Consider the following 72,089-nt stretch of genomic DNA (forward strand, 5'->3'; position numbering starts at 1 on the left):
CATACGAATATACATACCAACATACGGATATACATACAAACATACGAATATACATACAACCAAACATATAACTATACATACATATAAACATACAACCATACATAAATACAAACATACATAAATACATAAATACAATCAAAGACAAGCAGAAAAGCAAAACAAGCGAACATACAAACAACCAAACATAAACTTGCGAACAAAGTTAAATACATACATACAAACACGAACATCCATACATACACATAGAAACCCACATGTCCAAACTTACACCATCGATGCATGGGTCTAGAGGAGAAAAAAAAAAAAAAAAAAAAAAAAAAAAAAAAAAAAAAAAAAAAAAAAAAAACCAGCAAAGAGCAAAGAGCAGAGTGAAAGAAGATACCCACACAGACCCACAAAACCACAAACACACAAACAAAACCAAAAAACCTACTCGTCTATTCTAATTCTAGTCCTCCACGCAACCCTATCAGAGGTCATGTCCTCGGTCAATAAGAGCTCCTTCAAGTCTAGCTTTATCCTATCTTCCCACCTACGCGTAGGTCTACCCCTTCTTCTTACGCCGTCAACCGTAAGTGTCTCGACCCTCCTAACAGGGGCAGTAGGAGGTCGTCTTCTCACATGCCCAAACCATCGAAGTCGTTCTTCTCTAAGCTTGTCGATGATGCTTCTAACTTTCAGGTTCTCCCTAAAAACACTATTAGGAATCATATCTAACATGGTTTTACCACATGTCCACCTAAGCATCCTCATCTCTGCCACCTCCATCCTCCTCTCTTGTGCTTTCGTCATAGGCCAACACTCTGATCCGTATAACATGGCAGGTCTAATTGCCACCTTGAAGAATTTCCCTTTCAGCTTAAGGGGGATCTTCTTGTCGCATAAGACTCCAGTCGCTGCTCTCCACTTCACCCACCCTACCTTAATTCGGTGCGACACGTCTTCATCTATCCTCCCCGATTTGTGTAGCACCGAGCCCAGGTATCTAAACGAAGTTTGTGGATGCAAGATCTGGTCTCCAATACAGATGTTCACTCCATCACTTTGTTCATCAACATTCCTATCAAAATCGCAACTAAGATATTCTGTCTTTTGTCTACTAATGTATAGACCGTTACTTTCTAAGGCCACCCTCCATTGCTCCAGCCTTCTATTAAGCTCCTCCTTAGAATCCGAAACGAGCACAATATCATCGGCAAAAATCAGGCACCAAGGGATGCATTCTTGTATCCCTCGAGAAAGTTCATCAATGATCAAAGCGAAAAGGAAAGGGCTAAGGGCCGATCCCTGGTGCAGGCCTACTTCTATTGGGAAAACTTCAGTATTTCCCACCGGTGTTCGAACACAAGACTTCGCCCCTTCATACATATCTCTAATAACATTAATATACCTACTCGAGATACTTCTGCCCTTAAGGGTCTTCCAAATCAAGTTTCGTGGCACGCAATCGTAGGCCTTCTCTAAGTCTAAGAAGACCATCTCTAGGTTCTTTTGCTTTTCTCTATACTTCTCCATAAGGTTCCTAATAATATGGATTGCCTCTATCGAAGAGCGCTTTGGCATAAAACCAAATTGGTTCTCCGAAACATTGGTTTCGCGTCGAAGTCTAGTCTCAATCACTTTCTCCCAAAGCTTCATAGTATGACTAAGTAATTTTATGCCTCTATAGTTACCGCAACATTGAGCATCCCCCTTGTTCTTATAGATGGGAATAGTCTCACTCAGTCTCCATTCCATAGGCATTTTAGAGCTTCGAAACGTCTTGTTAAAAAGGCAAGTCAGCCATCTAACACCAGTGTCGCCCAGGCACCGCCACGCCTCAATAGGGATCTGATCCGGTCCCACTGATTTATTTCTCCCCATCTTTCGTAGTGCCAATCTTACTTCCTCTTCGCTAATCCTCTCGCAATCTATGCTGTTATGGGATTGTTCTATATCAGCGTCTTGTAAGTCCTCGTGGCGCTCTGGTCTTCCCACTACGAAGAGAGATGAGAAATACTCTTCCCATCTTTTCCTAATTTCGTCTTCCTTAACTAAAGTTTGACCATCTTCATTTTTGATAAACTTGATGTTATCAAGATCCATGCGTCTTCGCTCCCTAGCTTTGGCTATCTTGTAAATATCATTAGCTCCCTCTTTGGAGTCAAGTTTCTTATACAGATCTTCATATGCATTTTCTTTTGCTAGGGCTACAGCCTTCTTAGCTTCTCTTTTGGCTTCTTTATATCTCTCTACAGCCCTAATTCTATCCGTCGGAGTCCCCTCCCCACCAGCAATGAGCTCCCTAAACCTTAGTTGCTTAAGCGCAACTTTGCTTTGAACCTCTTCACTGAACCACCATGATTCTCTAACAGCCCTATGGCCTCTACATGTACCTAGAGCCACACCTAGGGTTTCCTTGGCTACCTCTCTAATGGAGGACGCCAGACAATTCCACATCTGATCCGTGTCATCATTGGATATCATTTCTAAATCAGCATCCACTCTACCTATAACCGTAGTTTTAAAGGTCTCTGCCTTCTCTCCGTTCAACTTCTTCCACAAGATCTTAGGTTGGGCTTGTCTCACACTCTTGGTGGCCCGTCTCTGGAGAACCAAATCCATGACCAACAGTCTGTGCTGGGAGGAGCATGTCCAGGCAGTCAGGACCTTACAGTCTCCACAAGTCCTAAGATCCCCTTTGCGAATTAACAGGTAGTCAATCTGGGTACTATGACCTCCGCTATGAAAAGTTGCTAACTGAGCATCCCTCTTCTTGAAAAACGAATTCACAACTGCCAAGTCGTGGGCAACAGCAAATTCAAGAATAGAGAGTCCTTCCTCATTTCTAGCTCCGTACCCAAAACCCCCGTGGACTCCCGCATATCCCTCAACATCAGATCCTATATGGCCATTGAGATCTCCACCAATAAGTAAACTATGGTCCGAAGGGCACATCCTCACAACCGCGTCTAACGATTCCCAGAAGTGTCTCTTTTCAGCATCTCCACGGCCCGCATGGGGTGCGTAAGCGCAAATTACCGTGAAAGTCACCTCCTGAATAACCAACCTAACCGACATAATCCTGTCGCTCCGTCTACCTACATCCACAACATACTCGTTGTAGGGTGGGCCAATAATGATTCCAACCCCATTCCTAGCTACTCTCGATCCCGAGAACCACAACTTGTAGTCATTGATCCTAGCCGCCCCTCGACCTTTCCATCTAGTCTCTTGGACGCACAAAATGTCCACTTTGCATTCTCGTAAAGTCTCGACCAGTTCATACCGCTTGCCGGTCAAAGTTCCCACATTCCAACTACCCACTCTAATCCTACCCAACCTCGCTAACCTATTGCCGCTTCTAGGCCCAACCGACCTACCCGCCCCAGAACCAGAAGGACATGACCTTAAGAAATCATAAGAACGTCTAGTGTCTATCTTACCAAACTACGAGCAGCTAGTAGTAAAAAAGATAAAGTAATAATAACTATAAGCAAGTAGAAGAAATATAAATAAAAAATAGGGAGTAAATAACAACGAAATTACACCAACGAAAAACAGTAGGTAAATTATTATATTATATATATTATATATAAAATTATAAGTAACCTAACCAAAAATTTAGCTTATAACAAGTTAGAAGGAAAAATACAACAATTATAATATGAAATAAAAGATGAGAAAAAAAAGTTGTTATATATATTAATATAATACAGTAATAAACTATCAAAAAAGCACAAATAGCATCCCAATACACAATCTACGATTAAAAAGATATGAAATAATAAGTTATTAATTTAATACTTAATTATAAATATAAAAATGGATAAAATAACTATCTATCTTGATCAAAGTACCGGCCAGTCAACCAAAACAGTTTCCAAAAAATACTAACAAAGAGGCAATTACTTGCTAACAAGATTAAAATAATTATATGAACATGTGCAAATAAAATAAGCAGCAAAGCAAAGTTAAAAAAACAGCAAATAGCAGGTAACTAGATAAGCGTAAGACAGAAGAGGTGGTGTATCAAGTTTCATAAATAAAAGCAATAAATCTAGGCAGGTGAATAATGAATTAAAACAGGAACGTAGAAGCAATGGAGAAAGTGGAGAATGTAACCGGCCAGGAGATAATTTTTCCGGCAAGGTGGCCGGCGGTAGCCTAGCAACAGCAGTCCGGGAAACCTACAGCACCAAAGAGTCTTTCCGTAGACGGATTCGTAGGCGGTGGTGCAATAATCGCCGGAATCAGACCGTCGCCGGATTCAGACCGGAGAGGTTTGAGATAGGCCGGGAAACAAACACCAAGTCTTGCCGGAAAATTTTTCGGCGCGTGGCTAGTCCGATTCCGGTGAAACTATACGTAATAGGATCGTACAAGTGCGATGCGAAATATGGGGATGGTGGTGTATGCTAATTTGAACTGACTTAGATGGAAAATTAGAGTCAAAAATTTTTGTGGTTCTTGGTGTAGGGATCCGTTAGAGAGAGAGAGAGAGATGTCAAACTGAGATAATTATTATCATTAAAAATTGTTATTTTTTTTATTATTACTATCGTTATTATCGTTAAAGTTATAATTAGTATTATTATTATTATCCAATTATTATTATTATTATTATTATTATTATTATTATTATTATTATTATTATTATTGGTATTATTATTATTATTATCATTATTAATATATATATCATTATTTAAAAATGGTTATTGTTATTGTTATTATTATTATTACTATATTATCATTAAGATAATTATTAGTATTATCGTTAATAATGTTATAGTAACTATCATTATTAATATTAGTGTAATTAAAACAAATATTTGTAACACCTAATTATTTTGATTACTATTATTATCATTATTACGAACACGATATAAAAGACGATTAAAAGCTATTAAACGAAACGATTAGGAAATAATGGGTAAGAGTATCATGATGAAATTAAAATATTATAAGATATTGATTTAGATAAAATTATCGTTCTTATTATTTTTATCATTACTATTATTATTAAAATTATCGTTAGTATTAAAACTATCATTTTAACAAAAATTATCATTTTAATAGAAATGTCATTGTTACTATAAAATATCATTATTATTATTATTTTAAATAGAATTATTATTTTAAAGATAATATTAAAAATTATCGTAAATATTAAAGTTATCATAATTAGAATTATCGTTTTATCATAATGTCATCTTAGTAATTATAAATATTGATATTTTTATAATAATAATTATTATTACAAAATAATACAACTTTTACTTACTATCATTATAGATATTATTTTATCAAATAAATATTTGATACAAACATATTTTACTACGTGTAATAACTTACTTTAATAATACGTATCATATTATCTTTATAATATTAAATGAACCCTATAAATTTTATTACTTAATATATATAAAAGTATATTTTATTATATAAATATAATATAAAATTTTATTTATTAATAAATAAATTATATTATTTACTCTAATAAATCTTTTAAAAATATTTAAAAATATAAAACGACGATATTTAAACTATATATTAATCATGTATAAATTTTTGGAAATTATTTTGAGTCAAATTTACTTTTGTTGACTTTTGCATATTAGTCTCGAGCATTAGGATTGTGGTACACTATGACTTGACCTAATTTGTTAGACAAATATTGACCAACACATAAATATATATAATTAATTTAGGTTCGTGAATCCGAGGCCAACCTTGCACTTGTTCAATGACGTTATATGTATTTTTACTACGAAATACAGTATGGTGAGTTTCATTTGCCTTTTTACCCTTTATATTTTTGGGCTGAGAATACATGCGCAATTTTTATAAATGTTTTTCGAAATAGACACAAGTAATCGAAACTACATTATATGGTTGAATTATTGAAATCGAATATGCCCCTTTTTATTAAGTCTGGTAATCTAAGAATTAGGGAACAGACGCCCTAATTGACGCGAATCCTAAAGATAGATCTATTGGGCCTAACAAACCCCATCCAAAGTACCGGATGCTTTAGTACTTCGAAATTATATCATGTCCGAAGGAGGATCCCGGAATGATAGGGGATATTCTTATATGTATCTAGTTAATGTCGGTTACCAGGTGTTCACCATATGAATGATTATTTTTTGTCTCTATGCATGGGACGTATATTTATGAGAACTGGAAATGAAATTCTTGTGGTCTATTAAAATGATGGAAATAAATGATTATGATAAACTAATGAACTCACCAACCTTTTGGTTGACACTTTAAAGCATGTTTATTCTCAGGTGTTAAAGAAATCTTCCGCTGTGCATTTGCTCATTTTAAAGATATTACTTGGAGTCTTTCATAGCATATTTCGAAGAACGTTGCATTCGAGTCATTGAGTTCATCAAAGATTATTATTAAATCAATTTATAGTTGGATAGTGGATATTATGAAATGGTATGCATGCCTGTCAATTTTTGATGTAAAGAAAGATTGTCTTTTAAAAACGAATGCAATGTTTGTAAAATATATCATATATAGGTCAAATACCTCGTAATGTAATCAACTATTGTGAATCGTTTATAATGTATATGAACGGGTCCTTTCAGTTGGTATCAGAGCGGTGGTCTTAGCGAACCAGGTCTGCATTAGTGTGTCTAACTGATAAGTCGTTAGGATGCATTAGTGAGTCTGGACTTCGACCGTGTCTGCATGTCAAAAGTTTTGCTTATCATTTCTAGTCGGAAATCATCTGCTTATCATCCATAGGAAATTACCTGCTTATCATTATTAGTCTAGACACGTCTTGCTACATTAATTGCATGAGTAGTGTATAGGGAAACTTCATATCTTAGCGTATCTGCTAAATCATATCTTATCGTATCTGTTACTTTAAACTTTACCTGACATACCCCGCAAATTCCTCCGTAATCTATGAAATCTTTTGATCTCTATATATAGATATCCTATGTAAATAGAATACCACCCGATAGCCGAAAAATCATTTTTATATCGAAAATCCTTTATCCAATCGTACGAAATGGAATTTGTCATCAGTTCAAGTCACTCGGATTCCGAAATGGAATCTCACTCAAACTTCGAAAGCAGTGTGACCGGAATGGATCAACCAATCAGTCATCACCTATTCTGGATGAATTGGGGATGGTGTAGTGACCCGAACTTTTCCATGTTTATATATATTAATTGAGATTGATATTTACATGATTAAATGTTTCCAACATGTTAAGCAATCAAACTTGTTAAGACTTGATTAATTGAAATAGGTTTCATATAGACAATTGACCACCCAAGTTGACCGGTGATTCACGAATGTTAAAACTTGTAAAAACTATATGATGACATATATATGGATATATATATAGTTAACATGATACTATGATAAGTAAACATATCATTAAGTATATTAACAATGAACTACATATGTAAAAACAAGACTACTAACTTAATGATTTTTAAACGAGACATATATGTAACGATTATCGTTGTAAAGACATTTAATGTATATATATATCATATTAAGAGATATTCATACATGATAATATCATAATAATATAATAATTTAAAATCTCATTTGATATTATAAACATTGGGTTAACAACATTTAACAAGATCGTTAACCTAAAGGTTTCAAAACAACACTTACATGTAACGACTAACGATGACTTAACGACTCAGTTAAAATGTATATACATGTAGTGTTTTAATATGTATTTATACACTTTTGAAAGACTTCAATACACTTATCAAAATACTTCTACTTAACAAAAATGCTTACAATTACATCCTCGTTCAGTTTCATCAACAATTCTACTCGTATGCACCCGTATTCGTACTCGTACAATACACAGCTTTTAGATGTATGTACTATTGGTATATACACTCCAATGATCAGCTCTTAGCAGCCCATGTGAGTCACCTAACACATGTGGGAACCATCATTTGGCAACTAGCATGAAATATCTCATAAAATTACAAAAATATGAGTAATCATTCATGACTTATTTACATGAAAACAAAATTACATATCCTTTATATCTAATCCATACACCAACGACCAAAAACACCTACAAACACTTTCATTCTTCAATTTTCTTCATCTAATTGATCTCTCTCAAGTTCTATCTTCAAGTTCTAAGTGTTCTTCATAAATTCCAAAAGTTCTAGTTTCATAAAATCAAGAATACTTTCAAGTTTGCTAGCTCACTTCCAATCTTGTAAGGTGATCATCTAACCTCAAGAAATCTTTGTTTCTTACAGTAGGTTATCATTCTAATACAAGGTAATAATCATATTCAAACTTTGGTTCAATTTCTATAACTATAACAATCTTATTTCAAGTGATGATCTTACTTGAACTTGTTTTCGTGTCATGATTCTGCTTCAAGAACTTCGAGCCATCCAAGGATCCATTGAAGCTAGATCCATTTTTCTCTTTTCCAGTAGATTTATCCAAGGAACTTAAGGTAGTAATGATGTTCATAACATCATTCGATTCATACATATAAAGCTATCTTATTCGAAGTTTTAAACTTGTAATCACTAGAACATAGTTTAGTTAATTCTAAACTTGTTCGCAAACAAAAGTTAATCCTTCTAACTTGACTTTTAAAATCAACTAAACACATGTTCTATATCTATATGATATGCTAACTTAATGATTTAAAATCTGGAAACACGAAAAACACCGTAAAACCGGATTTACGCCGTCGTAGTAACACCGCGGGCTGTTTTGGGTTAGTTAATTAAAAACTATGATAAACTTTGATTTAAAAGTTGTTATTCTGAGAAAATGATTTTTATTATGAACATGAAACTATATCCAAAAATTATGGTTAAACTCAAAGTGGAAGTATGTTTTCTAAAATGGTCATCTAGACGTCGTTCTTTCGACTGAAATGACTACCTTTACAAAAACGACTTGTAACTTATTTTTTCGACTATAAACCTATACTTTCTCTGTTTAGATTCATAAAATATAGTTCAATATGAAACCATAGCAATTTGATTCACTCAAAACGGATTTAAAATGAAGAAGTTATGGGTAAAACAAGATTGGATAATTTTTCTCATTTTAGCTACGTGAAAATTAGTAACAAATCTATTCCAACCATAACTTAATCAACTTGTATTGTATATTATGTAATCTTGAGATACCATAGACACGTATACAATGTTTCGACCTATCATGTCGACACATCTATATATATTTCGGAACAACCATAGACACTCTATATGTGAATGTTGGAGTTAGCTATACAGGGTTGAGGTTGATTCCAAAATATATATAGTTTGAGTTGTGATCAATACTGAGATACGTATACACTGGGTCGTGGATTGATTCAAGATAATATTTATCGATTTATTTCTGTACATCTAACTGTGGACAACTAGTTGTAGGTTACTAACGAGGACAGCTGACTTAATAAAACTAAAAACATCAAAATATATTAAAAGTGTTGTAAATATATTTTGAACATACTTTGATATATATGTATATATTGTTATAGGTTCGTGAATCAACCAGTGGCCAAGTCTTACTTCCCGACGAAGTAAAAATCTGTGAAAGTGAGTTATAGTCCCACTTTTAAAATCTAATATTTTTGGGATGAGAATACATGCAGGTTTTATAAATGATTTACAAAATAGACACAAGTACGTGAAACTACATTCTATGGTTGAATTATCGAAATCGAATATGCCCCTTTTTATTAAGTCTGGTAATCTAAGAATTAGGGAACAGACACCCTAATTGACGCTAATCCTAAAGATAGATCTATCGGGCCCAACAAGCCCCATCCAAAGTACCGGATGCTTTAGTACTTCGAAATTTATATCATGTCCGAAGGAGGATCCCGGAATGATGGGGATATTCTTATATATGCATCTTGTTAATGTCGGTTACCAGGTGTTCACCATGAATGATTTTTATCTCTATGTATGGGATGTGTATTGAAATATGAAATCTTGTGGTCTATTGTTACGATTTGATATATATAGGTTAAACCTATAACTCACCAACATTTTTGTTGACGTTTAAAGCATGTTTATTCTCAGGTGAATATTAAGAGCTTCCGCTGTTGCATACTAAAATAAGGACAAGATTTGGCGTCCATGTTTGTATGATATTGTGTAAAAACTGCATTCAAGAAACTGATTTCGATGTAACATATTTGTATTGTAAACCATTATGTAATGGTCGTGTGTAAACAGGATATTTTAGATTATCATTATTTGATAATCTACGTAAAGCTTTTTAAACCTTTATTTATGAAATAAAGGTTATGGTTTGTTTTAAAAATGAATGCAGTCTTTGAAAAACGTCTCATATAGAGGTCAAAACCTCGCAACGAAATCAATTAATATGGAACGTTTTTAATCAATAAGAACGGGACATTTCAGATGGGTTCGTAGCCTCCTCAATCATTGGAAACAAGAAGAAGGCGATCCTTTCCATCCACCACATTGTCCTCTTGGCGAAGAACCTGAAGCACTTATCGGCGAACTTGTTCGAGACACTATTTTCTCTCTCATTTCCAGGGTATCTCGTCACGATTATATACTACATCAAATTCTAGATTTTATTTATCCGCTCGTTCCGACCGATAATCATTATGGAATAATAGAAGAAGTCAACGAACTTCGCGCTCGGGTAGTGGGTTTGGAGAATATGGTGCAGAGATTACAAACACCAGCAGCAGCACCAGCAGCATAACCAGTACCACCATCATCAACGCCAACAGTACCATTACCACCTCCAACCACAACCGCGTTGTAAACCTCAACTTCACAATCTGTCCCACGAGCATCAACGTCATACGCACCATAGATACCAAGGAGTACCAACAACAATAACTGACGAAGTATTAATTCATAACTTCATTGGAGAAACATTCTGCGGCGATTATATAATCTCTAAAGTCTTAGAGATTATCTAATCTAGCCCTAACCATAAATCAGTTAAGCGAACCAAAATGATAGAAAGAAGAGTAGAAACCCTGACAAAAATGGTGTGTGATTAACAAGTTAAACTTGTTTTACCAACAGCATCAACAGTACCGTCAACGTCACCAGCATCGTCAGTACAGTCAACATCAGAATCAACAACACCTATAACATCACAAACTCCGTCAGTTCAAGAATCACTGTGGACATCATTACGAATCAATAACGTGTATATTGTATCAACAAGTTATGAAGAATTAACTCATTCCCTCTGAAGAAATTATATATATATATTATATATATATATATATATATATATATATATTTTTTTTTTTGAAATAAAAAAAACAAATCTTTCCGTGCTAAGCTATTGTGTGTGAATCTTAACTACTCAGTTAATTCATATTACAAATATGCAATAATATACGTCCCTCACCCGCGACTTAACCACCGTTAACTACAATCTCTGTCTCAATTCAACAAATTCCAATTCCTAATAAATCAAGTATATATTTGGATTTACACTTCATCATTGATGTAACCGAAACTTTTCAGATAACATCATTCGTACTTTGCGAAGTTCACAAGAATTTAACGAAAACCAACATCACTTCTCAACAAATAACGAAGTATTGATTCATAATTTCAATATTATTGAAGAAATACTTATGTAACCTCTAAACCTTCAAGGAATTATTCAATTCTAGTTCCAACCGTAAATCGAATAAGTTTAATTTAGTATTAACTCATTAAAATCTATGTTACATCTGAGGAGAATATATACATATATATTTTCATAAAGACTGTAATAAAATTCTTATGTACAAAATATTAATTGTGAAATTTTTTTAACGGGTAGGTAATACCCGAGAGATATATATAAATTAACAATTAATATGTTACATTCTTCGAATCAGATTAAGCAAATTATCAATTATACTTCCTACTTTCACAATAAAATACATTCTTTCATAGAAATCAAAACAACCATACTCATTCAAACCCAATTACGTATTCTGATTTTAAAATCTCAGAATTCAATTCGAGATATAACCGGTACCATTACTTTTAGATTCCTACATCTTTCAAAGCTATACTTTGACTTCAAAAGTGTGTTAGAACATCAAATGTATACAAACGATTACAATCTATGTTCAAACCCTTCGAAAATCTCTGAAGACACTTCAAATAATGAGCAATCGAGATGATAATCCAACCACATATTACCCACAGTTATGTACTTAAAAAGCTCTCGAAACCAAAGTCATAATTCAACACATATCTGTGTCAGATCTTTTGGCATTTATTAGCAAAAATAACCTTGCAATTCCTTTGCAAAGTAGCAAATTATATCACAGCTCCAGCAAGACAACTTCGATTTTTTCATTCGGAGTAGCCTTATCATAATTTTGATATATGTGATTACCCTTTTGTTACCGGAGAACCTTTCATATTCCACCACATTAGCAATAAACTTACCAACAACTTCACTGATCTTGGGCATTCCGAAGAATCTTTATATTTATCGAAACCTCATCATTTACTCATCTGTCTCTTGTAACGAGAATTGTCATACGAATCATTGGGAGTTAGCAATCAGTATTTTGAAATCTCACAGCATGTTGACGCCAACAGTTATACATAACGTCTATTTCCAAGGCTTACATACTTCGAATGTGAAGTTTCTGAAAAACACTCTGAACCGCGAACTAGTTCTCGAAATGCTGATGAAGCAACAAAAACTGTAAACGACCTTAGTAGTAAAAAGTTTGATGATAAAGATTAGTGTATTAACAAAGCTCAGAAATAGAGAAGTTTTGGAACTGGAAAACGGATTGAGCAAAGTATGAAGGAGGCTGTGGACAAATCACAAAGACTGAACCTACCTTCAAAGAATCCAAATGATTCAGTGTCTGCTGAAGTCATTAACGAATACCTTGCTCCTGACACTAAACCCTTACAGACAATATTCTTCATCATCCTCGAATATTAGAAATTCTAAGATATCATCGTATCTTTTATTATAAATATCCTCCATATTTCTGAAGATATTTCCATAACTATTCTTATCTGGAATCATTTATCTCTTTGCACTATCTGTATTACATCAAAAAGGAAACTGTTTAGTCCCTATACTCTGTAAACCTTTGAGTTTAAAATATGAATGTTTTTGAAGTAGTGTTGGAAACTGAAGCATGAGTTAGTATAATATAATGACACTTGATCAACGTGATTATATTACAGTAATTCATGCTGAGTTTCTAAATGGAACGTGATGATTCACAGATCATAACATCATCATGTGCCATGTTATATGACTCTTGTATTCTATTTAACCTCTAAAATATCAAGAAAATATTTCTTGATGATTCGGCCTTTTCCAAGGTATTCTAGTAATTTGACAAGTCAAGATCGTGCCATCACAATTTCCTTCCTAGAACATTAACAATGTTCATTCCGAAAATCATATTTGTGAATTCTGGACCATTACAAGCGGTGCTTAATCGCAAGAAGAAGAAATGAAAGGACAAAACTCCGAAATAGAAATTGGGGTATAAATTGCAGCAAATAAAAGAGAGCATTAACTGTGGATGACAATGATTATAGAAGATAGAAACAGAGACTTTGAAATATAAGAGAAGATATAAAGCCCAACGACAAACCAAAAATTATAAACCATATATATCGATGCATATAGCAATATAAAGACACGGGAGAACTAGAAACACTGTAAACCCAGGAGTATAGTAGAAGTAAATAGATTCTTCCGGCGGTAGATGAAAAAGAAGAATGACCGATATGAAAGTTATAAGTATATCGAGAATCAGAACTGGATGGAGCATATTGGTGAATACTTTAAAATATGAGTTGAGGGGGAAAGAATAGAAGGTGATGAAACATGACTAGGAACTTAGAAATCAACAGATTTAACTCACACAATGACGAAATAAGTGAATCAAACCCTCTAGTGAATAGGTTAAGCTTTTTGTGATTAATTTAGTCATACCACAACTAAATCAAGTGTGATTAGATCAACATCTAGAGCTATTATTCACCACCTGGGTGATTTGGGTTGAGAGAGAATCGGAGGAGCTCACCAGATCTGAGTGTGTGTAACAAATGAGAGGCTTAACCTAAAAATGAAGAACATAAGACTTTATATACCCCTGCTATTGACTCACCCGTACGATTCATCCATCACACATACGAGTTGGCTTCATCAGCCGTACGGGTGATCACTCACTCGTGTCTTCTCATTTAGATTGTAATTGTGACTTAGCTCAGCATCAACCGTACGTATGAGCCTGTCAGCCGTACGAGTGAGGCTTCACTCGGACGTCTGACTAAGTCTAACATAGTCAAACATCCACATCTCGTTCCTGCAGTTGCTGTAACCACATACAAACACAAATAGGATAATAACGAACGATCATGGTGGCCTGTAAACTGTTGTACCTGCAATGGACGTGGGTAGATGTCTAGGGACTTGCATAAAATGCATCAACAGAAGGTGTGAGTTGTAAGAAAAGGAAGGAGGTGAATTTGTAAGAAAATCTCTGACAGAACAATTAAAATGGACGATCGCATTTAAAGCGGATCCTAATTCCTTTTGTTACCGGAGAATCAAATCTTATTACAAAGATTTTCTTCAAATCCCTTGAAATCTGGAAATCAATCATATCTACGTCAAATGATAAGATGAATCTACACTTACTCATTTCACTCTTCTATGTTAGCTTCATTCGTACTCTTCATATAAATGGATTGTTTATCCAAATTATTCGCTGATGATAAAACTCTAATTTTCAGCCTGTATGCATCATGAAAACATACTTATTATCATTCACGACCTTTCCACTCAAATTTCGGGACGAAATTTCTTTAACGGGTAGGTACTGTGACAACCCGGAAATTTCCAATCAAATTTAAACTTTATCTTTATATTATTCTGACACGATAAGCAAAGTTTGTTAAGTTAAATCTCAAGAATTTTAAATTGTGTTCATACATTCATTATAACCTCGACCAAATTCAGACGATTCACGAACCGTTATATATAAATAAATATGTATATATATATATATATTATAACTTGAGAATATTAATAAAGTATTAAACGTATAATACTTTACATGATCGTATTTGTTTCAATATGTTTATCGATGGAATTAGAAGATAATATCAAATTGTTGATTTATCAGATACATTATGATATGATTACGGGTCTATGTTATGAGGTCCACTGTGATTTAAGAAATCTATTCTTTTTGACAACATTCGGAAAATGGTAAAGTGATTTATAAGTAAGAACGTGAAGTGTAAATAACTTAGATGTTCGATATCGACAAGTTAAGTAACTCGACATTTTTCATTAAGATGATTTCATACGTTTATTTAACCTTTGAACTTTATCCCATGCTTCACCAACAAACTGTAATTTAAAAACTTGAAACCTATTATTAATATATATGATTCTATTTTTTTAAAACATTTTATGATATAACGATTTCCATTATTTTAACCTTTAAACAAAATGATTCTTAAAAATATATTTGATTTTGGAAAACAAAATTATTATATTTATTTGATTTAGTTTCAAACGTACAAAAACGTTTTCAGTTTAAAAAGAACTTTATTATTAAAACGTATATAACTTTTATAAATATCTAGAACCACTTTTGACAACTCATTACTTAACCAGTATGATAAAGATAATGATATTTATATTTTATTTTATTAAATATATATAACGATTTAAATTAATATTATATATATTTATACGCGTATTATACGTACATAGTTTTATACTTTTACTATACTTAAACTTTACCTTTACTTTATTTTTACTTTACTTTAACTTTAATAATTCACTTTAATAATTCATACTTTAATAATTCACTTTAATAATTCATACTTTAATAATTCACTTTAATAATTCATACTTTAATAATTCACTTTAATAATTCATACTTTAATAATTCACTTTAATAATTCATACTTTAATAATTCACTTTAATAATTCAAAAATCTATTATAAATAGAATTCAATAGGTTTCATTATTTCATAGAAACTTGAAAATATTTTTCTCTAAACTCTCTCAATCGATTTACATATATATATTTACTCCTTATTATTTCAAGATATTATTAGTATACATAAAATATTACGTCAGAGTGCTGTCCGAGTGATTTCGAAATTGTTTTTCGAGTGGGATTGGATTAAGGAAATTATGGGTTATAGCTATGGAGGTGATTGGTATGGTTCATGGGTATCCTCGTGAGGTCAATATAGTGTTTATCATCTCCGTTGTGTCTACGTACCTTTCCTGCAATATTGAATCTCAATATTGATACGTGAGTACTCATAATTTAATTTTTACATACTAATAGTGTATCCCTGACTAGTGCTCGAGTATATAGGATTATGCATGTTTGTACTTTTGATATTGCTTTTAGTTAGGTTATGTTGAATCCTGAATTAGTTATATATGCGACTGAGATAAGGTATAAGATATGCATGTCGTTGGAAAGCTAGCGAAAAATTAAGAACTTTTCATTTAGATATCGAATGATTTCGATGAACGGATTTGAAGTTATAGTCCATCGAATTTTTGTATTATTATTAAAAATGATTATTATTATCGTCGTTCTAGTTTTTTCTTATTATTATTATTATTATTATCTTTATTAATAAAAGGATTTATCATTAAAAATTGTTATTTTTTTTATTATTACTATCGTTATTATCGTTAAAGTTATAATTAGTATTATTATTATTATCCAATTATTATTATTATTATTATTATTATTATTATTATTATTATTATTATTATTATTATTGGTATTATTATTATTATTATCATTATTAATATATATATCATTATTTAAAAATGGTTATTGTTATTGTTATTATTATTATTACTATATTATCATTAAGATAATTATTAGTATTATCGTTAATAATGTTATAGTAACTATCATTATTAATATTAGTGTAATTAAAACAAATATTTGTAACACCTAATTATTTTGATTACTATTATTATCATTATTACGAACACGATATAAAAGACGATTAAAAGCTATTAAACGAAACGATTAGGAAATAATGGGTAAGAGTATCATGATGAAATTAAAATATTATAAGATATTGATTTAGATAAAATTATCGTTCTTATTATTTTTATCATTACTATTATTATTAAAATTATCGTTAGTATTAAAACTATCATTTTAACAAAAATTATCATTTTAATAGAAATGTCATTGTTACTATAAAATATCATTATTATTATTATTATTTTAAATAGAATTATTATTTTAAAGATAATATTAAAAATTATCGTAAATATTAAAGTTATCATAATTAGATTTATCGTTTTATCATAATGTCATCTTAGTAATTATAAATATTGATATTTTTATAATAATAATTATTATTACAAAATAATACAACTTTTACTTACTATCATTATAGATATTATTTTATCAAATAAATATTTGATACAAACATATTTTACTACGTGTAATAACTTACTTTAATAATACGTATCATATTATCTTTATAATATTAAATGAACCCTATAAATTTTATTACTTAATATATATAAAAGTATATTTTATTATATAAATATAATATAAAATTTTATTTATTAATAAATAAATTATATTATTTACTCTAATAAATCTTTTAAAAATATTTAAAAATATAAAACGACGATATTTAAACTATATATTAATCATGTATAAATTTTTGGAAATTATTTTGAGCCAAATTTACTTTTGTTGACTTTTGCATATTAGTCTCGAGCATTAGGATTGTGGTACACTATGACTTGACCTAATTTGTTAGACAAATATTGACCAACACATAAATATATATAATTAATTTAGGTTCGTGAATCCGAGGCCAACCTTGCACTTGTTCAATGACGTTATATGTATTTTTACTACGAAATACAGTATGGTGAGTTTCATTTGCCTTTTTACCCTTTATATTTTTGGGCTGAGAATACATGCGCAATTTTTATAAATGTTTTTCGAAATAGACACAAGTAATCGAAACTACATTATATGGTTGAATTATCGAAATTGAATATGCCCCTTTTTATTAAGTCTGGTAATCTAAGAATTAGGGAACAGACACCCTAATTGACGCGAATCCTAAAGATAGATCTATTGGGCCTAACAAACCCCATCCAAAGTACCGGATGCTTTAGTACTTCGAAATTATATCATGTCCGAAGGAGGATCCCAGAATGATAGGGGATATTCTTATATGTATCTAGTTAATGTCGGTTACCAGGTGTTCACCATATGAATGATTATTTTTTGTCTCTATGCATGGGACGTATATTTATGAGAACTTGAAATGAAATTCTTGTGGTCTATTAAAATGATGGAAATAAATGATTATGATAAACTAATGAACTCACCAACCTTTTGGTTGACACTTTAAAGCATGTTTATTCTCAGGTGTTAAAGAAATCTTCCGCTGTGCATTTGCTCATTTTAAAGATATTACTTGGAGTCTTTCATAGCATATTTCGAAGAACGTTGCATTCGAGTCATTGAGTTCATCAAAGATTATTATTAAATCAATTTATAGTTGGATAGTGGATATTATGAAATGGTATGCATGCCTGTCAATTTTTGATGTAAAGAAAGATTGTCTTTTAAAAACGAATGCAATATTTGTAAAATATATCATATATAGGTCAAATACCTCGCAATGTAATCAACTATTGTGAATCGTTTATAATGTATATGAACGGGTCCTTTCAAAAACCATATATTATATAATACATTAACATGCAAAAAGTAAACATACTAATTTAATGTTACAAATATTTAAGTGTGCATTAAAAAAAGTATTTTCATAATAGAAGATATACGAAAGACATGAGAAGCATTTAGCTTCCACTCAATGATTTGTTGAAATGGTGCTGGATTGAAGCCATCAGTTGCGGGTTCAAAAGGTGCACAAGGAACAACTGTTGTTGTTCGGTAAATGAGCATCTTCCATTCATGTGGAAGTAACATGACTTTGTCATCACAGCGAACAACACCGAAATTTGAAATTTCAATGAAAGAGTCTTCTCTTAAGATATTTTCGAAGACATGAATGTTATTTCTGGTAACCGTTGCACGTATTTTGTTACCCTGCATATGTAGCGACCCCGACAAATCGTCAATTGACGGCGTCGACTACTTAGGTCCCGTTGCGTGGTCATAGGTCTTTAACGTGACATTTGACCAAAGATATGTCGCATTCCTTTCAAAAATAAAGATTGTTTCAAAGTTTACAAGAATTGTTCATCCAAAAGTTACGTTACAAAGTTATAGTTACATGTGAAACCTATGCGACACAGTTTTAAAGAAAGTCAAAAGACGCTCCATGAAATGCATGTATACTCGACATCCAATGCAAGTATCAAAATAATGAGCGGAAGCATGTATCATGTATCGTTCAAGGACCTGAGAAAAACATAGAAATCTGTCAACGAAAACGTTGGTGAAATCATAGGTTTAAGTAAGTAAGTACAAGTGAACCACAAGATTTGCATCAATGAAATAATAGTAATACATTCCAAAAGTTTGTTTCACGAGCACCCAATTATCAAAGCTTAACATTCCTTCCATTGTATACCCCATCACTTAGTGCTAGAACAAACACTGATTCTCGAAAATATATTTCATCCGTAGACGGTAGCGAACCGTCAAAGATGAGGGTTGTCAACCCATATGGCCATATAACATAAGTTCTCGCTTACACCCGGCAAGTGTAACTAATGATAATCGAATTGAGGATTTTTGTTCTAAACTCGTATGTAGAATGTTTGTTTTCCCGTTCTTGTGTTCACTTAGTTCAAAAGAATCGTTTATGTTTTCTCATCCCAATATAAGTTCAAAAAGAGTAAAAGTGGGACTATGATCTCACCTTGAGTGCACGAGTAGTAAGGTACTTCGACAAGTAAACGTGTGCAAAGAACAATGCTAGTCTTGACCTAAACAATAGGTTTGTATCAATAACGGTAAACACAATAGGTCAAAGATGTTCAATTAGTCCTATGGCTCGTTAAGACTCGATCATAATAGCATGTGAATCAAATTGTCATGTTTCATGCAAGGTACAAGTATAAAAACATGTTAGAACGATTACACAATTATTTGGTTAAGTTTGATTAAAAGTCAACTTGGTCGGGTCAAAGTCAACAGAAAAGTCAACGGGGTCGGGTTGGGTATCCGACAATTTTTCTAAGTTATATAATCATATATGAGCATGTTGGCCAAGTTTCATGTTAATCGGAGGTCCGTAGCATAGCAAACATTTTTATGTCAAATGACCAAAGTAAACAGCCCGTTTTAGTACAATGGGACGGCGTCCCAATTGGCTAGACGGCGTCCCGGTTTTAAGATTGGGACGGCGTCCCGAGAAGCTAGACGGCGTCCAGATCGTTTTCCAGGCCCTGTTTGCTGCATTTCCTAAGTGCACGAACCAAAACACAAACCAACACATTTCATGACCCGTAAACAATCAAGATATGTATCTTATATCATCGGAAAGCTCTTTCGACAAGGAACGCAACTAAGCACTTTTCATCAAGCAAAAACATCATATACTATAACCGAAATCCCGACAAGTGATCAATAGAGGTTTATTTTCAAGTTTCAAGTTTATCAATTGCAATTTAAGTTTCGGGAATCCAATTTATACATATGATATGCCGTTTTGAAGGTAATGAAACATGTAATACAACTAAACACTTATCAATAACATTAACAAGCATTCAACGCATCAAAAGTTCGTTTTAAGAGTTGTCAACCCTAACCAAAAGTTCACAAAATCAATAATCGCGTTTATGAAGTTTCTTTAATCAATCTATACATCAAAATGAAGCTAATGATACTAGTAACACTTTTAAAACATGCACATTAACAATCTAATAACATTTGATCATCCAAAATCAAGGATTTAGCAAGTAATTTTCATAATGAACTAGTTACACCAAAAACAACAAATCGAGCATACAAATTACATACACGACATCACAATGAGCCATAGACACTAATTAACATACTTTTAAGTCAAGAACACAAATTTAAAGAAAACTAGTGTTTTAGAAATGTTACCCAAACGAGATGAGGTTGATACCAAAATGAAGAGGATGAAGAGAGGATCACGAATATGTAATTTATTTTGTTGTAAGCCTCCTATATCGGATTTAGATGATGATTGAATGAATTTTGTAAATGGGGGTGTGTTCTTGCTAGAGAGAAAGAGAGAGATGGGGATGATAATGAATGGGTGAAAGGGGTTTGACCCTTTGACCTAGTCAAGGGTTTGATCCCTTGTCAAGTTTAGTCCCTCAACTTTCGTTCGGGTGCGTGAATTACCTAAACGAGATAATTTAAAACGCTTATCAACGGGAGATGTTATAAACATATAACGGACTTTATATTAGTATAACGGAAAAGTAAATGGAAAAAGGCGGGATGTTACATTACCTACTCCTTAAAAGAAATTTCGTCCCGAAATTTAAGTAGGCATAGTAGTCGTTGTTTCTTCCTCGAGATCTTGCGTTTCTGAATTCACAAATAGATGAGGATACTTCCTTTGCATTTGGTCTTGTCTTTCCCAAGTAAACTCGGGTCCTCTTTTGGCATTCCAACGAACCTTGACAATCGGGATTCGGCTTTGTTTCAATGTCTCGACGGAGGTGTCCACAATTTCAACCGGTTCCTCCACAAAATGAAGTTTGTCATCAATAGTAAGTTCTTCGAGAGGGATGACGATATCGGGTTCGGCAAGACACTTTTTCAAGTTAGATACATGGAAGGTAGGATGAACGGAGTTCAATTGTATAACGATCCGTTCCTAATCCATTCGGACAACGTCCATATTGATTACAAACGAATTATAATAGTTGATAACATCGCGAGGTATTTGACCTCTATATGATACATTTTACAAACGTTGCATTTATTCTTAAAAAGACAATCTACCATTACATCAAAATTGACATGTTCGTCTAACATTTCCCAAAATTCAAATAACTAAATTTTAGCTCTTAATGATCTTCAATGACTCGAATGCAACGTTCTTGTATCATGACTTAAATGGTCCCAACTAGTATCCTTTATATGAGCTAATGCACAGCGGAAGACTTAATTCGTACCTGAGAATAAACATGCTTAAAAGTGTCAACCAAAAGGTTGGTGAGTTCATAGGTTTATCGTAACAACAATTATCAGAAATTTCAATAGACCACAAGATTTCATAGTTATACATATCTGTACACTCGCAAGTGTATAAAAGCATTCTAAGTGGTTGAGCACTTGGTAACCATACTTAACAATTTATCACGTCGCATATTCCCTTTAATACGAAATCTTACTACACTGTACCAAGTGTAGTCACAAAACGAAGTACTGTGCAACCGTTGAATACTGGTCGTCCAGTCCGGTTGGGGTTGTCAGGCCCGATAGATCTATCAACAGGATTCGCGTTTACAATACCGCTGTAAATATTAGTTACCAAGCTACAGGGAAGTATGCCAGTGGTACAACTCAACGTAGAATGTATTTTAAGTACTTGTGTCTATTTCGTAAACATTTATAAAAGCATCGCATGTATTCTCAGTCCCAAAAATATATATATTGCAAAAGCAATTAAAAAGGGAGCAAATGAAACTCACCAATCGTATTTCGTAGTAAAAATACATATAACGGCATTGAATACTTATAAGGTTGACCTTCGATTCACGAACCTAATTAGTTATATATTTATATAAAAATTAATATCTATTTAACAAACAAAGTCAAATTATAGTGTACCAATCCTAATGCTCGAGACTAATATGTAAAAGTTAACAGAAATTCATTTGACTCAAAATGATTTTCCAAAAATTTATACATGATTAAATATCGTCATGTTATATTTTTAAATGTCTACACAAAATTTATTAGTTAAATAATATAACTTATTTATTGTTAAATAAACTTTATTTTAAAAAAAAAATAAATTACTACATAATCATAATTTCACTAAAATAATACTTTTAACAAATATATAAATAATTTAACAGTTTTATAATAATTTGATAATTTTAAATAAAATATTATTTGTTTTTAATAAGAATAAATATAATCATAATAATAATATTAATATTTTCATAAAACATAATTTTTATGTTACTAATAATAAAAATCGCGAATTAATAACTTTTAACAATAAAAATGATTAAAATGATGATTTATTAGTTTTTGATTAAAATATTAAATATTTTTAGACAATCATAATAATAATTACTAATAATTTAAATAATAACGATTTTTGACGACGTAAACTAAAAATATTCATTTTTTTTTTAAAAATTTGTGCAAAAGTTCAATTGATTATAACTTCAAATCCGTCCGTCGAATTCGTTCGACATCTAAATGAAAAGTTTATAGTTTTTCACCACCTTTCCAAAAACATATTATTCATATACCTTATCTTAACCGCAGGAGTAACTAATTCAGATTCTATCCTAAAAATATATTTTAACAAAAAAAAAAAATAGATATAAAAATATACACGATCCTAATTTCTCGAGCACCAGTCAAGGACACACTAAAAGTAAATAAAAGTTAAGTTTAGAGTGCTCACGTATCAATATTGAGATTCAATATTGCAGGATATTATTTAGACGCAACGGAGATGACAAACACTAGTTTGTCTCAAGAGCAAAACCCCCGATCTATACCCATAACATCCATAGATTTGACCCATAATCTCCTTAATTCTATCCCACTCATGATATTTGTTTTGGAACACTTGGACAGAACCCCGTCATAGTAATTTGTATATAACTAAGTTTTATTATCACTCCTACTCTCTTAAGATTAACAATAATCTTATTATAAGTCTTTAGAATTAATAATAATAATAATAATAATAATAATAATAATAATAATAATAATAATAATAATAATAATTTATAATTATTAGTGAAAGATACGGAGTAATATATATCTTAAATATGTGTGTGTGCGTGTTCTGTGTTTAAAATGAATAAAGCAAGTATCATACCCACTTTTTATAACAATTTTCGTCACCTAACCACTTTATGTTGGCAAAACATTACACGATTCGTGTAGATGGGTACACGATTCGTGTAAGGTATAGTCACGAAAGTTGTAGATTTTTGAGTTACGGTCGTTTGGACACCAAGATCACCCTTTTTCGAGTCCGAATGAATTAGTTATGATTTTTCTCGTGCAAGTGCGCAGGTTTAGTGATTTCCAACATTTTAACTTGAAATCTTGTGATGAAATGTTGTAGTCTTTTGGTGCTCATTAAAAATCTTTATATTATCTTTATTTTTATTTTTATATCATTGAAAATCCCTAAAAATATTTTATAATCAAATTATATTATATCAAAAAAATGTTCGTTGTTTAACTAAGTATTTTTAAATACAAAACGTTTTATATTTAGGTAAAGACTATATTTAATCATTTTGTAAAAATACATAAATATATATTTAATAAACACGCTTTATTTAAATATTCATTTTTATTAAAATCACGGACCGTTATCATTTACAATTTGTCAAAAGGTTTCTAGAAAAATTCCAACTTTTAAGATAACGTTAAAAATCTTTATTCTTACCAAAATGGTTTGATAATAATTTGACGAAAGTAGTTTCAGATATTTATAAAAATTATAATCCTTTTTAAAGAAGACGTGACATTTAAATCATATTTTATAATTTCTAAAATAATAACAGATAACTATATTAAACTTAATAATTACACCTTGACCTGTAGTAAAAATATATTATCTTTTACTCTCGCCGATAAATATAGTATTCTTATATCGAAACCAAATATTACATATCTAATACCTTGTTAACGTTATTAATTAATAAATATATATCATATATACACATAAATGTTCGTGAATCGTCAGGCTTGGTCAAAGGGTAACTAATTATCCAAAAGAAGATTTCAGACTTTCTAGACTCAACATTAGGGTTTTTGCTTATCGTGTCGGAACCATATAGAGTTTAGGGTTTAAATTTGGTCGGAAATTTCCGGGTCGTTACAGTACCCACCCGTTAAAGAAATTTCGTCCCCGAAATTTGTTAGAGGTAGTCATGGATATCAATAGGAATGCTTTCATGACGAATATGAGGTGATAACGGAGTTTTATCATCATTGATAGATATAGATAAAACATTTCGATTATGTGAAGCGTACTAGCGAAGCTATCACAAAAGAGAGTGAAATGAGTAAATATAGAATTGTTGTAACCGATGACGTGGTTATGATTAATTTCCGGAATTTACGAGATTTAAAGAAAATCTTTTGTTATAAGATTTGGTTCTTCGGCGATTTAGGAAACAGAATCTCCTTTGATTAAATGCGGCAAATCAGTTGTGATTTCTTTGTCGGATTTTTCACTTATAAAACTATTCCCATCGTTTCCTTATTTCCATACCTCACATCTTCTTTTCTTCCTCCTTTAATTCATACTTTAAGGTATTCTTTAAAATGCTTCATCCTGTTCTGATTTTTGTTATACTTCTAACTTTCATATCTTTCATTCTTCTCTTTCATCTACCGCCAGAAGAATCTATTCACTTTTGTGATTTTCTTGGAATTATAATGTTTCTAATTCTCCCGTGTCTTTACGTCGCCATACGTATTGATATACACGGTTTGTAGTTTCTGAGTCGTTTTTGGGTTTGATATCTTTCCTTACACCTCAATGTTCCTGCTCCTGTTTTCTACAATCATTGTCATCCATAGTTAATACTTTCTCCTGTTTGCTGCGATTTATACCCCAATTTCTATTTTGGGCTTTGTCCCTTCGTTTCTTCTTCCCGTCCTTGAGCCAAGCGAACAATAATCCGGAGTTCGTAGGTATGAGATTCGGAATGAACATAGCTAATGTTCTCAGAAAGGAATGGTAATGGTACGATTTTAATTTGTCAAATTACCAGAACATTTTCAGAAAATTAGAACTATCAGGGTGATACGTTCTAATATATTTGGAGATTGAATAGAATGTAAAAGCCGTGTAACATGGCACATGATGACGGTATTGTAAATCATCATATTCCATTAGAAATTTAACATAGCTTAATGTAATATAATGAAGTTGATCAAGTTTCATTATATTATACTAATTTATGCATCAGTTCCCAACACTATTTCAAACATTCATATTTTAAACTCGGAGGTTTCAGAAGTTAGAAACTAACACAGTTTCTTTTATGTTGTAACGCAGATGTTACGGGGAGATAAATGATCGCAGATAGGAATAGTTGTGAAAATATTTCCAGAGATATGGAGAATATGTATAACGAAAGATATGAAGATATCTTATAATATCTAAAATGAGATGATGATGAAGAATATCATCTTGAAAAGTTTAAAATAAGGAATAGAGTTATTACTAACGGTTTCAGCAGGTACGGAATCATTGGGATTCTTTGAAGACAGGTTCCGCTTTCACGATTTGTTTACGGCCTCCTTCATACTTTGCTCAATCCGTTTTCCAGTTCCAAACCTTCTCTTTTTCTCAGCTTTACCACCTTACTATTCTTTGTCATCAAACTTTTGACGGTTAAAGTCGTTTATGATCCTTGCTGTTTTATCAGCATTTCAAGAACTACTTCATAGTCCAGGGTGTTTTCCAGAAACTTCACATTCAAGATGTGTAATTCTTAGGGATAGACGTTTTTGATATAACTGGGGAATTTCTATAAGATTTTCAACATACTGTTTGCGGATTTTCATCGAAGAGATAACGAGCTGCTGGTATATCTGCTGATGATGTCGTGGGATATAAAAGGTTCTCTGATAACAACGGCGAAAGGACAATGTATAAATATCAAGGTTATAATAGGAGTAGTCTTACTGAGAAGTTGAAGTGGAGCTGTGACAAAATTAACTTCTTGGAAAGGAATTGTAGAGCTGTTTTTGCTAATAAATAGCATAGGATTCAACACGGTATTTATTAAACTATGAATTTGGATTCGAGAGTTTTCCGGTGTATACATCTTTTCTTCGATAGACGAGATGCGGTGGGTTCGACTTTAAGATCGAGATGTTTTCAAGAATCATGAAAAATTGTGAATACGAATTGCAATTGTCAAGATAAGAATGAGGTTTAAAATAGAATCAAGTGGCAAGCTTGAAGAATTATTTAGTTTCATATGTTATAATCAATATTTTAATTCATTTTTCTTGTCCATAGTTAGCAGTCTGTTAGTTCGATTGTCCAATAGTTTATATATATATATATTATAATATTCGAATTAAATAATACATATCGTGACCCGTGTACCGGTCTCGGTATTGATCACAACTCAAACTATATATATAGATGGGTCGATATGATAAATCGAAACCTTGTATACGTGTCCCGTTATATAAAGTGCGTAAAATAAATAAATGTATATCATGACCCATGCACCGGTGTTGTCTCAGAATTAATCCGACGTGTTGCGTACATGTGTCCCGACAGTAGTACAGTGCGGAAATTAAAATTGCGGGAATGTAAATTGCGGAAATGTAAATTGCGAGAATGTAAATTGCGAGAATATAAATTGCGATAAATTAAATGTTAATCAGTTAGCTGGGAACAGTTAGCCGGAACAGTTAGCGTGAAATCCTTAATAGATTTTCAATTAGTTAAATCGTGTGTTTCTAACAATTTTAATATATCCAATGTTTTCTTCATTATGCCACTTGTTGGATTCTGATAAGTCAAAATCCGAATATGAAATGAGAATGGTTATTCTGGGATGAGCGGATACGAATACCGGTGGTTGCGAGTAAAATAATAGATGACCGTTGAATCAGATTCAAAGAATGTACAGTGTACTTATTAATGTGAATTCTAAATATTCCTCGGGTGCTACCCACCCGTTAAAATATTTTCATCATTAACAGTTTGTACGAAAGAAATTTTTAATTACAATCTTTATGAAAATATACTTGCATATATATTTTCATCGGATGTAATTATGGATTTAATGAGTAAAGAAAATATTATACTCATTTGATTTACTGTTGGCACTTGATTTCATGATCTCTGAACATTAGAGATTACGTAGTTGTCATGTTAAACGGAAGTAAATGAGGTAGGACGTAAGGCGAAGGTAATCGATGTCGAACGAAAATTTAGTAGATGGAACGATACGTAGAACGGTGACTATACTCATGGTATAGTTTATGACGTTGAGGTTTATGACGCGACTGTGGCTGCTGCTGGTGTTTGTAACCGTCACACCATATTTTCCATTGCTGTCACACAAACGCGAAGTTTATTAACTTATACTTGTACACCGGATTGATTGGCGATTGAAGCGAGCGGATGTATAAAATTCGGAATATGAGATGGTATATAATTATGATGAGATATCCGTAAAAAGGAGAAAAGAAATGGTTTCTCGAACAGGTTCGTCGGTAAGTGTTTCAGGTTTATCGCCAAAAGAGTAATTTAGTGGATGGAAAGGTTCTTCAATGTGAAATGATTTCCGGATGTCGTATGATATTCTAACTATATAGAATATCTATATATATTACCAAAGATTTCGTAGTCTTCAAAGAAATTTACGGCGTGTATCAGGCAAATCTAGGATGCGCTAAGATATGAATTTCGTCTATACACTATCGATGCACTAAATGCAGTAAGACGTGTCTAGGCTTAAGAATGCTAAGCAGGCAATTCCCTAAAGATGATAAGCAGATGATTTCCGACTAATGTGATAAGCAAAACTTTTTGACAAGCAGACACGGTCAAAGTCCAGTCTCACTAATGTATCCTAACAACCACCAGTTAGACACACTAATGGGTGACCTGGTTCGCTAAGACCAACGCTCTGATACCACCTATAACGATCCGTTCCTAATCCATTCGGACAACGTCCATATTGATTACAAACGAATTATAATAGTTGATAACATCGCGAGGTATTTGACCTCTATATGATACATTTTACAAACGTTGCATTTATTCTTAAAAAGACAATCTACCATTACATCAAAATTGACATGTTCGTCTAACATTTCCCAAAATTCAAATAACTAAATTTTAGCTCTTAATGATCTTCAATGACTCGAATGCAACGTTCTTGTATCATGACTTAAATGGTCCCAACTAGTATCCTTTATATGAGCTAATGCACAGCGGAAGACTTAATTCGTACCTGAGAATAAACATGCTTAAAAGTGTCAACCAAAAGGTTGGTGAGTTCATAGGTTTATCGTAACAACAATTATCAGAAATTTCAATAGACCACAAGATTTCATAGTTATACATATCTGTACACTCGCAAGTGTATAAAAGCATTCTAAGTGGTTGAGCACTTGGTAACCATACTTAACAATTTATCACGTCGCATATTCCCTTTAATACGAAATCTTACTACACTGTACCAAGTGTAGTCACAAAACGAAGTACTGTGCAACCGTTGAATACTGGTCGTCCAGTCCGGTTGGGGTTGTCAGGCCCGATAGATCTATCAACAGGATTCGCGTTTACAATACCGCTGTAAATATTAGTTACCAAGCTACAGGGAAGTATGCCAGTGGTACAACTCAACGTAGAATGTATTTTAAGTACTTGTGTCTATTTCGTAAACATTTATAAAAGCATCGCATGTATTCTCAGTCCCAAAAATATATATATTGCAAAAGCAATTAAAAAGGGAGCAAATGAAACTCACCAATCGTATTTCGTAGTAAAAATACATATAACGGCATTGAATACTTATAAGGTTGACCTTCGATTCACGAACCTAATTAGTTATATATTTATATAAAAATTAATATCTATTTAACAAACAAAGTCAAATTATAGTGTACCAATCCTAATGCTCGAGACTAATATGTAAAAGTTAACAGAAATTCATTTGACTCAAAATGATTTTCCAAAAATTTATACATGATTAAATATCGTCATGTTATATTTTTAAATGTCTACACAAAATTTATTAGTTAAATAATATAACTTATTTATTGTTAAATAAACTTTATTTTAAAAAAAAAATAAATTACTACATAATCATAATTTCACTAAAATAATACTTTTAACAAATATATAAATAATTTAACAGTTTTATAATAATTTGATAATTTTAAATAAAATATTATTTGTTTTTAATAAGAATAAATATAATCATAATAATAATATTAATATTTTCATAAAACATAATTTTTATGTTACTAATAATAAAAATCGCGAATTAATAACTTTTAACAATAAAAATGATTAAAATGATGATTTATTAGTTTTTGATTAAAATATTAAATATTTTTAGACAATCATAATAATAATTACTAATAATTTAAATAATAACGATTTTTGACGACGTAAACTAAAAATATTCATTTTTTTTTAAAAATTTGTGCAAAAGTTCAATTGATTATAACTTCAAATCCGTCCGTCGAATTCGTTCGACATCTAAATGAAAAGTTTATAGTTTTTCACCACCTTTCCAAAAACATATTATTCATATACCTTATCTTAACCGCAGGAGTAACTAATTCAGATTCTATCCTAAAAATATATTTTAACAAAAAAAAAAAATAGATATAAAAATATACACGATCCTAATTTCTCGAGCACCAGTCAAGGACACACTAAAAGTAAATAAAAGTTAAGTTTAGAGTGCTCACGTATCAATATTGAGATTCAATATTGCAGGATATTATTTAGACGCAACGGAGATGACAAACACTAGTTTGTCTCAAGAGCAAAACCCCCGATCTATACCCATAACATCCATAGATTTGACCCATAATCTCCTTAATTCTATCCCACTCATGATATTTGTTTTGGAACACTTGGACAGAACCCCGTCATAGTAATTTGTATATAACTAAGTTTTATTATCACTCCTACTCTCTTAAGATTAACAATAATCTTATTATAAGTCTTTAGAATTAATAATAATAATAATAATAATAATAATAATAATAATAATAATAATAATAATTTATAATTATTAGTGAAAGATACGGAGTAATATATATCTTAAATATGTGTGTGTGCGTGTTCTGTGTTTAAAATGAATAAAGCAAGTATCATACCCACTTTTTATAACAATTTTCGTCACCTAACCACTTTATGTTGGCAAAACATTACACGATTCGTGTAGATGGGTACACGATTCGTGTAAGGTATAGTCACGAAAGTTGTAGATTTTTGAGTTACGGTCGTTTGGACACCAAGATCACCCTTTTTCGAGTCCGAATGAATTAGTTATGATTTTTCTCGTGCAAGTGCGCAGGTTTAGTGATTTCCAACATTTTAACTTGAAATCTTGTGATGAAATGTTGTAGTCTTTTGGTGCTCATTAAAAATCTTTATATTATCTTTATTTTTATTTTTATATCATTGAAAATCCCTAAAAATATTTTATAATCAAATTATATTATATCAAAAAAATGTTCGTTGTTTAACTAAGTATTTTTAAATACAAAACGTTTTATATTTAGGTAAAGACTATATTTAATCATTTTGTAAAAATACATAAATATATATTTAATAAACACGCTTTATTTAAATATTCATTTTTATTAAAATCACGGACCGTTATCATTTACAATTTGTCAAAAGGTTTCTAGAAAAATTCCAACTTTTAAGATAACGTTAAAAATCTTTATTCTTACCAAAATGGTTTGATAATAATTTGACGAAAGTAGTTTCAGATATTTATAAAAATTATAATCCTTTTTAAAGAAGACGTGACATTTAAATCATATTTTATAATTTCTAAAATAATAACAGATAACTATATTAAACTTAATAATTACACCTTGACCTGTAGTAAAAATATATTATCTTTTACTCTCGCCGATAAATATAGTATTCTTATATCGAAACCAAATATTACATATCTAATACCTTGTTAACGTTATTAATTAATAAATATATATCATATATACACATAAATGTTCGTGAATCGTCAGGCTTGGTCAAAGGGTAACTAATTATCCAAAAGAAGATTTCAGACTTTCTAGACTCAACATTAGGGTTTTTGCTTATCGTGTCGGAACCATATAGAGTTTAGGGTTTAAATTTGGTCGGAAATTTCCGGGTCGTTACAAATTGAGGCGGAAGATCTAAACGATAAGCAACGGTTCCAATACGCTCCAAGATTTCGAAAGGACCAATATACCGCGGATTTAGCTTCCCGCGTTTCCCAAAACGGATTACACCTTTCCAAGGCGCGACTTTTAACATTACTCGGTCACCGACTTGAAATTCAAGATCGTTGCGTCGTTTGTCGGTATAGCTCTTTTGACGACTTCGGGCCGTCCTAAGCCTATCTCGGATTTGAACGATTTTCTCGGTGGTTTCGTGAATGAGTTCGGGTCCGGTGATTTGTACGTCGCCTACCTCGGCCCAACAAAGAGGTGAACGACATTTGCGGCCATATAGCGCTTCAAAAGGTGCGGCTTTAATACTCGCGTGATAACTATTGTTGTAAGAGAACTCGGCGAGAGGTAAGTGCTTGTCCCAAGCTTTTCCGAAATCAACCACGCAAGCTCGTAACATGTCCTCTAAGGTTTGAATTGTACGTTCGCTTTGTCCATCGGTTTGAGGATGATATGCGGTGCTCATGTCTAAACGCGTTCCCAACGCTTCTTGCAATGTACGCCAAAATCTAGAAACGAAATGGCCATCTCGGTCGGAGATAATCGATAAAGGTACACCGTGTCGAGCTACGATCTCCTTAATGTAAAGTTGTGCAAGTTTCTCCATTTTGTCCGTTTCTTTCATGGCAAGGAAGTGTGCGGATTTGGTGAGACGGTCAACAATAACCCAAATGGTATCATAACCGCCCGTCGTTTTTGGTAGCTTGGTGATAAAATCCATCGTTATCCTTTCCCACTTCCATTGCGGGATCTCGGGTTGTTGAAGTAATCCGGACGGTCTTTGGTGTTCGGCTTTGACTTTGGAACATGTCAAACACTTGGAAACATAAGTAGCTACGTCCCTTTTGATGTTCGGCCACCAATATAGTTGTTTAAGGTCGTGGTACATCTTATTGGCACCGGGGTGAATCGAGTATCGTGATTTATGGGCTTCATCTAAAATAAGGCTTCGTAGATCCCCATAACTAGGCACCCAAATTCTTCCGGCGAAATATCGGAGTCCGGTTTCTTTAACTTCGAATCGAGAGGTGAGGACGTTCAAGTGTTCGAGAGAGATGTTTTCATCCTTGAGAGCCTCATCTTGGGCTACCCGAATTTGGCTATTAAGGTTGGTGTGAATGGTGATGTTTAAAGCTCGGACACGGAGAGGCACCGCTCTTTCTTTTCGACTTAAGGCATCGGCTACTACATTTGCCTTCCCGGGATGGTAACGAAGCTCGCAATCGTAATCGTTTAAGGTTTCAATCCACCTTCGTTGTCTCATGTTTAGTTGCTTTTGATCGAAAATGTGTTGAAGGCTTTTGTGATCGGTGAAGATAGTACTCTTGGTTCCATAAAGATAGTGTCTCCACATTTTAAGTGCAAAGACGACGGCTCCGAGTTCGAGATCATGTGTCGTATAGTTTCGTTCATGAATCTTGAGTTGTCGAGAAGCATAAGCAATGACTTTCGTTCGTTGCATCAATACACACCCAAAACCATGTTTTGAGGCATCGCAATATACAACAAAGTCATCATTGCCTTCGGGAAGTGACAAGATAGGAGCGGTGGTTAACTTCGTTTTCAAGATTTGGAATGCGGATTCATGTTCGGTCGCCCAAATGAATTTCTTTCCCTTGTGAGTCAATGCGGTTAGAGGACGTGCAACCAAAGAGAAATTTTCGATGAATCTACGATAGTACCCGGCGAGACCCAAAAATTGACGAATGTGAGTAGGAGTAGTAGGAGTCTCCCATTTGCTAATGGCTTCGATTTTCGTTGGATCGACTTTAATACCTTGGTCACTTACAACATGACCAAGAAATTGAACTTCCTTTAACCAAAATTCACACTTGGAGAATTTGGCATAGAGTTGTTCTTGTCTTAAAAGTTCAAGCACGAGTCGGAGATGTTGTTCGTGCTCTTCTTCATTTTTAGAATAGATCAATATGTCATCGATGAACACAATAACAAATTTATCGAGATACGGTTTGCACACGCGGTTCATAAGATCCATGAACACCGCCGGTGCGTTAGTGAGACCAAATGGCATGACAAGGAATTCATAACTACCGTAACGAGTCCGGAAATCGGTTTTGGAGATATCTTCCCCCTTAACCCTTAATTGATGATAACCCGAGCGGAGATCGATTTTCGAATATACACAAGACCCTTGTAGTTGATCAAAGAGGTCATCGATGCGAGGAAGAGGATATCGGTTCTTAACCGTCAATTTATTTAGTTCACGATAATCAATGCACATTCGTAGGGATCCGTCTTTCTTTTTAACAAACAAAATCGGAGCGCCCCAAGGTGAATGGCTAGGTTGGATAAAACCACGATCAAGTAGTTCTTGGATTTGACTTTGCAATTCTTGCATTTCAGATGGAGCGAGTCTATATGGTGCACGTGCTACGGGTGCGGCTCCCGGAATAAGATCGATTTAGAATTCAACCGGTCGATGAGGTGGAAGACCCGGCAATTCGTCGGGAAATACATCGAAAAAGTCACTAACAATTGGCACATCATCGATATGCTTCTCATCGGACTCGACTTTCTTAACGTGGGCAAGGATCGCAAAACAACCCTTACGGAGTAGTTTTCTAACTTTAAGGCACGAAACGAGGTTGAGTCTGGTGCAACTCTTGTCGCCATAAACAATCAAAGGTTCACCATTCTCGATAGGAATTCGGATTGCGTTAAGATCACAAAGGATGTGAGATTTCGTTTTGACTAACCAATTCATACCGATTATTACATCAAAGCTTCCTAGTTCCATGGGTATCAAGTCAATTTCAAATTCCTTACCCAAAATGTTTAACGCACACCCCCGGTAATATGTGTCGGCACTTAATAGTTTCCCGTTAGCCACTTCAATGGTATAAGTGGTATCTAATGGAAGAGGTGGAGTGCTAAAAGAATGAGTCAAAGTCTTGGATACAAAGCATTTATCGGCACCTGAATCGAATAAGCAAGAGACATGAGAATTGTTGAGAAGAAACGTACCTGTGACTAGTTCAGTGTCATCCCGGGCTTCCTCGGTGTTGATGTTGAAAGCTCGGCCGCGCGTATTGAGGTTATCTTTCTTCTTTGGGCATGCATTTCTATAATGACCCGTTTGGCCACATTCGTAACAAGTGCCCGTCTTTGGTGCATTGGGCCACTTTCGAGCGACGGGAGTGGCACTTTTACAATCGTTGGCCTTATGACCAATTCCTTGGCACCGATGGCAAATTAGCTTACTACATTCGCCAAAGTGATGTTTGTTGCATTTGTTGCAAAAAGGTAGATTCCCGGCATAACCCTTCTTGCCGTCGAAAGTGAAAGATTTCTTGGCAAAGTTGTTGTTGCTTGATTGGGAGGGTTCCCACTTTCTTTTGTTGCCGCCCGATTTATCCTCGGCCTTAGGTGCCGGAACTACGATTTCGTCAACCGTTTCAATTAGTTGGCGAGCCATGTTCATAGCGGCTTGATGAGTAGTGGGTTTGGATGACATCACCCCTTGTTTGATGCTTTTTGGAAGACCGAGCATGTAGAGCTCAATCCTTTGAGATTCGGGGTTAACAAGATTAGGACACATCAAGGATAGTTCGGCGAAGCGTTGATTATAAGCTTTAAGATCGTTTCCGACCGCTTTCAAAGCTCTTAGTTCTTCCTCAAGCTTTCGAGTTTCTTCGCGCGGAAAATATTCAACAATCATCTTTTCCTTTAGATCGGCCCAAGAGAGGGCATGAGCTTCATCGGTACCCACCGATTGAACATAGGTGTTCCACCATGTTAGAGCAATTCCGGAGAAAGTGTGAGTGGAGTATTTGACCTTGTCTTGGTCCCGACAACCGCTTATGCTAAAGACGGCTTCCGTTTGCTCAAACCATCGGGTGAGCACGACCGGTCCCCCGGTTCCATCAAAAGTGTGAGGTTTGCACCCCATGAAAGCTTTATAGGAGCATCCCTCGTTTGAGTTTCCGGCTCCATTGTTGTTGTTGTTGTTGTTGTGGTTGTTGTGGTTGTTATTATTATTGTTGTTGGATGAGTGACCGGCCATGGCCGCATCTACGGCGGTAGCTATCATCCGTTCGAGAGCTTGTTCGGGAGTTTCATTGCGGCGTACACGACGAGGAGCCATTGTTCCTTCAAGACACAAGAATATCATTGATTAGTATTCTCAATAATACTAACCGTGATATAGAATAAAGATAAAGAGAAGTTTTTCCTCGACTCGCCTTAAATTCTTTATGTCATAATGTCGGAACGTTCATATGAGTCACCGTAATATAATCCCGGAAATTATATTACCCTGATTCATATGTGCATTCGACATCATTTCATATAGTCAAGGTGGCGTGTCAATCAAATTAAACAACGTGAGATTAAGATGAACTAAGAGTAGATATGAGTAGAAGCGTTCGAGTATAAATGCACAAGTAGTCAAGTAATTCCTACTTCAAGTCTATATGCCGGTTGTAGTCTAGACTCACCAATGTACCCTATGACTCGGGGTCGACACCAATGAACTCTAAATCCCTACAACCAACGCTCTGATACCACTTGTAGCGACCCCGACAAATCGTCAATTGACGGCGTCGACTACTTAGGTCCCGTTGCGTGGTCATAGGTCTTTAACGTGACATTTGACCAAAGATATGTCGCATTCCTTTCAAAAATAAAGATTGTTTCAAAGTTTACAAGAATTGTTCATCCAAAAGTTACGTTACAAAGTTATAGTTACATGTGAAACCTATGCGACACAGTTTTAAAGAAAGTCAAAAGACGCTCCATGAAATGCATGTATACTCGACATCCAATGCAAGTATCAAAATAATGAGCGGAAGCATGTATCATGTATCGTTCAAGGACCTGAGAAAAACATAGAAATCTGTCAACGAAAACGTTGGTGAAATCATAGGTTTAAGTAAGTAAGTACAAGTGAACCACAAGATTTGCATCAATGAAATAATAGTAATACATTCCAAAAGTTTGTTTCACGAGCACCCAATTATCAAAGCTTAACATTCCTTCCATTGTATACCCCATCACTTAGTGCTAGAACAAACACTGATTCTCGAAAATATATTTCATCCGTAGACGGTAGCGAACCGTCAAAGATGAGGGTTGTCAACCCATATGGCCATATAACATAAGTTCTCGCTTACACCCGGCAAGTGTAACTAATGATAATCGAATTGAGGATTTTTGTTCTAAACTCGTATGTAGAATGTTTGTTTTCCTGTTCTTGTGTTCACTTAGTTCAAAAGAATCGTTTATGTTTTCTCATCCCAATATAAGTTCAAAAAGAGTAAAAGTGGGACTATGATCTCACCTTGAGTGCACGAGTAGTAAAGTACTTCGACAAGTAAACGTGTGCAAAGAACAATGCTAGTCTTGACCTAAACAATAGGTTTGTATCAATAACGGTAAACACAATAGGTCAAAGATGTTCAATTAGTCCTATGGCTCGTTAAGACTCGATCATAATAGCATGTGAATCAAATTGTCATGTTTCATGCAAGGTACAAGTATAAAAACATGTTAGAACGATTACACAATTATTTGGTTAAGTTTGATTAAAAGTCAACTTGGTCGGGTCAAAGTCAACAGAAAAGTCAACGGGGTCGGGTTGGGTATCCGACAATTTTTCTAAGTTATATAATCATATATGAGCATGTTGGCCAAGTTTCATGTTAATCGGAGGTCCGTAGCATAGCAAACATTTTTATGTCAAATGACCAAAGTAAACAGCCCGTTTTAGTACAATGGGACGGCGTCCCAATTGGCTAGACGGCGTCCCGGTTTTAAGATTGGGACGGCGTCCCGAGAAGCTAGACGGCGTCCAGATCGTTTTCCAGGCCCTGTTTGCTGCATTTCCTAAGTGCACGAACCAAAACACAAACCAACACATTTCATGACCCGTAAACAATCAAGATATGTATCTTATATCATCGGAAAGCTCTTTCGACAAGGAACGCAACTAAGCACTTTTCATCAAGCAAAAACATCATATACTATAACCGAAATCCCGACAAGTGATCAATAGAGGTTTATTTTCAAGTTTCAAGTTTATCAATTGCAATTTAAGTTTCGGGAATCCAATTTATACATATGATATGCCGTTTTGAAGGTAATGAAACATGTAATACAACTAAACACTTATCAATAACATTAACAAGCATTCAACGCATCAAAAGTTCGTTTTAAGAGTTGTCAACCCTAACCAAAAGTTCACAAAATCAATAATCGCGTTTATGAAGTTTCTTTAATCAATCTATACATCAAAATGAAGCTAATGATACTAGTAACACTTTTAAAACATGCACATTAACAATCTAATAACATTTGATCATCCAAAATCAAGGATTTAGCAAGTAATTTTCATAATGAACTAGTTACACCAAAAACAACAAATCGAGCATACAAATTACATACACGACATCACAATGAGCCATAGACACTAATTAACATACTTTTAAGTCAAGAACACAAATTTAAAGAAAACTAGTGTTTTAGAAATGTTACCCAAACGAGATGAGGTTGGTACCAAAATGAAGAGGATGAAGAGAGGATCACGAATATGTAATTTATTTTGTTGTAAGCCTCCTATATCGGATTTAGATGATGATTGAATGAATTTTGTAAATGGGGGTGTGTTCTTGCTAGAGAGAAAGAGAGAGATGGGGATGATAATGAATGGGTGAAAGGGGTTTGACCCTTTGACCTAGTCAAGGGTTTGATCCCTTGTCAAGTTTAGTCCCTCAACTTTCGTTCGGGTGCGTGAATTACCTAAACGAGATAATTTAAAACGCTTATCAACGGGAGATGTTATAAACATATAACGGACTTTATATTAGTATAACGGAAAAGTAAATGGAAAAAGGCGGGATGTTACAGCATATATAGCATAACATAGGTAATGTCAGCAATCAATATCATTATCTATTACCATATATAAGTAACATTTAAAAATTAGAAGATTCGGTTACATTTAAGTAAATGTGAATCATAATCATGATTGTAAAATATAATTATTCTAATAATTGATGTACATATTCAATTGACAAGTGTTAATCTGTTTAATCAGAATTTGAGATACAGTAACGGTAATAGATGGTTTCAAGAATGTGATATTTCATGAAATGAATTTTTAACCTTCAGTAGGCATGGAACTTACATAAAAGAATGTTTTCATCATGATAAAGTATACATGTGGGTAATGACCTAAAAAATTGTACTTGCTGCTCAAAAAATATAGAAAGTTATAAAAAACTGTAGTAAATTTAGGTCAAACCAGGTTGTCGATAAGTATCAACTCCAATGACATGGCAGAGTAGGGATTGTTGAAATAAGTTTTTCTCCAGTTCACAAAAACCTTAACACGAACTCTCCAGTTTCTCCTCGAATCGTTAAGCATGGCCAGTGGTGTGAAGTCTGCAGCATCCTCCATTTCCAAATAAATTTTGTGTATGAAACTTTTGGTTGTGAGTGAATGTAAGTTGAAAACGTCTTATGTATACATAGAGTCTTATGTATATATAGAGTTATTATTAGAGATGATGTACATGGTAATGGATGAGTGGGTGGTGACAGTTTCAGCCGAAAAAAACTACAAGGAGGTAACCGAATGTGCAGTTGTGGTGTGATATTCCAAAACAAATAATAGTAGAAAAAATAACTGCTTATGACATTATATTACGTGCAATTATTTTATATAACGTCAGTGACTAACATAACTTATGATAAAATTTTGGTACTCATTATACATAACAGTCCTTTTTTATGATTAACATATATAAGTCATGAAAATTCATATTAATCAATTTTATCATATTATCATAGTCATAGGTTTAATAAATACGGAATATCAGATTGTTACAATATTTGTTTAAATTGAAATTAATTGACTAAAAAAAAAAAAATCATATATGTTCGATTAAGTATCTCCCATTTATAGTGTAGTGAAGAACTAATACAAATTATGATTTACAGCATACCTGCAGGTGCGGTATCGATTTTAGAAATTACATAACAATCACGACGAACTTGTAGGTAAATTGATTAACTTTACGCACATAAAGATTTTTTTCCAGAATACAGGCAATCGAGAAATCAATAAGTTGTTCTGATTGAATTTAATCGATGGAATTAGGGTTGTTCGCGTGAGATTATCATTGAATCGAATCAAGTTTGGGGATTTTTTCCAGGATACATGCGTTGCGAGAAATCAATAAGTTGTTCGGATTGAATTTAATCGATGGAATTAGGGTTTTGCGCGTGAGATTATAGTTGAATCGAATCAAGTTTGGGGATTCAGCTAGTAGTTAATAATCAAGATCGGAATCTTCATTAAAGAGATGAATGGTTCTGGATTTTTTTTTTAATTTTTTGAGAGGAATCGATTGAATCTTTGTTAAGGAATACGTACATATGCAACGCATCGGTTTAAAGTGACTGAATATAAAGGAGGGTTAAAATAGTTAATTTAGGATAACCCTTAGTTAAGATCCTGAGGTATAAGCTAAGACATATCCTGTCCGTTTGATCATTATTTTTAAGGGTGGGGATTAAAAAGTTAAGGAATATTTTGAAAGTATTAATTAATATACACTTTGCTTTAATATATAGAGAGGATCTAGAACCACACACTTTTTACACAATTATATCCACACACTTACGTGGCAGGGTGACTTGGCCCAACTTAAACTTCCACATAGAGTTAACTGCACCCTTTAAATATGGGGATGATTCTCACACACACTTTTTTGATCCTCACACACCTATTTTAACATTTTACTCTTCTAATAATACTCAATTGGTGTGTGAGGATCAAAAAAGTGTGTGTGAGAATCATCCCCCTTTAAATATGGTAAATTATCTTCATTTTTAAAATTAAATAATCTTTTCCAAATAAAATAATACGAGTTGTCGTCGATTACCTAACTAATTACTGTATTTTTTTTCCTTTTTCTCACCCAAAAATATGAAAATCTCTTTCTTCCTCAAAAGTTGAATTTCTCTAGCATCCATTGTTAACTGTATGGAGCTTTTGAATATAATTCTAAAAGTTACATAATTATGGGGTGTTTAATTGATATTTTTATCTTAATGTTCGTATATCATTATAGTTTGACATGTTGTACTGTTTTTTACATCAAAATATTTTGCCCAGTTTGTGAATCCATATTAATAATATATCGTCTTTTCTAAAAATCTCAAAATTCATAAATAACATCAACAAACTAGTGAATGTATTAAGCTGAAAGAACATGTATGTGCATTCTTAACGGATCACAAGAGTCCAACGTCAGAATTTGTGAACGTGAGTTATTGAAGCCAAAGGAACAAAGTTACCAATTCTCATATGAGCTATAAAGAGTTGCAAATAACAATTAATAGTCGATTTTCAAAATTTTACACACGTGATAGAAACAGACTACTAGATGTTGTTTTATATGAAACAAAAGACATCAATTTAATTGAAGACTTTGATGGTTGCTCCACAAACATGTTTAATTGAATTCACAATTATAGTTAGGTACTTGCATTACTCAGTATTTTATTTGGAAAGAATAATTTAATTTATAGGTAAAGATAATTAACCAAATTTAAAGGGAGCAGTTAAATTTACGTGAAAAGTTCAAATTGTGTCTAGTCACCTTGCCATGTCAGCGTGTGGATTTAATTGTGTAAAAAAAATTGAGTGGTTGTAGAATTTCTCTAATCTAAATATCACTTTGTTTTGGTCTTAAAAAGTTGTGAATTTGCGCTCTACACAAGCAAGATGCAACTGCGTGTAACATGGTGTGTTACGTGACCCGGTCATGACCGGAAAATGCAAGTAGCGACCAACGATTTCCTGCAACCTATATTGCATTGTTAACCAAAGGCCCATTTTGGTTGATTGTGGGGTTTAACTGGCACAACAAAAAAGTGAGGACGTTTTGTGAGTGTACGTAGATTATGTGCACTTTTACTTGTTCGTTCCACGACTTGATAACCAAACGATGGATTCTTTTCCAGTAACAGTATATATGAATACACACATCCTCGTTGATCTGTCCGAACAATGGGTGTGTTTGGATGAAACTAGCTGGAGCTAGAGCTTATGGGTTAGAGCTGGAGCCGGAGCTTACTTTTTATAAGTGTTTGGTAAACTAGCTGGAGCTTATTTTTCAGTTCATAAGCTCTACTTTTTTTCATAAGCTACCAGAAGTAGCTTATTTTTTAAGAGCTTATGATTTTCATAAGCTCAACTTTTTATGTCTACCAAACAAAGCTTATGACTTGTAGCTTATTAAAATCATAAGCTCAAGCTCCAATGAGCTCTCATAAGCTTCAAGAAGCCAAGCACACCCAATGTCAACTTTCATACTTCAAAGCACTTTTTTCTTTTGGGATCACGAGCCTATTCAATCTCCCAACATCACTCGCGGTTAACTCTTTTTGGAATAGTACTTTACCAAAAAGCCTTTTACCGACCAAAGAATGTAGTGGTTGCACTTCTGCGCTTCCATTTTTGGATGTACTCGTAAATTCAGCTAGTTATTACTGAAATATATTTGGCATCCCCAGTTCTTGTTTTGTTGCAGGATAACTCCTAATTAATTTCTGTCTGAACCTTCAACATTTTTGGGTGTAGGTCTCGCTGCTCCGGCAACTTCGCTTAGTCCCACTTGTTGCATTCGATGTTTCCTTGGTAATGATTGTAGCAGCATTTGAACTTGAACTTATTAATTAACCACTGTTGGAAAATTGATAAATTTTTTGTCCAATATTCAGAAAACACGAAACCAAATCGAAGCATAAATTCTTCTACTTATGTAACTAAAATACAATGTAACAGCATAAGCATATAAATCTTAGACTACTAAAAAGATCATAAAGCCACAATTAAGTAGACTAGCACAAATGTAGAAAATATCAAATTTCCTTTAGAGGGAAACTGTTGTGTATGCATAAACAAAATTTGATTAACGTCCAGGAAAAAAACTTGAATTGAATACATTGTACATAAACCCACCAAAAACTTATCGATTTCCAATGAAGGATCCTAATATGATCATCATATAGGTGGTCAGGTAGATGCTTGAATGCTTAGAGTTGAAATGCAAACGCCAAAAGATATCTAGCTGTATCTTTTGCCACCGATCGCATATATAAAAGGAAATATGCTTACAACTTACCGTTTAAAAACTTATCGATTTCCAATGAAGGATCCTAATATGATCATCATATAGGTAGTCAGGTAGATGCTTGAATGCTTAGAGTTGAAATGCAAACGCCAAAAGATATCTAGCTGTATCTTTTGCCACCGATCGCATATATAAAAGGAAATATGCACTACAAAGCCTATAGGGAAAGGTTGAATAACGTTATGGAAATCAAACACTCATGAGGTGGTATATAAATTACAGTCCCATTTGTATTTTGTCTTCCTCTTAAGGGACCCGGAACTCCCACCCTTAATCGGTTACCAATTTCACTAAAAATATAATTTCAAAGTGACAATAGAGGTCTGCGATGCTAACAGATGGGATAAGCGATACAAAAAATTTAGCAATTAACATGCACATATAAGGGCCACTTGACCACAATGTGGAGGTCGAGCAGGGGCGAATGTAGTTCATTAGCTATGGGGTCCTATGACCCCACATGTTAGAATTTTTTTTAATAATCTACTCTTCAAACAGTGTCGGACACCACTAAATTTAAGTATAGGACCCCATATATATTCAGGATTTATAGATTTTTGAAGGTAAACGACCACTAAAATACCCTTCAAACATAATTTGTAATAGAAAAAAATTTCGGGACCCCATTGAGTTTTGTTCCTAGATTCGCCACTGAGGTCGAGGGTTCGATTCCATGCAACCACAAAGTTATTCTCCCTCATGGCCACGGAGGTTCCTCTGCATTGACTCCGGGTTGCTCGCAAAGCGGGTAGTCACCCTAATTAGTCAGTTCAAAAAATATGTTGGATACACAGGGTAAAAAAAAAGGACCACTTAAAAGCATAAAGACCCACTGAATAGACCAACCACCAATTATACTAACCTATGTTTACACGAACAAAGATACTGAAATTTCAAAAAAAAAAAAAAAAGTCATCCCAAAGTTTTTTAGGTAACCATGTTTATGTTTCTACTATTCATCTTTTAAGGTCAATGCATATATCACATTTTACATGTATATTCGCAAGATCGATATGAGTTTTGAAGTTGGAAATCTCAGTTTGCCTTCAAAAGTGAATGTCAATAGCTTTCTTCTTATATTATGTTAGTACTTCATATTACGGAATTGTTTCATACAATGTCATTAGCCTATAACAGTCCTCTCGATCCTAGAAAGTTACCTTAGAATACATCTACCGGGCTCTTAATCTTGGATGTCCAGATCTTACTACCTATTGGATCATGATACTTATATTACTTGCAAGAATTGATTATGTCAAAAGTGCCTTAACAAAAACATCTTCTTCAAAAGGGGATCTTGAATGGATTTCAAACTTGATTAATAAACTTAACAAAAGAATGTTACAATCAACAAGACCAGCATAATTAACTATAAACTCCCTCCCTTCCACTGGTTATAAAAAATAAACATCAAATAACTACCGAGATGTTCCAGAAGAATCAGTGCATACTGATCATAGAAATATAAACAGACAATTTTATCAAACATCTTAATCGTAATGCAATGATTAGTTAGTCACCGCATTCCAAACCACTATAGAATACTAACGACAAAATTTTGTGAATTTGAATTCCTAATCTACTCAACAGTTCCACTAAATAATAGCAACTCCCCGCAAAACGGGTAGTCGACCTAGGATTAGTCGGCTCACAAAGCGGATCGGAAACTCAGGTCTACCCAAAAAAACAAAATAATAGCAACTCAAACTCAAACTGACATTATCATCCCAAAACATGCTACGACTCATCTATTTATCTATATCTCAAATCTATAGTAATATCACAAAATTTACCAACTAAACTTATGTGTTACTCTTTGCCCCCAAAACATCAAGCATCAAATATTTGGCAAAACTTAGACTTAAACCGTTGATTTTAACATATTGTAAGAAAATAAATAGATAATACAATTCAAAAATATTACAGTATTAAGGTAACATGTATATACTAACCTGCAAGAAATTTTCCATTTCGACTGGGGCCCTCCTGATTATATAAAAAGTCCACAACTTTGCAAAACTGGATGTATGCTTATTCTTGATCATGCGTTCACATATTGAAATCATTACTATTTACTACTCATGAATTGTCAAGTGTTCCCACAGAGCACCTGCAAAGAAGCTACTACTACTCAATACAAATAGGATATTGTTACACGATAAAATTAGGGCATTTTATTGATAAAATTTAGGGCATCTTTTTTAAAATAAGGACAAAAACATAAACTTTTCTTGTCACTCTTTCGCACTCTAAAAACCTAAATCCAATCGTACCTACATTAATTTGAATTATTGACCAGTTAACAGGAAAAAGAAAGGAAGATAATGGAATAATTAGTTTGGGTGAAACCAAAATTAATATATACTCCGTAAATTATTTCTTAATTGCAGTAGTAATTAACTTCATTATAGAGAAACGGTTAAACTGCAGTTCAGGTAAGGGAACAGTAATTAGATCTAGTGCAGTACCTTGTTAATGATTTCAGTTAAAAAAAAAAAAAAAAAAAAAAAAAAAACTCTTCTTGCTCTTCATCAAGAACAAGTACATGATTCAAACTCCAAAGTTGGAATCTTTTAGTACCTGATAAATGAATAGTCCGTATATGATGAATAAAGGGAAAACAAATTAAATAATAATCAGTAAACAATGATAATTAAAGTACAAATTTCACAATAAGGTACATAAAATTAATATACTGTAGTCAATAACTATTCTATACCTGTTGTTCCCACATCATCTTCTTCAACTTGAATCTGATCAAGTTACCATTGTTATACACACTTCAAGAAAGTGAAAAAGATAAATAAAAAATTACTTTTTTTTTTATAGAAAATATAAAAGTAGAAGAAAGAGCCAAGCTGTAAATTAGTCAATAAACTTGCAGCTTTTTCTGCATATACAGTGATGATGGTAGACTGAGAGTGGATGATATATGATGGTTTGTGAGTATCAAATATCAACAGGATCTGTCCACGTGTCACTCCTTTTTTTCCTGCATCTCAACACCCAACCAACACATAAAATATAAAATATACTCACAAAAATAAGATAATAAGAAAAAACATTACATAAATATAAAGAGTTTTAATTAGGTTACTTTAAAATAGGTTACATAGTTGGCGAATGGTGATAGGAGCAGACAGAAGAGAAGTGAGCACATGCATATATACACATACACATAGATATATGTATTTTTTTTAACAAATGTGTAGTTTTTCTATACATAATGTTTGCATATGCTCACTCTCTTCTGTCAGCTTTAATTTGGTTTTCTTCCAAAGTCTTCTCATCCTGCAACCATAGAAAAATACCAACCTTTATTAAAAAAAATATTCCATCCCATCCCAACTTTATTTATAAGAAATCACAAATTTGAAAAAATGTATATGTATACCGATATATCTCTAATAAATCAAGAACACTGTATGTGTAAATTGTAATTGTATCATTGCTAAGTGATTAAGTTGACTTTTAGAAAGAAAAACAACTAACTAAAAACCTATACTATCAACATCTTATTTATATAAGCATTTTATCATACAGGTGGTGGGGATGAGAGTAAAAGAAGGAAAATTAGTGTAAATAAACGTACACCATGTGATATGTGTACTCTTTTGTTTATTCATCTTATAAACGTGAGCAAATTTAATAGCCGCAATAACATATAGGTACTCCGTATTGTAATTATAATTGGTGTTTATTGTATGTGTTATAATAATAATAATAAATAATAATATAGATATGGATAGTCAATTTTGGTGTATACATATAGTCAATTTTGGTACACAAAGTATGTATTTTTATATTGAGATTTTAGGCTATAAATACTCATGAATGCAAGCATTAAACTTGCACCATTTCTCACACTTACAAAGTGTTTCTTTCTTTCTCTCCATTATCATCTTTGTTCTTACACTTCATTATTAGTATTCTAAATCAAGAATCAAATCACTAAAGGTAGTTATAAGCCTACTGAATTATAACATCAAGAATCAAACCACTAAAGGTAGTTATAAGCCTACTGAATTATAACATCAAGAATCAAACCACTAAAGGTAGTTATAAGCCTACTGAATTATAACACGTTATCAGCACGATAATCTTAATACTAAATATGGTTGGCTCTGCCACCAAAATGATATATGGTCGGTTATACCACCAAAATGATATATGGTCGGTTATACCACCAAAATGATATATGGTCGGTTATACCACCAGAATGATATAGGTCGGTTATACCACCTGAAAAAATATATGGTCGACACTGTCGCCAAATTTTCATTTATGTTTACTAATATTTATATTTTTGTTATATAACATTTATTTATGATTGCTTACACATGGTCGACACTGTCACCTACTTATCATTTATGTTATATTAAATTTATGTTTAATGTTTATATACTTATGAATATAAATTGACTCTAATTTATCATGATGTTTGTTTTAATTTTTGATAATAGAAAATGTCGAATCTGGAAAAGCTTAAATTTACTCCTTTAGAATCAACTGGAAACAACTACATGCCATGGGTTATAAAAGTAAAAATGCATCTTAAATCAATGGGCATTCTTGAAACCATAAATGAAAACAACACTTGTTCTGAAAAAGAACAAGCTACGGCATGTTGCTTTATTCATCAACATATTGATGAATGCTTACAAAATAATTATGTGACTGTAGAAGATCCCCATGTTTTATGGGAAGGTCTCAAAAGCAGATTCAATAATCAAAGAGAAATTTTACTTCCAGCTGCAATGGAACAATGGAGAACATTAAGGTTCCAAGACTTTAAGAAAGTAAATGAATACAGCTCAGCTCTGTATAATACATGTTCACAACTTAAATTCTGTGGACATGAAATTAGTGATGCAGACATGATGGAGAAAACTTTCTCCACAATGAATGCTGCAAACATCACAGTGCAAAGAAATTTGAGAATGCTAAAGTTCAAAACATATCCTGAACTTAATTCATATCTCTTAGTTGCAGAGCAAAATGATGAGCTATTAATGAAAAATCAGCAATCCCGTCCTACTGGTACACTTGCAATCCCTGAAGCAAATACTGCAAATAATTATAAACAGGGACAAGGACGCGGGCAAGGTCGTGGTTATAATAACCATCACCATCATCATGCCAAAAGCCATAACTATGGTAGAAACCATCCTTATGGTAATGGTAATGGGCGTGGACGTGGTCGTGGTCGTGGCCGTGGTGGTCAAAGAAATAATAATCCACGAAAATATAAATATCAACCACAAAACAAGCCCACTAAACAAGATGTTGAAGAAAATTCTTCTAAAAATTCTGAAGAATCTTGCTACAGATGTGGTAGAATGGGCCACTGGGCTAATACTTGCCGAACATCTAAACATCTTGTTAAGATGTATCAGGATTCGCTGAAAGGTAAAGAAAAGGAAGTAAATTTTGTGGATAATATTGATCCAACAGTCACTGAGAAACCATCTGATTTATATGAAGATTTCTTGAATGTTTAAGTTGTGTGTCTTTTGAAAAATAAACGATTTAATATCGTCTGTCTTTGTCATTATGTTTGCTAAATGTTTCAGTACTATCTATTTGCGTTTAAAATATTGTGTAATATTAATGTACTCACTATTTATTTCTTATATATAAAATTCAATATGAATTTTGCTGGAATACAACATCAATCAAGTGGTGGAGATCTCTGTATAGCAGACAGTGGAACTACACACACTATACTTAAATCCGAGAAATATTTTATTGATCTAAAACCAACGGAAGGAACTATACATACAATATCAGGACCTGCTAACTTGATAAAAGGGATAGGAAAGGCAAATTTCATACTACCAAATGGTACAAAATTTTTAATAAATGATGCCTTATTTTCTCCCAAGTCAAGCAGAAATTTATTGAGTTTCTCCGACATATACCTTAACGGGTATGATTATCAGTCAGTGACAACAGAAAATGAGAAATATTTAAGTATCACTGACAAGAGTCATGTGGTTGAAAAACTGCCAAGACTTAGTTCTGGATTACATTATACACATATAAATGTACCAGAAATACATATGGTAGTTAACGAAAAATATATTGATCCTGGTGTATTCAGTTTATGGCATAACAGATTAGGCCATCCAGGATCAACAATGATGAAAAGGATTATTGAATGTACTCATGGACATCCACTAAAGGATAGAAAAATCCATCATGATACAATGGTTCCATGTACATCTTGCTCTCTTGGAAAATTGATAACTAGACCCTCACCACTTAAGGTTGAGAAAGAATCACCAATGTTTCTTGAAAGAATTCAAGGTGATATATGTGGACCAATTCATCCACCATGTGGACCATTTAGATATTTCATGGTTCTAATAGACGCATCTAGCAGATGGTCTCATGTTTGTCTGTTATCAAGCCGTAATGTGGCATTTGCAAAATTTCTTGCCCAAATTATTAAATTGAGAGCTCATTTTCCTGATTACACCATTAAAAGGGTGAGACTTGATAATGCTGGTGAATTTACATCTCAAGCATTTAATGACTATTGCATGTCTATAGGAATTGTTGTTGAACATTCTGTTGCTCATGTGCATACACAAAATGGTTTAGCCGAGTCATTGATTAAACGTTTACAGTTAATCGCTAGACCATTGATAATGAGAACAAAACTCCCTGTATCTATATGGGGTCATGCAATTTTACATGCTGCTGCATTGATTTGCATCAGACCAAGTGCAAGTCATAAATATTCCCCCCTACAACTTGCTTTTGGTCAAGAGCCAAATATTTCCCATCTTAGAACATTTGGTTGTGCAGTGTATGTTCCAATTGCGACACCACAACGTACAAAAATGGGTCCTCAAAGGAGGTTGGGAATATATGTTGGATATGAAACATCTTCAATATTAAGGTATATTGAACCTATGACAGGTGACGTTTTTACAGCACGTTTTGCTGATTGTCATTTTAATGAAACATTGTTCCCTAGATTAGGGGGAGAAATGAAAAATAAAGAAAATGATGTTTCATGGTGTGAACCTCAATTAAAGTATCTTGATCCTCGCACAAAAGAATGCGAGACAGAAGTTCAAAAGATAATGCATATACAAGAACTTGCAAATCAATTGCCTGATGCATTTACAGATACAAAAACGGTGACAAAATCATATATACCAGCAGTAAATACTCCAGCTCGAATTGAAATTCCAAAAGCTGGCAATAACGTCACTCATGAATCTTTGCCACGTCAGAAACGTGGAAGACCAATCGGTTCAAAGGATAAAAATCCTCGAAAAAGAAAATCAGCTGATAATGAAGTAAAAGAAAGTGTTCAAGAAGAACCACAAATCAGTACTCCTACTGCAGAGGAGATTGATGATGTCAATACAGAAATTGCAATCAATTATGCATATTCAAAAATATTATGGAACCGAAATGAAATGAAAAATCTTGATGAGAAATTTTCATTTAATGTTGCATATGACATCATGAATAATGATGATGATCCAGAACCAACATCTATGGTTGAATGTCAAAATAGACATGATTGGGCTCAATGGAAAGAAGCAATACGAGCTGAATTAGAATCACTCAATAAAAGAAAAGTTTTCGGATCCATCATTCTCACTCCTAAAGATGTGAAACCTGTAGGATACAGATGGATTTTTGTCCGAAAAAGAAATGAGAAAAATGAAGTTACAAGGTATAAAGCTAGACTTGTAGCTCAAGGTTTTTCTCAAAGACCGGGAATTGATTATGAAGAAACTTATTCTCCTGTTATGGATGCAATTACTTTTAGGTACTTAATCAGTCTGGCAGTTTCTAAAAATTTAGAAATGCATCTCATGGATGTTGTGACTGCTTATCTATATGGATCACTTGATAGTGATATATATATGAAGATACCTGAAGGATTTAAGGTACCAGAAGCATCAAATGCAAAACCCAAAGAAATGTATTCGATTAAATTACAAAGATCTTTATATGGGTTAAAACAATCGGGACGTATGTGGTATAACCGATTAAGTGATTACTTGATAAGCAAAGGGTATACAAATAATCTTACTTGCCCTTGTGTTTTCATTAAGAAAACAACATCCGGATATGTGATCATAGCTGTTTATGTTGATCATCTTAACATCATAGGTACAAATAAAGAGATCCATGAAGCCATTCAACTTCTAAAGAAAGAATTTGAAATGAAAGATCTCGGAAAAACCAAGTATTGCCTTGGTTTACAAATTGAGCATATGCCTAATGGTTTACTTGTACATCAAACAACATATACTGAAAAGATTTTGAAACGTTTCAATATGGACAAGGCAAAACCATTAAGTACTCCTATGGTTGTAAGATCACTCAATGTTGAAGCTGATCCATTTCGTCCATGTGAAGATCAAGAAGACATTCTTGGACCAGAAGTACCATATCTTAGTGCAATTGGAGCTCTTATGTATCTTACAAATTGTACAAGACCTGACATTTCTTTTGCAGTTAATTTGTTGGCAAGGTTCAGCTCTGCTCCTACCAAAAGACACTGGAATGGGATCAAACACATATTTCGATACCTTCGAGGAACTACTGATTTAGGATTATTTTATTCTAACGAATCAAAACAAGATTTGGTTGGTTATGCAGATGCAGGTTATTTATCTGATCCACATAAAGCTAAATCTCAAACTGGATATGTATTCCTAAATGGAGGTACTGCAATATCATGGCGTTCTCAAAAACAAACACTTGTTGCTACATCGTCAAATCATGCCGAAGTGATTGCATTACATGAAGCTACTCGAGAATGTTTTTGGTTGAGATCAATGACACAACTCATTACTGATTCTTGTGGACTAGAACGCGATAAAAGTCCAACAACTATCTATGAAGATAATGCAGCTTGCATAGCACAGATGAAAGAAGGGTATATCAAAAGTGACCGAACAAAACACATACCACCTAGATTCTTCTCATACACTCAAAATCTCATTAAGGACAACCAGATTGAAATGAGATATGTGCAATCTAGCAAAAACTCTGCTGATCTTTTCACGAAAGCACTTCCAACTGCTATTTTCAGAACACACGTTCATAACATTGGCATGAGACATGTTCAAAAGATGTAACAGCTGAAGCGATGTCTACTTGAGGGGGAGTCAACTCCATGCTGCACTCTTTTTCCCTTAGCTAAAGTTTTTTCCCACTGGGTTTTCTTTAGCAAGGTTTTTAACGAGGCAGTAATTTATAGTTGATCTTCAACAAAATAAAATTGCTATCCAAGGGGGAGTGTTATAATAATAATAATAATATAGATATGGATAGTCAATTTTGGTGTATACATATAGTCAATTTTGGTACACAAAGTATGTATTTTTATATTGAGATTTTAGGCTATAAATACTCATGAATGCAAGCATTAAACTTGCACCATTTCTCACACTTACAAAGTGTTTCTTTCTTTCTCTCCATTATCATCTTTGTTCTTACACTTCATTATTAGTATTCTAAATCAAGAATCAAATCACTAAAGGTAGTTATAAGCCTACTGAATTATAACATCAAGAATCAAACCACTAAAGGTAGTTATAAGCCTACTGAATTATAACATCAAGAATCAAACCACTAAAGGTAGTTATAAGCCTACTGAATTATAACAGTATGTACGATTGTAGTGATTAATTGGGGAAATGTGATTTAGTTGTCTATATAGGATTGGTGGATGCAGGTGAGTGGAGAATATTCATTGTCATATTAAATTAATATATAATATAATATAATATAATATAATATAATATAATTATAATTATATATTATATTTTACTTCATCCGTCTCATTACAAGTGTCCATTTACTTTTTTCACACAATTTTAGAAAATTCTACTAACTTCATTCTCCACCAATCAGAAATCTTCTCTCTCCAGAATAACCTCTTCTGATTGGTTGAAACACAAAGTGAACACTTGTAATTGAACGTCTCAAAATGAAAATGTGGACACTTTAAGTGGGACGGAGGGAGTATATCTTTATATTAAATTAATCAAAACGCGAATTTGAATGGTGTGAGTTAAGTGAACATGGTGATGGTGTAGATTGGGATTCTAAATTGGGGTTTCGACGGTGTGTTGTCATCGGGACTATACATCATTTGAGGAAGACCGAATATGCTTTTCGTACTTGATTCAATAAGGTATTGATTCAATAAGATGTTGTTTATTTTTCACACTTCTTATTATGTCTTGTGTCTGCGAATTTGCATGCGTATAGAATGTTTGTTTTTCTAAAAATATAAGATAATTCTATCTGTAAAATGACAAACTTAGAATTATGCTTTTAAAGATTGCAGACATGATTAAGTGATTTTACAAACATAAAAACAAACAGTCTTCACTATTCAGCATACAGACATTTAAGTCACATCTTCTCTACATACATGGTCGGTAAATCTTTAGCACGTCACATCTTAAAAAACAAACAATACCTAAATTATTTACATTTTACCTTTACTAGACGTATATGGTAAAATAAAATAGGTCAACTGTTTAATTTAATAACTTTAATGTAAAACACACACACACACACAATGTAACGACCCGACTTTTTCGACTTGCTTTTATGCCTTGTGTTTTAGCAAAACTGCGTTTTTGTGCGTACTGTGCTACTTTATACTCTAGAATCTTTAAATACGTGGTTTACTTCCATTTATATATTAAAACGTGCCTTAGAGTACGTAGGATACTTAACTTGATCACCGGAAGCCTTTATGACCGTTAGTGTCACTTGACGTTTCGAATAAACCGCGAACTGCGCACACATTTAACTTTTGTCGTAATCGGAATATTATGACTATGAAGTATTAATTATTATTTTATAATAATAATTACTTGAGTTTTTGGATGCTTAATTACGCGTAGTAATTTACTTATGCTTACTAGTTAGTCTTGTTGGACTTTCTACCTTATTGGACCTTAGCCCACCCTACACTAGTTAGTGGACTATTTAATTAGCCCAATAAATAATGACTAGTGATCCATTAATAAGTAAGACAAATGCCCATTTATTAGAGGGAACATGCTAGCATTTATGTCAAGTATTATCCTTAATGTTGCATGGGATCCCAACATAAGCACCAACTTTAGACAACCATTAACCAAAAAGTAACTTTGTGTCCCCCTTGTCCCCCACCCTTAGCCAACGGCCATCACCACCTTCTTATCCACATTTGCCTATAAATACTAGCCATAATCCATTCATTTAACACTTGCTCTCATTTGAATTTCACACACACTTGCTCTCTTATTTCCTTTCTAGCATTTCTCACTCTAGAAACTTGTAAGTATTAAAATTCTTCTTCTTTTCCTCTTTTCTATTTCGTGTTCATCATCATTCATGGAGATCAAGTTCTTTAACTTTGATCTTGATTAGATCTTGTAGATTCAAGCATGAAACCTTCAAGAACATGGAAGATTCAAGCTTTTTAGCTTTGAATCTTCACCAACTTTGTAGATCTAGATTATTTTAGCTTTAATCATGTTATTTTGTTGAAAAGATTCAAACTTTTGTTTGTAATCTTCATGTAACTTAAAGATCCAAGCTTTATGCTTCAAGATCTTCAAGAACAATCAAGATTCAAGCTTTCTAACTTGAATCTTCATATCTTTTTGTTGGATATAAGTTTTCTAACTTATGATCTTGTTATTTTGTGATAAAGATTCAAACTTGTGTTTGTAATCTTCATGTAGCTTCAAGATCCAAGCTTTATGCTTCAAGATCTTCAACAACAATAAAGGTTCAAGCTTTCTAGCTTTGCAACCTTGTAACTTGTGTGAATAGGATCCAAGCTCTCTAGCTTAGGGTTCCATCACCTCATTTGACTTAGATTGTGTTTATACTTGTTTGATTGATGTAAAGTTTGTAGCTTTAGTTGTAAATGTGACTTGTAATTGTGTTAAGACTAAGAAAATGATGTAACCTTGGTACATCATCTATCTAAGACTCATAAATGAGTTGTGTTCTTACTTGGTCTTAACATATTGTGTATTGATGGTGGAATCTTAGTCAAGGTGATGCTAACCCATCAACTAGTTGTACACTTGAAGCTACAAGCATCAAGGATGAGAACCGTGATGAGCATCAAGTACTAAGAACCCCACCGGAGCACCTTGCTTACTGTTTTTCGTATCTTATCAGACCACCTGGGCTACTGGAAAGTTGATTTTCAGTTAGTTCGTTTCGAGTAGATGATTTTCCGTTTAGACCTCGTCTTAATTCGAGTTACGGTTTAGGATCTATGGCCTTCCGAAAGTCAATACTCCCTTGTAACGTCGTGCTGAAAATTAGGACCAACTCGCACTTAGACCGTCACCACGGTCAAACTAAGACGAGTTTGAGTATAGAAATTGGTCAGCAACTAGAGGACTCCCATACGGAGCCATGGTGTCATACCCCGTCCTAATCCGTCTGGACGAAGTCACCAACATCTGGTTCCATTGTGATGATCGACTCCAAATAATGTCTTTACAATGAGCAAATGCACAGCGGAAGATTTCTTTCATACCTGAGAATAAACATGCTTTCAAGTGTCAACCAAAAGGTTGGCGAGTTCATAGGTTTATCATAAAACAATAAAATTCATCATTTTGATAGACCACCAAATTTAAGTCCTGCATGGTACAAATGGGCCCGAATCCTATACCCACCTGTAATGTACATGCGATATCTTTTAAATACAGTACACCTTTCTCGTGTACGAAATCATCTTTCATAAATCTTAGTAACCGTACACATATCTTGTGCACAAAATAACATACACATAACCTGTGTATAAAAATCATTCTCTCGATACATAACATTCAATGGTGGCAATTATCATGTCCACATAATTCAATGGTGGTAATTATCATGTCCACATAATTCAATGGTGGCAATTATCATGTCCACATAATTCAATGGTGGCAATTATCATGTGACAACCCGGAAATTTCCAACCAAATTTAAACTTTAATCTTTATATGTTTCCGACACGATAAGCAATATTTGTTAAGTTAAATTGCAAGAATTTTAAACTATGTTCATACATTCATTCAACCTCGACCATGTTCCAACGATTCACGAACCATTAAACGAATATGATTATATATGTATATGTGTATATATATTATAACTTGAAATGTAAACAAAATATTAGATTAAATACTTTATATGATTGTATCTGTTTCAAAATATTTATCAATGAAATTAGAAGATAAGATCAAATGATTGAATTATCAGATATATTGAATTATGATTACAAGTCTCTGTTGAAAGGCCCACGTTGATTTGAGAAATCTTTCCGTTTTAACAATATTCAGAAAATGGTAAAGTGATTTATAAATAAGAACAAATTGTCAATCATTGAGAACTAGACAAAGGATAGTGGAAGATTGAATCTCATAAAGACTCGATTGATCTATTTAGTTTCAAACGTACAAAAACGTTTTCGGTTTAAAAAGAACTTTATTATTAAAGCGTATATAACTTTTATAAATATCTAGAACCACTTTTGACAACTCATTACTTAACTAGTATGATAAATATAACGATATTTATATTTTATTTTACTAAATATATATAACGATTTAAATTAATATTATATATATTTATACGCGTATTATACGTACATAGTTTTATACTTTTACTATACTTAAACTTTACCTTTACTTTATTTTTACTTTACTTTAACTTTAATAATTCACTTTAATAATTCATACTTTAATAATTCACTTTAATAATTCATACTTTAATAATTCACTTTAATAATTCATACTTTAATAATTCACTTTAATAATTCAAAAATCTATTATAAATAGAATTCAATAGGTTTCATTATTTCATAGAAACTTGAAAATATTTTTCTCTAAACTCTCTCAATCGATTTACATATATATATTTACTCCGTATTATTTCAAGATATTATTAGTATACATAAAATATTACGACGGAGTGCTGTCCGAGTGATTTCGAAATTGTTTTTCGAGTAGGATAGGATTAAGGAAATTATGGGTTATAGCTATGGAGGTGATTGAGTATGGTTCATGGGTATGCTCGTGAGGTCAATATAGTGTTTATCATTTCCGTTGCGTCTACGTACCTTTCCTGCAATATTAAATCTCAATATTGATACGTGAGTACTCATAATTTAACTTTTACATACTAATAATGTATCCCTGACTAGTGCTCGAGTATTTAGGATTATGCATGCTTGTACTTTTGATATTGCCCTTAGATAGGTTAGGTTGAATATTGAATTAGTTACACTTGCGGTTGAGATAAGGTATAAGATATGCATGTCCTTAGAAAGCTATCGAAAAATTAAGGACTTTTCCTTTAGATATCGAATGGTTTCGATGAACGGATTAGAAGTTATAATCAATTGAATTTTCTATTATTTTATTAAAAATGATTATTATTATCGTCGTTTTTATCGTCGTTCTAGTTTTATCTTATTATTATCATTATTATTATCTTTATCAATAAAAGTGATTTATCATTAAAAATTGTTATTTTTTTTATTATTACTATCGTTATTATCGTTAAAGTTATAATTAGTATTATTATTATTATTATCATCCAATTATTATTATTATTATTATTATTATTATTATTATTATTATTATTATTATTATCATTATTAATATATATATCATTATTTAAAAATGGATATTGTCATTGTTATTATTATTATTACTATATTATCATTAAGATAATTATTAGTATTATCGTTAAAAATGTTATAGTAACTATCATTATTAATATTAGTGTAATTAAAACAAATATTTGTAACACCTAATTATTTTGATTACTATTATTATCATTATTATGAACACGATATAAAAGACGATTAAAAGCTATTAAACGAAACGATTAGGAAATAATGAGTAAGAGTATCATGATGAAATTAAAATATTATAAGATATTGATTTAGATAAAATTATCGTTCTTATTATTTTTATCATTACTATTATTATTAAAAATATCGTTAGTATTAAAACTATCATTTTAACAAAAATTATCATTTTAATAGAAATGTCATTGTTACTATAAAATATCATTATTATTATTATTTTAAATAGAATTATTATTTTAAAGATAATATTAAAAATTATCGTAAATATTAAAGTTATCATAATTAGAATTATCGTTTTATCATAATGTCATCTTAGTAATTATAAATATTGATATTTTTATAATAATAATTATTATTACAAAATAATACAACTTTTACTTACTATCATTATAGATATTATTTTATCAAATAAATATGTGATACAAACATATTTTACTACGTGTAATAACTTACTTTAATAATACCTATCATATTATCTTTATGATATTAAATGAACCCTATAAATTTTATTACTTAATATATATAAAAGTATATTATATTATATAAATTTAATATAAAATATTATTTATTAATAAATAAATTATATTATTTACTCTAATAAATCTTTTAAAAATATTTAAAAATATAAAACGACGATATTTAAACTATATATTAATCATGTATAGATTTTTGGAAATTATTTTGAGTCAAATTTACTTTTGTTGACTTTTGCATATTAGTCTCGAGCATTAGGATTGTGGTACACTATGACTTGGCCTAATTTGTTAGACAAATATTGACCAACACATAATTATATATAATTAATTTAGGTTCGTGAATCCGAGGCCAACCTTGCACTTGTTCAATGACGTTATATGTATTTTTACTGCGAAATACAGTATGGTGAGTTTCATTTGCCTTTTTACCCTTTATATTTTTGGGACTGAGAATACATGCGCTTTTATAAATGTTTGACGAAATAGACACAAGTAATTGAAACTACATTCTATGGTTGAATTATCGAAATCGAATATGCCCCTTTTTATTAAAGTCTGGTAATCTAAGAATTAGGGAACAGACACCCTAATTGACGCGAATCCTAAAGATAGATCTATTGGGCCTAACAAACCCCATCCAAAGTACCGGATGCTTTAGTACTTCGAAATTTATATCATGTCCGAAGGAGGATCCCGGAATGATAGGGGATATTCTTATATGTATCTAGTTAATGTCGGTTACCAAGTGTTCACCATATGAATGATTATTTTTGTCTCTATGCATGGGACGTATATTTATGAGAACTGGAAATGAAATTCTTGTGGTCTATTAAAATGATGGAAATAAATGATTATGATAAACTAATGAACTCACCAACCTTTTGGTTGACACTTTAAAGCATGTTTATTCTCAGGTGTTAAAGAAATCTTCCGCTGTGCATTTGCTCATTTTAAAGATATTACTTGGAGTCTTTCATAGCATATTTCGAAGAACGTTGCATTCGAGTCATTGAGTTCATCAAAGATTATTATTAAATCAATTTATAGTTGGATAGTGGATATTATGAAATGGTATGCATGCCTGTCAATTTTCGATGTAAAGAAATTTTGTCTTTTAAAAACGAATGCAATGTTTGTAAAATGTATCATATAGAGGTCAAATACCTCGCAATGTAATCAACTATTGTGAATCGTTTATAATGTATATGAATGGGTCATTTCAGTTGGTATCAGAGCGGTGGTCTTAGCGAACCAGGTCTGCATTAATGTGTCTAACTGATAAGTCGATAGGATGCATTAGTGAGTCTGGACTTCGACCGTGTCTGCATGTCAAAAGTTTTGCTTATCATTTTGTGTCAAAAATTAACTACTTATCATCCTCAGGAAATTACCTGCTTATCATTTTTAGTCTAAGACACGTCTTGCTGCATTGATTGCATGAATAGTGTATAGACAAAAATTCATATCTTAGCATATCTGCTAAATCATATCTTATCGTATCTGTTACTTTAAACTTTGCCTGACATATCCCGCAAAGTCCTCCGTAATCTACGAAATCTTTTGATCTATATATATATATATATATATATATATATATATATATATATATATATATATATATATATATATATATATATATATATATATATATATATATATATATATATATATATATTCTATGTAATTAGAATACCATCCGTTAGCCAAAATCATTTCATATCGAAAAAAAAAATCCTTTATCCAATCGTACGAAATGGAATTCTTCATCAGTTCAAGTCACTCAGATTCCGAAATGGAATCCCATTCAAGCTCCGAAAGCAGTGTGACCGGAATAGATCAACCAATCAGTCATCACCTATTCTGGATGAATTGGGGATGGGTTCGTAGCCTCCTCAATCATTGGAGACAAGAAGAAGGTGATCCCTTCCATCCACCACATTGCCCTCTTGACGAAGAACCTGAAGCACTTATCGGCGAACCTGTCCGAAACACCATTTTCTCGCTCATTTCCAGAGTATCTCGTCACGATTATATATTACATCAAATTTTAGATTTTATTTATCCGCTCGTCCGAACCGAAAATCACCCCGGTGTAATAGAAGAAGTCAACGAGCTTCGCGCTCGGGTAGTGGCTTTGGAGAATATGGTGCAGAGATTACAAACACAGCAGCAGCATCAGCAGCATAACCAGTACCACCATCATCAACGCCAACAGTACCATTACCACCTCCAACCACAACCGCGTCGTAAACCTCAACTTCACAATCTGTCCCACGAGCATCAACGTCATATGCACCATAGATACCAAGGAGTACCAACAACAATAACTGATGAAGTATTAATTCATAACTTCATTGGAGAAACATTCCGCGGCGATTATGTAATCTCTAAAGTCTTAGAGATTATCTAATCTTACACTAACCATAAATCAGTTAAGCGAACCAAAATGATAGAAGGAAGAGTAGAAACCCTGACAAAAATGGTGTGTGATTAACAAGCTAAACTTGCTTTACCAACAACATCAACAGTACCGTCAGCGTTACCAGCATCGTCAGTACAGTCAACATCCGAATCAACAACACTGATAACATCACAAACTCCGTCAGTTCAAGAATCACTGTGGACATCATTACGAATCAATAACGTGTATATTGTATCAACGAGTTATGAAGAATTAACTCATTCCCTCTAAAGAAATTATATGTATATTATATATATATATATATATATATATATATATATATATATATATATATATATATATATATATATATATATATATATATATTTTGAAATAAATCTTTCCGTGCTAAGCTATTGTGTGTGAATCTTAACTACTCGGTTAATTCATATTACAAATATGCAATAATGTACGTCCTTCGGCCGCAACTTAACCAGCGTTAACTACAATCTCTGTTGCAATTCAACAAATTCCAATTCATAATAAATCAAGTATATATTTGATTTTACACTTTCATCATCGATGTACCCGAAACTTTTCAGATAACATCATTCGTACTTTGCGAAATTCACAAGAATTCCACGAACCGAACATCATACATCAACAAATAACGAAGTATTGATTCATAATTTCAATGTCATTAAAGAAATACTGCGTAAAAGTTATGTACTTTTTAAAGCCTTTAGGGATTATTCAATTCTAGTTTCAACCGTAAATCAAATGAGTTTAATTTAACATTAACTCATTAAATCTATGTTACATCTGAAGAAAATATACATATATATATATTTTCATAAAGACTGTAATAAAATTCTTTTGTACAAAATATTAATTGTGAAATTTTTTTTAACGGGTAGGTAATACCCGAGAGATATATAAATTCACAATTAATATGTTACATTCTTCGAATCTGATTCAGCAAATCATCCATTATACTCCCTACTTTCACAACAATATACATTCTTTTATAGAAATCAAAACAACCATACTCATTCAAAATTTAATTACATATTCTGATTTTAAAATCTCAAAATTCAACTTGAGATATGACCAAAATCATCACTCTTAGATCCTTACATCTTTCACAAGCTATATTTTGACTTCAAAACTGTGTTAGAACATCAAATGTATGTTAACGATTACAATATGTGTTCAAACCCTTCGAAAATTTCTGAAGACACTTCGAATGATGAGCAATCGAGATGATGATCCAACCACATGTTACCCACAGTTATGTACCCGAAAAACTCTTGAAACCAAAGTAAAAGTTTAAACAACGTATCCGCGTCAGATTCTTTGGCATTTATTAGCAAAAATAACTTTGCGACTCCTATTCAAAGTAGCCAGTTTTGTCACAGCTCCAGCAAGTCAACTTCAACTTTTCAGTCAGACTAACCTTATTATAACCTTGAGATATACACCTTCGTTACCAGGGAACCTTTTACATTCCACCACATTATTAGCAGATGTACCAACAACTTCATTACCCTTTGACTTTAGCCTCTCCAAAAAGTCATTATAATTATTCATTGAAACCCCATCATTTACTCATTCGCATCTTGTAATGAGAATTGCCATACGAATCATTGGGAATTAGCAATCAGTATTTTGAAATCTCGCAGGATGTCTACGCCAACATTTATATGTGTATATATAACGTCTATCTTCTGGACTTAATTTGAATGTGAAGTTTCTGAAAAACACTCCGAACTACGAATTGGTTCTCCAAAAATGGAAAAAAAAGGCCGATGAAGCAGCAAAAACTATAAACGACTTTAAACGGTAAAAGCTGGATGATAATGATGAAGTGTGTTGGCAAAGCGCAGAAAAATAGAAGTTTTGGAACTGGAAAATGGATTGAGCAAAGTAGGAAGGAGGCTGTGGACAAATTACAAAGACTGAACCTGATTTCAAAGGATCCAAATGATTCAGTACCTGCTGAAGTCATTAACGAATACCTTGCTCCTGACTCTAAACCCCTGCGGACAATATTCTTCATCATCCTCTGATATTAGAAATTCTAAAATATCATCATATCTTTCATTATAAATATCCTCCATATTTCTGAAGATATTTTCTTAATTTTTCTTATTTGAAATCATTTACCTCTTCGCGCTATTTGTATTACATCATAAAAGAAACTATTTTAGTTTCAAAATTCTGAAACATTCAAGTTTAAAATAGGAATATTTTGAAGTAATGTTGGGAACTGAAGCATGAATTAGTATATTATAATGACACTTGATCAATGTGATTATATTACAGTAAGTCATGCTGAGTTTCTAAATGGAACGTGATGATTCACAGATCATAACATCATCATGTGCCATGTTATACGACTCTTGTATTCTATTTAACCTCTAAAATATCAAGAAAATATTTCTTGATGATTCGGCCTTTTCCAAGGTATTCTAGTAATTTGACAAGTCAAGATCGTGCCATCACAATTTCCTTCCTAGAACATTAACAATGTTCATTCCGAAATTCATATCTGTGAATTCTGGACCATTACAAGCGGTGCTTAATCGCAAGAAGAAGAAACGAAAGGACAAAACTCCGAAATAGAAATTGGGGTATAAATGGCAGCAAATAAAAGAGAGCATTAACTGTAAATGATAATGATTATAGAAGACAGAAGTAGATACTTTGAAATATAAGGGAACATATAAATCCCAACGACAAACCAGAAATTATAAACCATATATATCGATGCATATAGCAATATAAAGACACGGGAGAACTAGAAACACTATAAACCCAAGAGTATAGTAGAAGTAAATAGATTCTTTCGGCTGTAGATGAAAAAGAAGAATGACCGATATGAAAGTTAGAAGTATATCGAGAATCGGAACTGGATGGAGCATATTGATGAATACTTTAAAATATGAGTTGAGAGGGAAAGAATAGAAGGTGATGAAACATGACAAGGAACTTAGAAATCAACAGATTTAACTCACACAATGGCGGAATAAGTGAATCAAACCCTCTAGTGAATAGGTTAAGTTTTTTTTGATTAATTTAGTCAAACCACAACTAAATCAAGTGTGATTAGATCAACACCTAGAGCTATTATTCACCACCTGGGTGATTTGGACTGAGAGAGAATCGGAGGAGCTTACTAGATCTGAGTGTGTGTAACAAATGAGAGGCTTAACCTAAAATGAAGAACATAAGACTTTATATACCCCTGCTGTTGACTCACCTATACAATTCATTCATCACACGTACGAGTTGGCTTCATCAGTCGTACGGGTGATCACTCACTCGTGTCTTCTCATTTAGGTTGTAATTGTGACTTAGCTCAGCATCAACCGTGCGTATGAGCCTGTCAGCTGTACTAGTGAGGCTTCACTTGTACGTCTGACTAAGTCTAACATAGTTAAACATCTAAATCTCGTTCCTGCAGTTCCTGTAACCACATACAAACACGGATAGGATAATAACGAGCAATCATGGTGGCCTGTAAACTGTTGTACCTGCAATGGACGCGGGTAGATGTCTAGGAACTTGCATAAAATGCATCAACAGAAGGTGTGAGTTGTAAGGAAACGAAGGAGGTGAATTTATAAGAAAATCTCCGACAGAACAAATAAAATGGACGATCGCATTTAAAGTGGATCCTAATTCCCTTGATTACCGGAGAGTCAAATCTTATTAAGAAGATTTTCTTCAAATCCCTTGAAATCTGGGAATCAATCATATCTACGTCAAATGATAAGATGAATCTACACTTACTCATTTCACTCTTCTATGTTAGCTTCATTCGTACTCTTCATATAAATGGATTGTTTATCCAAATTATTCGCTGATGATAAAACTCTAATTTTCAGCCCGTATGCATCATGAAAACATACTTATTATCATTCACGACCTTTTCACTCAAATTTCGGGACGAAATTTCTTTAACGGGTAGGTACTGTGACAACCCGGAAATTTCCAACCAAATTTAAACTTTAATCTTTATATGTTTCTGACACGATAAGCAATATTTGTTAAGTTAAATTGCAAGAATTTTAAACTATGTTCATACATTCATTCAACCTCGACCATGTTCCAACGATTCACGAACCATTAAACGAATATGATTATATATGTATATGTGTATATATATTATAACTTGAAATGTAAACAAAATATTAGATTAAATACTTTATATGATTGTATCTGTTTCAAAATATTTATCAATGAAATTAGAAGATAAGATCAAATGATTGAATTATCAGATATATTGAATTATGATTACAAGTCTCTGTTGAAAGGCCCACGTTGATTTGAGAAATCTTTCCGTTTTAACAATATTCAGAAAATGGTAAAGTGATTTATAAATAAGAACAAATTGTCAATCATTGAGAACTAGACAAAGGATAGTGGAAGATTGAATCTCATAAAGACTCGATTGATCTATTTAGTTTCAAACGTACAAAAACGTTTTCAGTTTAAAAAGAACTTTATTATTAAAACGTATATAACTTTTATAAATATCTAGAACCACTTTTGACAACTCATTACTTAACTAGTATGATAAAGATAACGATATTTATATTTTATTTTACTAAATATATATAACGATTTAAATTAATATTATATATATTTATACGCGTATTATACGTACATAGTTTTATACTTTTACTATACTTAAACTTTACCTTTACTTTATTTTTACTTTACTTTAACTTTAATAATTCACTTTAATAATTCATACTTTAATAATTCATACTTTAATAATTCACTTTAATAATTCAAAAATCTATTATAAATAGAATTCAATAGGTTTCATTATTTCATAGAAACTTGAAAATATTTTTCTCTAAACTCTCTCAATCGATTTATATATATATATTTACTCCGTATTATTTCAAGATATTATTAGTATACATAAAATATTACGACGGAGTGCTGTCCGAGTGATTTCGAAATTGTTTTTCGAGTAGGATAGGATTAAGGAAATTATGGGTTATAGCTATGGAGGTGATTGAGTATGGTTCATGGGTATGCTCGTGAGGTCAATATAGTGTTTATCATTTCCGTTGCGTCTACGTACCTTTCCTGCAATATTAAATCTCAATATTGATACGTGAGTACTCATAATTTAACTTTTACATACTAATAATGTATCCCTGACTAGTGCTCGAGTATTTAGGATTATGCATGCTTGTACTTTTGATATTGCCCTTAGACAGGTTAGGTTGAATATTGAATTAGTTACACTTACGGTTGAGATAAGGTATAAGATATGCATGTCCTTGGAAAGCTAGCGAAAAATTAAGGACTTTTTCTTTAGATATCGAATGGTTTCGATGAACGGATTAGAAGTTATAATCAATTGAATTTTCTATATTTTTATTAAAAATGATTATTATTATCGTCGTTTTTATCGTCGTTCTAGTTTTATCTTATTATTATCATTATTATTATCTTTATCAATAAAAGTGATTTATCATTAAAAATTGTTATTTTTTTATTATTACTATCGTTATTATCGTTAAGGTTATAATTAGTATTATTATTATTATTATCATTCAATTATTATTATTATTATTATTATTATTATTATTATTATTATTATTATTATTATTATTATTATTATTATTAGTATTATTATTATTATTATTATTATTATTATCATTATTAATATATATATCATTATTTAAAAATGGATATTGTCATTGTTATTATTATTATTACTATATTATCATTAAGATAATTATTAGTATTATCGTTAAAAATGTTATAGTAACTATCATTATTAATATTAGTGTAATTAAAATAAATATTTGTAACACCTAATTATTTTGATTACTATTATTATCATTATTATGAACACGATATAAAAGACGATTAAAAGCTATTAAACGAAACGATTAGGAAATAATGGGTAAGAGTATCATGATGAAATTAAAATATTATAAGATATTGATTTAGATAAAATTATCGTTCTTATTATTTTTATCATTACTATTATTATTAAAATTATCGTTAGTATTAAAACTATCATTTTAACAAAAATTATCATTTTAATAGAAATGTCATTGTTACTATAAAATATCATTATTATTATTATTATTTTAAATAGAATTATTATTTTAAAGATAATATTAAAAATTATCGTAAATATTAAAGTTATCATAATTAGAATTATCGTTTTATCATAATGTCATCTTAGTAATTATAAATATTGATATTTTTATAATAATAATTATTATTACAAAATAATACAACTTTTACTTACTATCATTATAGATATTATTTTATCAAATAAATATTTGATACAAACATATTTTACTACGTGTAATAACTTACTTTAATAATACGTATCATATTATCTTTATAATATTAAATGAACCCTATAAATTTTATTACTTAATATATATAAAAGTATATTTTATTATATAAATATAATATAAAATTTTATTTATTAATAAATAAATTATATTATTTACTCTAATAAATCTTTTAAAAATATTTAAAAATATAAAACGACGATATTTAAACTATATATTAATCATGTATAGATTTTTGGAAATTATTTTGAGTCAAATTTACTTTTGTTGACTTTTGCTTATTAGTCTCGAGCATTAGGATTGTGGTACACTATGACTTGGCCTAATTTGTTAGACAAATATTGACCAACACATAATTATATATAATTAATTTAGGTTCGTGAATCCGAGGTCAACCTTGCACTTGTTCAATGACGTTATATGTATTTTTACTACGAAATACAGTATGGTGAGTTTCATTTGCCTTTTTACCCTTTATATTTTTGGGACTGAGAATACATGCGCTTTTATAAATGTTTGACGAAATAGACACAAGTAATTGAAACTACATTCTATGGTTGAATTATCGAAATCGAATATGCCCCTTTTTATTAAAGTCTGGAAATCTAAGAATTAGGGAACAGACACCCTAATTGACGAGAATCCTAAAGATAGATCTATTGGGCCTAACAAACCCCATCCAAAGTACCGGATGCTTTAGTACTTCGAAATTTATATCATGTCCGAAGGAGGATCCTGGAATGATAGGGGATATTCTTATATGTATCTAGTTAATATCGGTTACCAGGTGTTCACCATATGAATAATTATTTTTGTCTCTATGCATGGGACGTATATTTATGGGAACTGGAAATGAAATTCTTGTGGTCTATTAAAATGATGGAAATAAATGATTATGATAAACTAATGAACTCACCAACCTTTTGGTTGACACTTTAAAGCATGTTTATTCTCAGGTGTTAAAGAAATCTTCCGCTGTGCATTTGCTCATTTTAAAGATATTACTTGGAGTCTTTCATAGCATATTTCGAAGAACGTTGCATTCGAGTCATTGAGTTCATCAAAGATTATTATTAAATCAATTTATAGTTGGATAGTGGATATTATGAAATGGTATGCATGCCTGTCAATTTTCGATGTAAAGAAATTTTGTCTTTTAAAAACGAATGCAATGTTTGTAAAATGTATCATATAGAGGTCAAATACCTCGCAATGTAATCAACTATTGTGAATCGTTTATAATGTATATGAACGAGTCATTTCATATCATGTCCACATAATTCAATAATAATCCGCAGAACTTCTGTCTGCATAATAATTCATCCGAGGAATGTTTTGCTTGTGTCTATCTCGTCAAACATTTATAAAAGCTTTTCATGTATTCGCAGTTTAAAATATATTTCAAAAGCATTTAATAAAGCAGTTGTAAAAACAGCGCATGTATTCTCAGTCCCAAAAATGTAAACAGTAAAAGAGAATCAAATGAACTCACCATACTGTATTTTGTAGTAAAAATACATATGACGTCATTTAACAAGTGTAGGGTTGACCTCGGATTCACGAACCTATATCATTTATATATATATATATATATATATATTAACACATATAATGGTAATCAAACAAGTTTATATATTCTTATTAATTATTATTTATTATAATTTAATAGTGTTATATATATATATATATATATATATATATATATATATATATATATATATATATATATATATATATATATATATATTAATGTTTTATCTTTATCTATTATGTATTAAAATTAATACTTTCATACATAATTATATTGATATCTATAGTATATGTAAAAATGTTTATCTAGTATGATAATAGTAATACTAATTAATACTAATAATAATAATAATAATAATAATAATAATAATAATACTAATAATAGTAATGAAAATGATAAATTTAAAAATAAAGATACTTTTAATAATAATGTAAAAAAAAATGATAACTTTAGTAAAAATGTTAATTTTTAACAATGATGAATATTTATAGTAATAACTATAAAAATAATGATACTAATATTTATATGAATAATAATAATAATAATAATAATAATAATAATAATAATAATAATAATGATAATAATAATAATAATAATAATAATATTAATAACTACATTAATAACTATATTATTACCATAAGGAAATGTGTGGGCTTAATATAAGTCCATCATGTTAAAATAAAACTGGAAGCCCAAGATTTGAATCCAAATCCTTTGCTCGATTAAACTAAATTCGATGGTCTGCTATATCATTCGATTCGTCTGTCTACTACAAACCAGTTCTTTCCTCAATTCATATGAACACCAATTATCCCCAAAATTACTTCCATAAAATCAAGTCACAAAATCAAATGATCTTGCTCCCTATACCCGCGTTTAAGAAGTTTTGTGAAGGAATTAAAGCCAAGAACAAATCAACAACTCCAATTTGTTAAGAGTAGAGGTGATGATGATGATGATGAACTTGAAAGTCAGGAATTGACATCCGAAGTGTATCAGGTATAGATTACTTCCTGAAAAGTGTTTATAATCTTCCATAGAACACTCGTAAACCATCAATTGTTCCAGCAATACTTTAGAATTTAAGAATTGACAAATTAACCAAAAAGCTTTATTCATTGACTTTGAATTCTGGAAATCTATAATTAATTCTTGACATATTGAAACATCACATAGCTTGAGTGATCGAGAAGGAATCATAATCTAAATCGTGCTCGATCAAAAGTTCACCATTCAAGTTCATTCATGGTGGTTTTCGAATACTTTATTAGAGATTCTGCTATATTGTTGTAATTTTTGTTTGTTGTTAATCCTTAAAAATTGAGCACGGAAAATAGGATTCACATATAGAGAACATATTCGAACTCAAAGTGTGGTAACCAACCTAAATTGATTGATTTCTAAATTGAACATATTAAGAATATGAATGAGTAGGAACGAAATACTGCAGTTATATTTGTGTTGTGATCTGTAAAAAAATATAAGATCAGTAGATGAAATTGTGATAAATGTTTTTGATTTGATCTTCGCTTCAACAGGAGTAGTAGATACGAGAAGCAACTCAAGGGTGTTCGGGTTTGATGGTGGAATTAGTGGTTCTAATGGTTGTAGTGATATTGTTGTGTGGAACCAAACGCGAGACAAAATATTAGTTGGTTGATGTTAGTGATCAAATATGAACGGGAACATAAATTAATAGCAGCAGCCTGTGCAGTTTGCAGTAACAAAAAGGTAACGTGCAGTAGATAACGATGAAGAAAATGGTTGTTTGATCTGGAATAGCGAACAAGCTGCCATAGCAGGCTGTTTTAACATCTTTGGTGGCGGTTTTGGACTGAGTTAAGCAAAACAGAAACATAATAACATGTGTAGCAGCAACCGTGACTATTGGTGTTGATGTCAAAGCTAAGGTATACGAAATAGTTTATATTTTACTAGGAAAAACTATTAAATACGATACAATTTTACACAAGATATTTATTTATTTAGAGAATGGATATACTTAAACCTTGCTACAACACTTATAGGCAGTGTACCTAATCATACAGTAGTGTAGTTTTTAGTAAGTCCGGTTTGTTCCACAGGGAATCTTTTTTAAACAAAGCTCAACGCTATATTAGTTTACTTTTATAAAAATACAAACATATATATAAGTAATATTATTATTATAAAGGGGGGTTTTTACCGTTTAATGACCGGTTTGTCGATTTTAAAACTTTAGTCGCAGTTAAAACCTAATGTAAAATATTAAATAAATAAAAGACTTAAATTAAAACTTAAAGTAAATAACGATAATGAAATTGCGAATAATAAAAGTGCGATAAAATAAACTTGCGATAATTAAAAAGTACGATAATTAAAAGTGCGATTAAATAACAATAAATAAAAGTGCGATAATTAGAAGTGCAATTAAATATAAAATAAAGGAAATTAAATATGAAATAAAAGAATTATGCTTATTTAAACTTCCGTAATCATAATGTTTGACGTGTTGATTTTAGTTTTATGCCCATGGGTTAATTGTCCTTTGTCCTGGATTATTTAATATGTCCTTCTGGTTTTTGTCCATAACAGTCCATCAGTCATAAATATAAAGTGCGAGTGTCCTCGTCAAATTATTATTATACCCGAAGTTAAATATTCCAACTAATTGGGGATTCGAATTGTAACAAGGTTTTAATACTTTGTTTAATGAATACACCAGGTTATCGACTGCGTGTAAACCAAGGTTTTACTACTTTGTTAACAATTACACCAATTACCCTTGAATGTAATTTCACCCCTGTTTTAATTATTCTAGTGGCTATTAATCCATTCCCGTGTTCGGTTAAATGAACGATTATTCGTACATATAAATACCCCGCCCATCGTGTCCGATCGAGTGTATATGGTAATTTATAGGGACGCCCAATTGTAAATCTTTATATTAACATTAACAAACTATCATTTAGTTAAACAAATATAAAGCCCATTAATAGCCCATAGTCTAATTTCCACAAGTGTCGTTCTTTTGTCCAAACCCCAATTATGGTACAAAGCCCAATTACCCAATTTTAGTAATTAGCCCAACATCATGATTACTTCGTTTTAAATAAGCATAATAATAACTTAGCTACGAGACATTAATATAAAAAGGTTGAATATAACTTACAATGATTAAAAATAGCGTAGCGTTACACGGACAGAATTTCGACTTACACCCTTAC

The 72,089-nt window shown here is 32.1% G+C and overlaps 1 protein-coding gene and 1 long non-coding RNA gene across 2 annotated transcripts; both read right to left on the reverse strand.

Moving 5' to 3' along the window:
* Window positions 1–264: 264 nt before the first annotated feature.
* On the reverse strand, window positions 265–39,517 carry LOC139843078 (uncharacterized). The gene is made up of 5 exons (XM_071833156.1): window positions 39,362–39,517; window positions 4,174–4,341; window positions 1,674–3,429; window positions 922–1,358; window positions 265–285 (listed from the first exon to the last, which is right to left on the reverse strand). The coding sequence occupies exons 1-5, from the start codon at window positions 39,515–39,517 to the stop codon at window positions 265–267; spliced, it is 2,538 nt and encodes an 845-aa protein (XP_071689257.1).
* A 6,260-nt stretch (window positions 39,518–45,777) lies between these two features.
* On the reverse strand, window positions 45,778–46,721 carry LOC139904154 (uncharacterized). Its single transcript, XR_011778681.1, has 3 exons — window positions 46,657–46,721; window positions 45,982–46,553; window positions 45,778–45,842 (listed from the first exon to the last, which is right to left on the reverse strand). It is a non-coding gene; the product is annotated as an uncharacterized lncRNA (long non-coding RNA).
* Between the last annotated feature and the right edge of the window lie 25,368 nt (window positions 46,722–72,089).

Source organism: Rutidosis leptorrhynchoides, chromosome 4, assembly GCF_046630445.1.
Source record: "Rutidosis leptorrhynchoides isolate AG116_Rl617_1_P2 chromosome 4, CSIRO_AGI_Rlap_v1, whole genome shotgun sequence".
Lineage (NCBI taxonomy): Eukaryota > Viridiplantae > Streptophyta > Magnoliopsida > Asterales > Asteraceae > Rutidosis > Rutidosis leptorrhynchoides.

What these genes read in the sequence shown, in the direction of transcription:
- LOC139843078 (XM_071833156.1), bottom strand. Translation starts at nt 39,517, where the DNA reads ATGGAGGATGCTGCAGACTTCACACCACTGGCCATGCTTAACGATTCG. An exon ending in TGATACTTATCGACAACCTG is followed by an intron (nt 4,342 to 39,361) that starts GTTTGACCTAAA and finishes TATTACGTATAG; the next exon opens with TTTCACCGGAATCGGACTAG. An exon ending in ACGTGTCGCACCGAATTAAG is followed by an intron (nt 286 to 921) that starts GTAGGGTGGGTG and finishes TTTCTCCTCTAG; the next exon opens with ACCCATGCATCGATGGTGTA.